Consider the following 72,089-nt stretch of genomic DNA (forward strand, 5'->3'; position numbering starts at 1 on the left):
ATTCCAAACGTCAGCAGGTAATCAAGAACTTACTGACATCATCAATGAATGGAGAGAAGAGCTCTCCTAGGGGACCAATCTTTTCTCTCAGGATGATATATATGCTTACCCCACCACAAGGGGTTTACTATGCTCCGTGCTCTGGAAGCAAGCAGTAATGTCAGCCGTTGCCTTCTACCATTGTAATGCATGTTTTCAACTGCTGGGGTGAATGATTTATATTAGCAGTAAAAACATTTATATAAATGAGAGGAAGTTTGACTGCAATATTAGTCAAAAGGACAGTCAGTCATTAGCAGTCTCCTCATGTACAACAGTTAGGCTTATCCCACTTCACTATTTTTTTTTAATCAACCATTCAGTGGTGGTGAAGGAGAATACAGGAATAGAAACTTCTTGCTGTTAAGCTTTTTTTTCCTGTGCTGTGTACATAGTCTGGCTGCTTAACCCTACATGTATTTACCTGGCAGCAAGCTCCTGTTGAATGTGATTCATTTTACAGTGCATAGACTTGCACTGCAAATCAGCTTAAGTTTGATAAAAAGCAGACTTCTGTACACACATCCTAGCTGGATCCAGGATCCAGCTGCCTGGATTGTAGACTTATAGTCCCATTCTGAAAATCAGCATTTGCAACAAGCCGTGGCAGATCTTAGTAGCAGAGTCCAGAGGAAGCCAATACAGTGGTGCCTCGACTTACAAATTTAATCCGTTCCGAAGGCACCTTCGTAAGTCAAAAAATTCGTAAGTTGAAAAACGCAATTGGAAACGCGATTTCCCGTAGGAATGCATTGAAAACGGAAAAATTCGTAAGTCGAAGCAACCCTATCTAAAAATTCGTAAGCCGAAAAATCCCTATCTAAAACCGCCACTGTTTTTTTCGGATGTCGAGACATTCGTAAGCGCACGGCCATTACCCCCCATTCGTAAGTCGAGAAATTCGGTTGTCAAGTTGTTCGTAAGTCGAGGTACCACTGTAGAAGCTTTCCTTGTAGCAACAAAGCAGATCAGGGGTTAGGATTGTTCTGTTTCTTGTGTTGTGATTTTATATATAATCAAAGCTTGTGCAGTTTTAATGTGGGACTTTAATTAAACACCAAAATAATTAACTAATTCATACTCAAAGCAGACCCATTGATTCCAGTGGGTCTACTCTGAGCATGACTCAGTCAGCTACAATCCTTTACCTTCATATAGTCTAAAGTACACAGAAATGCTTTTAATACCAGCAGTTAACTTGCAAGTCCTCCTTGAAATATATATCACATTTATTAATTTAACAAGAATGCTGCTAATTTAAAAATCAAAATAGCCTCCCCAACTGTGCTAATGAGGTACATCATCTCTTGCAATAATGTTCCCACTTATTACAGTGTCCTTGAAAGTAATTTTGGGCATTTGAACCCATGCGCAAAGCAATCACTTCACAAAAGTAAAATACAATTTTTAAAACCCTTGCACAGTATGTTATCATTATCCTAAGAGCTGGTTTACTTTAATCTCCAGTTCCTAATGAATTCAGTGGGAGTTGATATTTTTCAACAGAAGAAAGAAATGCATAGTTAGGTGGGGATTATTATTTTTAATTTTTTTGTCATCCTTGGGTCACATTCACACCATACATTAAAAGCACTATGATGCCTCTTGAAGCAGTCATGACTCCCCCACTCCTCACCCCTGAATTCTGGGTATGAATGTGGCTTTGGTGTATCTAAGACATGTTAGTCTCATAAGTTTAAAGGGGCTTTATGTTTTGGTAGGAATGACATTTGTGCAACTGGCCACTTCTATTTTCATGAAAAAGGTAGGTCATATGTGGAAGGGCCCAACTGAAACTTTTCCTGTTATTTTGTTCACTGTGGCACTTCGTTAGGTCAGCAGGAACACACAGGAAACTTCTGGTGTGCTCTCTTCTCCTGGTGCAAAGTATTGGTGGCCTTCTGCTGTAAGATGGCTAACCAAACTTAAAATTATGTCTTCTGTTTGGGCGTGTTGCTCTGCATATATGTAATGCCTGCCCCAGTTGGCTCTCATGAATTTCCACTGTTGAGTTGCAACCAGGGCAGTCTCGAGCAGGTCTGGCGCCCTGGTGCTGAGGGGCGGAGATCGCTCCGGCGCCCCCACCCTCGCAGGGTGCAGCATGGTTTCCGCGCGGCTTTGCCGCGCAGCGCCCCACCTACCGGCTTGGCGCCCTGGCACACCGCGCCACCGGGACTCTACCTAGAGCTGGCCCTGGTTGCAACAGGTGTCAAGAAGTGAAGAAGCCATTTCAAAGTGAGTAGCAGATCTCTCTGCATTCTTCACGAGCAAATTCTGGCTGGGCCTAAGGAACAATTTAGTCATGTAGATAATCAGGAAACTAGCAATATCCTGGTTCCCAACTCTTCTGTCTTAATTTCTTTAAAGCCCACCTGAATGGGCGCTGATGGTTATCAAACAAGGAAGGAACCCAATTTCCAAACAACATGGCTGTTTTAGGGAGCCATGACTGGAGGGATGCATCTCTACACAAACAAATAAAGAAGAAAAAGGACCTGTATAAACCATTTTCCATGAAGCAAGGACCATCCAAGGATGGATGACAGTGAAGTCCCTGGAGCATATTCTTCTGGATATAATCTTTGTTGCCCTAGACTACATAATAAGCAGAGCTTCATTTGCCATATGCTTTCCTTATTCCCAAATGCCAGCAGCAATTTAACTTTGCAATGAACTCAAGTGCTAAGACACCAAAATGTGGGTTTTATTGAAGATAAAAGTAAGCTAGAAGTTGATACCCTTCCATTACAATTCTGACACTAATTTTCACTTATAATCGTTTCCGCCTGAAACAGGCCCACAAACAGACTTGTGCGTTCCTCCCTGATGCATGACTTACTGTGGCATTAAATGTGTTTAAATTGTTTTCCTCTGCTGCTGTAGTGCTGACCCCTTTATTCTGTAAACAATTTGTTCTCTATATATTTAGGTTTCGTCTTCTAAATTGTGAGAAAATGAGCCTGGGATCTTTATATTTTAATTGTATCATCAAAGCCCATTGAGGATACGATAAAGTAACCAGAAGTTAAATTATCAATAAGAGTCATTTATTTTGCATTTTTTATTTTTAAAGAATACTTATGAGAATTGTGATAAATTAGCAGTGACAAACTACGTCTTGCAGGCCAATTTTGTGTGGAGAGTTTAATTAAACATTGCAGCTGTTTATCTCTATGGTGATTACATTTTCATATGTAAATTACATGTATTAAGATCAAGATACTTATGTAAATGTCACTTGCCTTAATGTTTTGTGTTCCTGTTATTAACATCTAACCATCAGCTTGTAATCTGCTAGTATTGCATTTCACCAGCATGCACGACATGACTAAAATAAGTAGATTTAGATCTTAATAACAAACAAGTTTTTAAAGAGAGCTACGGCTTACTATGTAATTGAGATGTAGAGAGATAAAAAAAATAGTAAAAAATAAAAATAGCCAAATAGGAACTGCTGTTTATTTCTGAATATCATTGGTTAGAACTCTTCCATTCATTAAACACCACCCATCTGCCTGCTAACAAATGCTTAAGACAAGTAAATCATGTGTGGCTCCAGATTTCGAAGAGCAAATACTAATCTAAGAGGTGGGCAGGCTCTGATGCCAAGGCCCACTCAGAGCTCAGGATGTGCCACTTTGTTTTCGAAGCTGTGGAACAAGTTATAATGTTACATGGATGGACAGCTATGGAATTTTGAGGCTCCCATTGTCCCTTATAAAGCATATCATAAGGCTGACTAATCACAAAGGAGTTAAGCACTTCTAAGTCTTTTTGTTTAGTCGTTTAGTCGTGTCCAACTCTTCATGACCCCATGGACCAGAGCACGCCAGGCACTCCTGTCTTCCACTGCCTCCCGCAGTTTGGTCAAACTCATGTTCGTAGCTTCGAGAACACTGTCCAACCACCTCGTCCTCTGTCGTCCCCTTCTCCTAGTGCCCTCAATCTTTCCCAACATCAGGGTCTTTCCTAGGGAGTCTTCTCTTCTCATGAGGTGGCCAAAGTATTGGAGCCTCAGCTTCAGGATCTGTCCTTCCAGGGAGCACTCAGGGCTGATTTCCTTAAGAATGGATAGGTTTGATCTTCTTGCAGTCCACGGGACTCTCAAGAGTCTCCTCCAGCACCATAATTCAAAAGCACCAATTCTTCGGCGATCAGCCTTCTTTATGGTCCAGCTCTCACTTCCATACATCACCACTGGGGAAACCATAGCTTTAACTATACGGACCTTTGTCGGCAAGGTGATGTCTCTGCTTTTTAAGATGCTGTCTAGGTTTGTCATTGCTTTTCTCCCAAGAAGCAGGCATCTTTTAATTTCGTGACTGCTGTCACCATCTGCAGTGATCAAGGAGCCCAAGAAAGTAAAATCTCTCACTGCCTCCATTTCTTCCCCTTCTATTTGCCAGGAGGTGATGGGACCAGTGGCCATGATCTTGGTTTTTTTTTATGTTGAGCTTCTAAGTCTTAGTGGTTTCAATGGGAGAGTTGAGTGCATAGTAAAAACTAAAATCATTAGAACTTAAAAGTGCTTAAGTTTGGTTGCCTTATGCCCAGTGCCGGATTTATGTATAAGCTAAACAAACTAAAACTTAGGGCCCCACTCTCTTGGGAGGTCCCAAAAATTTAAAGGAAAAAAAAAACCCTGGATGTACATTTCCAAAATATAAGATAAAAAACAAATAAAAAGGCTTTAGATACCTGCTAGGTCCCTAAATTATCGTATAGCATATATTCAACACAAAAAACAGCAACAATTTGTTGTTGACAAAGGACAGCTGGACATATAAAGGGCCCCATTACCTTCAGTAGTTTAGGGCCTCATCAAACCTAAATCTGGTCCATGCCCCATGTCATTGATGATGTACTCTGGTTTCCTGCCCTAGTGCTTCAGGAATGGTGAAAGGTGGTACCGTAAGTCTTCTACAGCATCTCCTCCCCATGATCATATGAATCATATGTTCATAATGCTTTATTTAACCACTAGATAGATCTTTATTAAACCACTAGATAGATAGATAATCTTTATTAAACCACTAGATGATAGATAGATAGATAGATAGATAGATAGATAGATAGATAGATGATAGATAGATAGATAGATAGATAGATAGATAGATAGATAGATAGATAGATAGATATGATAGTGGTCTATAAATTTTGTTTAAGAACAAGAGAAGATTCCTGGGAATTTCCCTCTGAATTATTCCCAGGTGTCAAAAAAGACTATTTATGTATGCTGCAATTGTGACCCGTGTTTTGTTAGCCCCAAAATGGAAAACAAGCAAGGTCTCAACCAAAGAAGAATGGCAACTTAAACTGATGGAATACACGCAGCTTGTAGATTTAACATCTAGAATAAGAGAACAAGAGGAATGTACGCTTAAAGAAGACTGGAAGAAGTTTACTGAATATATGGGTGAAAATTGTGTTTATTGAAAAACGCTGGTAGCATTAAGATAAATTCAACAGTGAAAATAAGTTTTGATGGATGTAACAATGGATTACTGAATGGTTTAGTTTATGTAAAATATGCAGCTGTGTATGGTATGCAAAATGAACCATGGAAAGAGAAGAAGGGAAGTCATTGATTTAAGGTTGTTTAAATGAATATTTTGAAATGTAAATAAGAAAATTTAATAAAGTGGGGCGGGGGACATGAGAAGAGTCCTGGTAGATCAGACCAAAAGCCGATCACAGTGCCCAACCTGATGCCTATGGGATGCCTGAAAGCAGGACTAGAGTCTCCTCACCAATTGATATTTAGAGTCATACTGCTTCCAACAGTGGAGGTAGAATTAAAAATAAGAATAATAGTAATGAGTATAGAATCTCTTACAGCCTCCAAGAGGATGTGATTAAGTGGGGCCCGCCCATGGCATCTCAGCTGGCTACCCAGAAATAATTTTAATCCCTTAAAATTATGACACTCAAAACGACAATAGAATGTTTCAATATCGCCTTCTTTCAGGCCAGTGCAGGATGGATAGCACAGTTGCATTTTCAAGGATTACAGATGTCATCATGTTTTCCCAGCTTGAAAACTCCTTGAAGAATTAACTTCAAATATCCACGGGGAGGGGTGGTGGTGGAGACAATTATTTTTCTTTTAATTATTTAAAATAATTATTAAATTTTAATAGACAATGATCCCACTTAAGCTATTCGAATCATTTCAATAATTATCCATTACAACTCACACTTTCAAGTTTATCTCTGGCATCCGGGCCCCCCGATTGGTTTTATACTCAAAACAAATCATCCAATCGCATCTGGGCAGGCAGGGAGGTGGCAATGCATTGGGACTCTCCCCAAAAGATGTCAGGACTGTCAGCTTTGACTGCAGATCACCTGCTTGTTATGAAAAAGAGGGAGTGTGTCATTAATCAGCTTCCCCCTTCCCCAGGTGGGTAATTGGCATTGCTGCAGGTGACACTAGGACTCTGATAACAATCTGCTTAATAGTGTGCATGTGGTTAACAATATACATTCCTCCACAGGCACTGGATATGGGGTTGACACAAACATATACATCATCCTTTTGCATGCATTGCATGGCATCCATTAAGGCAATCCACACAGGCAAGCCTGTTTTTGTGCATGGACCCCCTTTGCTGCCCTTGGCCAACAGTGTCTCTATGCTCTTAATGTGGGGAGGAGATGGAAATCTATCTTTTTTCCAGTTCATGTCGAATATGTTCAATCATAAATCCATTCCAGTTTATTTCTGCATTAATTTGGATATTTTTTTTCTTTACATGAAAAGTCTCATTTAAATACATTCGAAATAATAGTTTAAATGTAGTTGCTCTAAAAAAAAGTGCATTTCTAAACTTATTTTGACACTTTTATTTATTTTTTAGTCAAGGAAACTTCCGGATGTTTGAAATCCAGCTAAGGTCCAATTCATACATTTATTTGGAAGAGCATCCAGTCTATTCTGATTCCCTCCAGATGTTTTGGACTACTACCTGCATCAACCTTGGCCAGCATGGCCAGTGGCTGAGGGATCAGGAGTACCAGCTCCTAGGGGCCTAGCCTTTGGGGGGGGCAATAACATTGGGCAGGCCCAATGTTCAAAAAAAAATCGTGGAGCCAAGCGTGGCACAGCTTCAGTGGCTGGCTCCTCCTCTTCCTGCCACAGACAGGAAGGAGGGTGGAAGCAGGCCCCGCCAGTGGCAATGGCACGAGCAAGAGGAGGAGGAGCTGCCGGCCATTGAAGCCGCACTGCCACGGCATTCAGCTCCACCTCCTGGCTCCTCCCAAAGTCCTGACGCTACATCACGCATTGCTGTGTGATGTCACAAGCGGGACATCACACACCCCAATCTCCCTCACAAGTTGGCACCTCTGTAAGGGATGATGAGAGTCATGGTCCAAAACATCTACATACATGACTCTGGGTTGGGAAAGGCTGTTCTGGGAGGTGCAGATCAGGGCAGTTTTTGAAAAGTTTGCAAAGATAGAATTCCTCAGGCATCTCTTCCTACCAAGAATATCAGAATTTGGAGCTACATTGTTAATTAGATTAATCCCCACCAATAAAACAAAGTAGAAAATCAGAGCTAGACAGTAGCACCATAAAGACTAAGAAGTGGGGCGGTGGAAGAGAAAATGGATATATACTCTACATACATGGCTGTAATCAATAATGGGAGAAAACACTGAATGTTTTATGAGGTATTTGCAAATTGTTACATTGCTGTAAAGATGGTGTGATTGTCTCAGTAGCTCTTAAATACAGATATATAATGATGAAGTTTACCAAGCAACAATTTTGCTTAAAAAGAAAGCATTTAATAAGAAAGGGCTTTCAGGGTAGTTTTGCCGTAAAATGTATTTTATTCCTTTTTGTTCCGTCTACTGAAAATAATGACCTGGAATAACAACGACCATTAGATTACTTTAGGTGAGTAGCCACTATAATTACCAAAAGTTAATTAGAATTATTAAGATAACAAAGAATCCCATTCATGTTATCCTGACATTTAATAGAGGAGCCCAACACTCTGTCTTATTCATGAGTACTGCTAGGCTGTTTTAATGGCTTGCCTCCCTTACCAAATTAAATGTTGATGGATTGTCCTCTCAGAGTGTACGGGCTCTCTGAGCAATATTTATTATTGACCCTAAAAACTAAACCACAAGGAAGGCCCATAAACAATTGCTTGTCTCAAGTGTGCAGTAAACAACTTTTGAGTTCATTGCATGCTCATTTTCTTCCTCGGGAAATGGTTGTAGCATCAGTTTTGTGATGCTGCTCTTGCTTTGGGCAATAAAAGTCGCAGAGAGAATGGGGACATCACTTCCTCTTTTAAGCAGGAACAATATGGCAGACCAGACGCAATACCATGCTGATGCTACCATTGTACCTTTTGGTAGGTGTGAACTAGGGATGGATGAAAAATGTGATTCTAATTTATACTTCTTGAACAATGCTGGGACTGAAACAAAATTAACCATAGATCTCCATGCTTCTCTGAATTTTGTATTGCAGTTCTCCAACCAACCAATGTGAACAAAAAAAAACACATGTTAGATTAAAGTGTGCATAAAATGCACATATTAGTGTGCATTGTATGAGGATTTTTTCAATGGCTGCTCACCCAATTCCTGGGTGGGCGGTGGTTTCAGTTCCCCTGTCTGGGGAGGGTGTCGAAAAGCTTGTCGCCTCATTGCCAGCCATTGGGATCATCGGAAGAGCAAAACATAAGCTGTTCTTTATGCACCTTGCATGATAACCTTGTTTTGCTTCCTTTTGCACCTTGCTATGGTTGCTGTGTTCGGAGCCAGGAAGGAATTTGCCTGCAGACTAAACCCATTTGGAGGTTTTGCCTTCCTCATAGCAAACATCAGAACTTCAGGCGGGAAAGGCATTGAGTGGAATCTTTAATCCAATCCCAGATTCAGAGTAAATTGGTGCATCACCCCAACCTCAAGCAGGTGGGATCTCAGAATACCCTGGTAAAGGGGTCTAAGTGGAAGTTTCTGTGAGAGCCAGTGTGGTGTAGTGGTTAAGAGCGGTAGACTTGTAATATGGTGAACTGGGTTCACTTCTCCGCTCCTCCACATGCAGCTGCTGGGTGACCTTGGTCTAGTCACATTTCTTTGAAGTCTCTCAGCCCCACTCACCTCACAGAATGTTTGTTGTGGGGAAGGAAGGGAAAGGAGAATGTTGGCCGCTTGGAGACTCCTTCGGGTAGTGATAAAGCGGGATATCAAATCCAAACTCTTCTTCTTCTGTTCAGAAGCCAAGTGGAGGTGCAGACAAGCCACAGAACTTCCAGCAGCACTTGGGCTGGGGGGCAACTTAGTTGACCTGTGTCTTGAGGTAGCCCATAACCAGGCATGACCCTGTTCAACCTTCAGCCATCCAGTGATAGCATGATGCAGGATACACACCCAGGGCCTAAGCCAAAGCCTACCTACACCTACAATCAATAAAGCTGTGGCCAATTTTCAATCCCAGAAAGTTGGTCAAGCTTTGTTCCACCTACCATTGCTTAATGTTTTCGCTCGTGGGGATGGGGCGCTGAGAGTGGGTTCAGAATGAGAAATTTTCATGGGTGAGGTGAAGGTGTTTGCAACACTTCCCTTATTTTTGAAGTAGACATAGGGTAAGTGGGGTTTTTTGTTTGTTCCACAAACCATTTCTTGGGTGGCCTTCAGCTTTCTTTTGTGTTCCTTAAAGCTGAGGGGAAGACATCATTGGGCAACTCCTCCCATGGGGCTTTTTCATATCAGGAAGCATGGGAATGGGGGAAGCTACAGAATGTGGAGGAAGTGTTTACTAGAGAGGAAAAAACAGATACCACTCTCAACCACCCACAATTCAAAATCCCACCTGACCAAAATTCTAAATTAAAATTAAGTGTCTTGAGAATGAGGTAGAGGAATGAAAATGGAGGACAGATCTAAGCACAGTGCTAGGTCTTTCTGATGATTAGAATGACCTTTAATAGTTGGGTTAAAAAAATGGATTTTTGCAGCTCTGTCTTTCTTCATCCCTATACCTGAAAATATTTCCATCTTTATCATAACTATTAAAGGTTTTGTCTTGTCACCATGATTCTCTCTCACTGAAATGCATTCATTTTGCCAATCATTTCAACAGGTAATACCCATGAACGCCTCCCAATAAATAGTGATTGCTGATACTTAAGGGAGATACAAATGACGCAGACAAAACCCATCATAATCACATATTCTAAATTGGAAATATATATATAGGTTGCTTACAAAAGTGTCATCATTACTAAAATGCCTTAAAAAGAGACAGCTGCAATAAAAACCTAATTAAAAGCCATTTTACTCTGTGATTAATGATTCAATTTATCATACTGATTATATGATTAATCGTTTACAGCCCCTTTTTGATTAAAGAAACCAATCACATTTGGATATTGGCAAGCTGATTTTTGTAACTTTTCCAAGCTGTTTTTTGATGTGAATGGTCAAAAATATTACATGCATTGATCTTCAGAGTAGCTGACTGGAGATGGTTGAGGTTTTCGTTGTCGTTTTCTGAGCGTGCATTCCAAATTTGGATTTAGTTTTTGCCCTCTGAAATGATATTATCCTCAGGCAATTTAGATTTTAATATAAGTAAATAATAGTGCACCCATTCCTGCTTTGCAGACGGTTGGACTACATGACCCTCGTGGTCCCTTTATGATTCTATGAAACTGCCTCTGGGCAGTATCCAGCTTAACAGAAGGGCGTCAGAAATCAGGCATGCACCTACAATCCAGATATTTCATTGTGGGTGGAAAATGGATTTGTTTTGCCAATAATTTGTAAATTTATCCTTAAGTGCTTTGAATGCTTTGCATATGTTTTTATTTTATTCTTAATTGCATTCTTTTACTGCTTCATCATTTGCTGCACTGAGCTCCTTTGGGAGAAAGGGATAAGAATAAGAATAAGAATAAGAATAAGAATAAGAATAAGAATAAGAATAAGAATAAGAATAAGAGCTGTTGTCCTCCCGCATCATCCCGGGACCTTAGGACAGAGATGGCACTGTGCCTGAACTAAAGTCTAGAACTGAAAATAGAGCACTTATCTCTCAGGACAAGAGCTCCTTTCTCAGAGCCCTATTCAGAAGGAGAGGCAGAAGGCAAGAACCAATCAATGAATGCTTCATGCCAATGGTCTCAGATAGGTTGGGATCACAGGACCAGCAATAAAACTGTTGCTGTCTCATGCATTCCTGGAACATTGTCCCCTCCTTCATCCAGTTTTAGATGTTAGATTAAGATACATTTGTTTTCTCAGGCCTATGAAAACTGAATGCTGGATTGCATGGACATTATGGGTGGTAGTGGTGGTGGTTGTTTCCTTATTTCAATATTTTTCTTTCTTGATATATATAGGCTTTATGGCTACAGTATTATCTTTGTATTTTAATATATTGCTATATACTATCCTGAGGACCTTGTTGTTGTTGTTGTTGTTGTTGTTGTTGTCATTTTATTTTCAGTTGGACTGGCACTTGCATGGACAATGCAATTTTTGTTCATTGCAGCCTTTCAGATACTTTGGCTTGATTTCAGCATCTCTTCCTTGTGCTGTGTTAAGGTAATTGTAGTAGAATCATAGAAGTGTAGAGCTGGAAGGGACCACGAGAGTCATCTCATCCAATCCCCTGCAGTGCAGGAATTTCATCATGCAATTCTCCACCCAATCTAAAACCCTGCCGGACTCTACTTAGCTTTGCAATTGTGCTAGTGGTGGGGTTTTTTTTTTTTTTTTGCTGCACCTCTAGTAGATTTTGCTTGTGTGGATACTGTGTCAGCTATGATATCAAATGATATAGGGTGGTTTGCAGCTGTTATTAATAAATGCATTGCATAAAACTATTCAGTTGCTGCCTCTCTGTTGCCCCAGTCATGACTTCTGCACAGCTCGTTTTGTTTGTGTCTGGCTCTGGACAGCTTCCCTCTTGATAGAGCATCCTTTGACTTGGACCTCCATTTTCTGCTCTTGCCTTGTTGGACAGCTCCCCGAGCATGCTGGTACAAGAGGGAATCTACACAAACTGCTCAGGGTTGGTGGAAATGGTCCATTGCTTCAGATTCATCAGATCCAGACATTACATAAAGTTATATATAAAACGATTTCTTAAATTGCACATTAGGCAAAAAATTACTAGAAGAAAAGATCTGCGCTATTTACAAGCAACCTATGTCATCACGCTCAGGCACTGGTTTGCTACTCTTGTGAACAAAAGTGCAATAGTTAATGGATGTATTATGGAACTGAAATGATAACAATTGGAAAGATTTCTTCCACATGTCAAGTGATCCACTTTGTAAAACCATTTTAATGCCCTTCCAACCTGTTTCATTAAAGAAAAGGATGGGAATGACCACTCCCCACATCAAATGGGGGGGCGACTTTTGCATGGTCGTGTGCAGCCCCCTGGATCCCAGTGCGGCTCTTGGTAGTTCAGGACTGGCTTCATCCTCCCCAGGCAGGATACCTGGGGTCTCCGCCTACCTCAGTCAACCACCCAATCCTGCCTGGGGAGGCGTTGCCAGGGGACAACCCATCCAATTGCCCTCCTGACCACCTCACAGTCATGTGTTTAGTTTCTCTACAAGACCATGGCTTTTAGCATAGTGGCCCCAGTAATTTGAAACACTGTTCCTATGGAAATCAGACAGACACCTACAACCCAGATACAGTACAGTGGAACCTCGGTTTATGAACACCTCGGTTTATGAATTTTCGGTTTATGAACACCGCGGACCCATCTGGAACGGATTAATTCATTTTCCATTACTTTCAATGGGAAGGTTCGCTTCAGTTTATGAACACTTCAGTTTATGAACAGACTTCCGGAACCAATTACACCCATGCTTCAGTTTATGAACACTTCAGTTTAAGTACTCTGCGGACCCATCTGGAACGGATTAATCCACTTTCCATTACTTTCAATGGGAAAGTTCGCTTCAGTTTATGAACGCTTCAGTTTATGAACAGACTTCCGGAACCAATTGTGTTCATAAACCGAGGTACCACTGTATTTCATTGTGGATCAAAAATGGATTTGTTTTGCCAAGAATTTGTAAAGAATTAATTTGAGTCAGTGTTTGTCATTTGTTCTGCATGGTATGGTTTTGTTTCAGGAATGTTTCTACTCTACATTGCCCTGATATTTTTTTATGAGTTGTTGGTTTAGAAATATTCTTTAAAATAAATACAATGGGAGGACTAAGGGATTGTTCTGTCAAGGGAAGCAGACTGGCATTCCAGGTGAAACCATCAGCCCTCTCCTCCTCCTGCACTTATACGGGTTCTCATGATCCTGCTGGCCCAATCAGAGAGGGCACATAGAGGCAGGAGAGGGGGAAAGTCAAATTGTGAAAGTGGAAGCCCTTGTGTAGAGCTGCCACTGACCATTAGCTGAATCCTACCCAATGTTCCTAGAATGGATGAATCCTTTACTACTTCACACAGCAGCAGTCACCTACTTTTTGGTGAAGAAGAAGAAGAAGAAGAAGAAGAAGAAGAAGAAGAAGAAGAAGAAGAAGAAGAAGAAGAAGAAGAAGAAGAAGAAGACAGCCCTTGAAGCCACATTATAAGAGTGAGTAAATACTTTTGTGTGGGGAAGGGGGTATCTGAAGTCTGCACATTGCACAAGAAACAGGACAAGGCTGACTCAGAAAATTTACAGAAGTGCAACCAACCCAAATTAGACTGAACAGTCCATTCCTAGTTGTCACAACAGGTAACAGGTGTCTTTCCACACACAGCCGCATGTACACATAGCTGAATAATTTGCGCTGTGTGAAATGCACACAGCACAACAGCAGTCAGGTCACATTAATGTGCTTTGCAAATCTCCATGGCAAACATAACTAGAAGGTGTCCGAGTTGTTACCAACATGCGCAAAGTTTTAAATGTGTTGTCATCACAAAATCGGTACCGATTAGGTCTATATTAAATGGCTGTGAATGTATAATTGGTGTATGCACCAGATTCAGAAGAAAACCCAATACATCTTACAGCAACCATGGCAAAAACAAGGAAACACCCATCACACTCACATCACACAGGGCAGGAAGAGATTCAGCAAATTCCCCATATAAAGCTACACTTCAGGAAGAAGTGTAGCAAGAATCCTTTCCCTGACAGACTAATTTTAAGTGTACACGGGATATTTTTTAGGGAGGAGAAGGCTGTTCGATATATGATTCCCCTGCCTGCAGCCTGAAATAATACACACCCAGGAATGTTGTACCAACTGATTTGTGTGACTGTGTGTCTATCAGCCCTTTGAAGCATTTGCTCATGCAAACATGCACAGTATGAAAAACGGGCTTCTAATGTTACTGCGCATTACATGCAAGTATGCGAAAGACCTATTCTCATGGCACACTGAGAGGAAAAGTGGGGGAGGGGGACTCCAGCTTACAATATTAAGCTGAAGTCACTGCCTTCATTAGTGCTTTGCAGACAAAGTACAGAAAGGGATATGGAGATGTTTGTGATATTGCCAGTTCACCGTAATGTGATTATTTGATGGAACTAATAAAACAGGACCTTTGCATACAGCATATGCAGAGTGGAAGGTCTTGTTTTCAGTGTTGTGTTCCTGAAAAGCATGCTTGGGTCATCTAGTAAACACCCTGGAATTGCAAGGACATCTGAGACAGGGGTATGTCAGTCTATGGTGGACTAGAAAGAGGAAAGGGGGAACATCATATCATAGGCATAACGGGCTGTGTGCCTATGTGGATTGGAATGTGGCATGAGCATAGTGGATCAGAATGTGCTGAGTAGGTGTATCTTTTGAGAGATGCTTCTTATAGCACCATTGCTATACTGGATGTTTCCTGCTTGGCAGGGGGTTGGACTGGATGGCCCTTGCGGTCTCTTCCAACTCTATGATTCTATGATTCCTTATTGCGAGTAAATACTGTGCTTGAAAATATAATACTGAATTATAATGATGATGATGATGATGATGATGATGATGATGATCTTCAGAAATGCTCCTCGCATGTCCTTGGTCCTGGATAGAGCATCTTCAAGCTGTCATGTCAAATGTAATTTATCATTCAATGGCAAAAGAATTCTATTAACAGTTAAGACTTTTTTCCTTTTTTTAAGGTAAGAAGCAAAGGAATACAACACTCTCAAAGGGTAGCAAAAGAAACAAATACTCCCCGTGTAACCAGACTATCAAAGCCAAACTCACAAAACATTCATCAATTGCATGCTACATTACAGGACTGCAAACCTTAAAATAAAATCATTTGTGTACTTTTTATCTTTTATTCCGCAGAAATATGATTCCGTGGCTTTTAGTTAAGTCGGCTACATTAGGCTGGTGCATTCAGAGTGTTTAAGCAAATAGCCCTTGTGCACTGATGGGATTGTTCTGTGCCATGGTCACACACAGCAGCAATGCCCTCTCCAGACACACATTTAGCAGCAAGTGATCCCGTACATGTACAAGTAGATGTATGGCTGATACATGCTTAGGCATGATGGTGCATGCTTCATTATGGAAGAGGAGTGGCCAGTAGGCCCAGCCCTGTTATCCTCTTTAAGCATTTGTGAACATTTATTGGGGGATGGGGTGGCGAGGCTCATGTGAACTCTCCTAAAAACATTATGTGGGTCACCCAGTGAATTTAATGAATACCATACTCAAGATATGCTGAGGATGATACTTCTACACATACACCGTGTCATTAGTGTATCAAATTCTCTGCCACCAAATGTTGGCTCAGAGGGCTTCAAAACAACATCAAATAAATTATTGGAGGTTACAACTGACTGTGGTTAAACCACTGAGCCTAGGGCTTGCGGATCAGAAGGTCGGCGGTTTGAATCCCTGTGACGGGGTGAGCTCCTGTTGCTTGGTCCCAGCTCCTGCCAACCTAGCAGTTTGAAAGCACGTCAAAATGCAAGTAGATAAATAGAAACCGCTACAGCGGGAAGGTAAACGGCGTTTCCATGTGCTGCTCTGGTTTGCCAGAAGCAGCTTTGTCATGCTGGCCACATGACCTGGAAGCTATACGCCGGCTCCCTTGGCCAATAATGCGAGATGAGCGCGCAACCCCAGAGTCGGTCACGACTGGACCTAATGGTCAGGGGTCCCTTTACCTTTTTACAACTGATGACCATTAGAACCAAATGGAACATCCAGGCTCAGAGACAAATATCCGTGTTCACTGCTTATTTTCACACAAACAACAAATGAGAGTGTGGCCATGCTTGCTGGACCCATCCCACTATTATGTCCTCCCTGGATACTATACCTCTCACTGTCCATGTTCTGATATAGATGGGGTGGAGAGTATTTGGTCCCACAGTTGATGTTGCACTATATCCCCCATCACCCATGGCCATTGGCCATGCTGCCAGGGGCTGATGTGATTTGATTATATTTACTTCTTACAGAGGAGTGTGCAGAAGACGTGGGAACTGAAAAGAACTTCTTCTGGTGGATCCATTCCTGTGTATGCAAGGTAGCCTACCAGAGGAAGTGCCATAGAAATATTGAACCCATAAGTAGACAGCTGTGACCTGGCAGATATCTTCCCATCCATGACATCGTAGACCCTTCATGGATACCCAGCAATGATGGCTATAGACTCTGCTTCCATGGCTGAAGGCAGTATGTTTCTGAGTACTACCGGTAGTTGCTGGAAGCCATGGGAGGAGAGTATGACTTTGTCCTCAGGTCCCGCTTGAAGGTTTCCTACAGGTATCTGGTTGGCCACTGTGGGAACAGGATACTGGACTAGATTGATTGATTGATTGATTTTATTAATTTCTACACAGCTTTATATTTTTAATAAAAACCTCAAAGCGGTGCACAGCATTAAATAAATAAATCAATAAAACTATAGCCGGGTGATGTTCCTCCGGCCTCATGAGGAGCCTCTTTTGTAGGGCTGGTGAGTGTGGGCCTTGCCCCCCAGGCCAGGTGCAATGGGCCTTGCAGAGAGTGGCCTTCACGCCTCATAGCCATTCACATAGATAGGTTATTGGGCTGTTCAAGGAGGTTCTACATATGTTCTTCTGGCTAGGAAGGGGTCCAATGCAGTGGCATGAGGGACTCACTCAACCAAGGAGTAGGCACCAGTCTTTGCACAGCAAGGGTGAAAGCCTTGGTGAACCAGACGTATTTCTGGTTGGTAGCAATAAATCCATTCCACCTTGTTTCTTCATTAATTTGCGCTGCTTTTCAGAAACAAAATTGGTATGAAAATTCACCTTTAAATGCCTATTTCTATGTGTATTCTAAGCTCTCAAAATATTTGTTTCTAAATGTATTTCCACTCAAAAGGCATGTGTGTGTGCGCGCGCGTGCGTTTCAAATGTACTTTGCTACATTTTTTAGCTAAGAGCTGCACTGGAACTTTGAGGAAGTGCAAAAGTCAGTGAATAACTGATGATCAATCTACAATCTCTCGAGCATCCCTATGGAGAGAGGTTTGCCCACAGCGACAGGGAGGGCTCATAGGCTGCAAGATGCTAACCTGAAAATGATGCTTATGGGTATTGTCTTCCTGTTACTGGTTGCAAAGGTGGTGTTGCTGTGGTGGTGGTCTAGAGAATTGGCAGGGTTAACAGCAGCCGGAAGCATGGGTGAGCTTCATTGCTAGTTGCCCTCTTTTATAGTATGTTCAGCTTGTTATGCATTTTCGGGTCAGCCATATTTTGAACATCAAAAAAGAGGACACATTTGCCAACTTCTACTTTTAACTATGGATCTCTATGACAACTCTACCTATGAAAAAGAGGGTGCATCCTGGAAAAAGAGGACATATGGCAACCCAACAACAACAACAACAACAACAACAACAACAACAACTTATTCTGCCATGGAAAATATCTTGGTAGACATCAGCATTCTATATTGTCCATAACCATCTATGATTTTAGTAGATAGATACCCTTAAGTTCCCTGAGCTATATATTAATTAATAGGATGCTATATAGGTGAAAGTGGTTTTAGGAATGTAAGATATATTAATCAAATCTCGAGAGGCGTTTACAAGGCTTTGCATTGTTTACCCTTGATGTTCCCTAGACCTTTTCTATAATAGGTTCCATGTTTTATTTATGTCTTTGTTGCCCGGATAAATTATTCCTGTGTTTCATGGAAACCACTAACCTAATGATGATTTGGAGCATTCATCCTGCCACCAGTGAGTCTGGCCAGAGCTTAATTTAGTGAACTTCTTCATTGAAAGAGAGAGAGAGAAAGAAAGAGAGTGTATGTTTATGTGAACTTTATGGAATCCTCCCCCCTCCTCTTCCATCTCAGGAGTAAAAAGGTTAGGCAGTGTGGCATGGATCCAAAAATGCACTGTTGAGCTATAAGAGCATAATGATTCTTGGCCAGCAGTTTGCCTTCCGCCTCTGAAAAACCAGAAGTGATTGTATTTTGGTAATTGCACAAAATTAATTGAAATTGAGATAACATAGTCACTATAATAGTTTTGCCTTGCTTTTTGCATATGTATAGGAAACAGCAGATAAAGAGTCCTGTGTTGCTACCACATGAGGGAGCTATCTCCCCAAAAATCCACTGGCTCTGAAAAGATTGTTGAGTTTAAACCAAGAATTAGATAGAGAAGTGTTTTTAAGAGCAATGAAAGAAGCTTTAGTTGGGCATTGCTCCCTGTGGTGTAATGCACAATTTAGTCAACAGATTTAAGACATGAATGCTGTATAATTGAAGAAATTGCAAGGCATAGAAACTCATACCCTTCAACATTTTTCCAATGAAAATAGGGATATCCTATTCCATTACTACTACTGCTGCTATTATTATTATTATTATTATTATTATTATTATTATTATTATACCATCCATGCGACTGGGTTGCCCCAGCCACTCTGGGCAGCTTCCAACATATATAAAAATATAATAAAACGTTAAACATTTTTTTAAAAACTTCCCTATACAGAGCTGCCTTCAGATGTCGCCTAAAGGTTGTACGTATACTTATCTCCTTGACTCAGGGGTCGCATAATTCCATACCCATTTCTCCAATGAAAATAGAGGTGTCCTAAGGAAAAGCGGGACATTCCAGGATCAAATTAGAAACTGGGACAGCTTCTGTAAATCCAGGACTGTCCCCGGAAAATAGGGACACTTGGAGGGTCTGGAGACCACTTTCTGAAAGAACAGAGAGAGATGCAGATGAATTGCCAAAGGCTAGAGCAGGAATGGGGAACCTATGGTTCTCCAGATGTTGCCTCAAGCAGCATGGCCAGTGGTCAGGCATGATGAGATCTAGAGCCCAACACCATCTGATAGAGCCGCAGGTTCCCCACCCCCAGGGGCGAAGGAAGGGAGGGGCGATGGGGGTGCTCTGTCCCGGGCAACACGATCCCGAGGGTGCCATGGCAGCTGCCCCCCCCCCGACCGTGCTGGCCGCCACGCCCCCAGAACGTGTGCCCCACCCCTATGGATGATGCACCACGCCCCCTGAACCCACGCCAGCACCGCCCCCGCCATCGGAGCATGAAGCTCTGCCAGTGCCCACCCCGGACCACAGCTTTACCTGGCTTGCTAGCTGCTCATTGCGTGAATTGCTGGCAAACCCTTTGCCCAGTGAGAAAGCTAGTGCTATGGCTATCATGCAGGTACAGCTGTACTGGAGTTGTGGTGGAGACAATGTCTAATTCTATGCATGTTTACTCAGAAGCAAGGCCCACTGAATTCAGTGGGGCTCACTCCTAGGATAGCATTGTAATCTGAAGCAGAAAGGTGAGATTACACCAAGGCTGAAAGAATAGCTGCATGTCTTCTTCAAGTGGTTAGCATAATGCAATTGAATTATTTAATGCAATCTTTCCTTCTCTTGGAGAGATATCACTTTCACTTTAAAAAAGGGCAAGGATACCATTTCAAATGCCAAGGGTGATGAGTAAGAGATTTATTTGTGGAAGCAAGAATTAGCAAGGTCCAAACAACTGTTCTTGGATAGTTACAAAGTTAAATTGCAAAAAAGAAAGAAAAATAAACAAAAATTAAGGGCATCTCTTAATATATTTCTTAATTTGCCCAACCTCATAAGCTATAAAATGTATTCGCCATTTACAGATGTCATTTAATGGTTCTTGCTTGTGAGCTGTCCCTAAAATAAAAAAAAGGTGGGATGTAAATATTTTAGATCTATGATGGATTTGACCCCTGGGCTACATTCCCTCCTGGGCAACCTTCCATGGGCTGCAAACCACTGGTGGGTGGGTCCAGAAGCAAAACATTGGGGAGGCCAAAGGCCAAAGAGGGCAGTGCAATGGGTATGACCCTCACTTGTGTAAGTAGGTTACATTCCAGTCATGCAAAAGTCGGTTTTTGACCCACACACAGCTCCACCCAAGCAAGAAACATTATCACAGTTCAGGGACATATTAAAATCTGGAAAGGCATTTGGCCAGGGGGTGCAGCCTGAGACAATGGCCTGAGGAGAGTCCCAAGGCCTGAACACAGTGATCTGGAGTCAAAACAGGCCTCCTTCCTGTTTTAAGTAAATAAACTCTACCAATGTTTTCTTCAGAGAATGACTAGACCACCACCCCACATGTATTTGAAGACAGGCACTGCATTGAATTAGTTTGTACAGGAAGTCGTTCAGTAGACTGAGTCAGTTAATAGTCTAGTGAGATATATATATATATATATATATATATATATATATATATATATATATATATATATATATATACACACAGTAGGTGCTCCAATATGATGGGGTCACAAGCACAGAGGGACAGGAGGAGTGTTTCTGCCACCCTCAGCCTGCCTGAAGGGCTCAGGTGAGAAGTGGACCAGGCATCTACCTCTTAAATAGTTGGTCCTGAGGCCCCCTGGGATGCTCATCAACCCCCTCCTTTTGAGAGGCAACTTCCTGAGAGTTGTCTGTGAGTGCGGGGTGAGGACATCACATGGGAATGACATTGCAGAACGTACTTTGCAAGCAGCTTTGATTAGTAAGCCATTGAAGACAGGACAATTCCGCTTGCAAGTCTGTGCCTGGCAGTTGGTGTGATAGCAACCACACACCCCCACATTAACAACAATGCTAATGCTAACAGCAACAGTGATCAGAACCAGGAACAACAAGCATGGCTAAGAGACAATATTGAATAACTCATGGAAATTACTTGATTGGTTTCTTTGAGAATATTTGCTGACCAAAGACCGGTGGCGGGTCTCACCAACTTCAGATAATCTACAGCAAAAGCATTAACGCATTAAAACATTAAAAAATCCATCAATTCAATTCCCGGTTTAAAAACTGGCACATAATAGCATTTGAAACCCAGCAGAAATAATCAGCTTGAAGGCCAAGAAACTTCACCTGGGAGAATGAAAAGTTCTTCACCTGGTGCCAAGAGGATATTAATGTTGGTGCCAGGAGAGCCTCATTGGGGAGAGTATTCCACAATTGGACCACCACCATCACCAAACAGGTCCTCATCCGTCTCACCTTTTTAAACAGAGGAACAATGAAAACTCCAATGAGGATCTCAAGATCTAGGAAGGTATAAGCAACAGGAGGACATCTATTAGGTAATCTGCCCACATGCCAATTAGTAATTTAAAAGTTAATTCAAGCTCTGAACAAGGCCCAGCAGCAGATTGGAAGCCAGTTTCAGATGGTGTAGCCCACCTGGGCAACCTCATTGACCTGAGGTCATCTGGAGTTTCCGGACCATTTACAAAGGCACCCCCACATATAATCCACCATAGGAATCCAACCAGGAGGTTACCAGAGCATGGATAACTGTCAAAAGGTTATCTCTGTCCAGACAAGATCAGTGTTGGTATATCGGTCAAAACGGATAAAAGGCCATTTGTGCCACTAAGGTCACCTATGCTTTGAGTGACAACAACAACACCCTAAAACTGCTTGATCCAACAACACCCTAAAACTACAAACCTGTTTCTTTAGGAGGCTTGAAACCCATAAAAACATTTAACCACTTAACGAGACAGAGGAACCACTCTTAGAACTTGTCATTTGGGCTTAGTATCCGTGGTGCAATAACGAACATGACAAAGCTGGGTTCTAGGCTTAAATTCTGCCAAGCGGCAACCAGTTCCACAGGTTAGAAATCACTGTTACGTGAGCAGTACTCCCAGTGGTGTAAACCAACTTGTTGAGATATCCGGACTACTTTAGTTGCACATTGTTAATGCTTATACACCTCAATCATTGGGTTCTTATCTTCCTCTCTGACTATAAATCCATACACAAAGTGCTGAAAGTGGAAATTTTCTCAAACACTTGCAACACCTACATTTAATTCAAATTGCTCACTTATTATCTCAAACTGTATATGTAAGTGAGTAAGGGGGTGGAGGGATGCTGCCTTCCTACCTAATACTTAGCATTAAATAGGGAAACATTCTGCAATCTGCCGTACTTAAGAAGGCAAACTACACTTCCTGGCTTTGAGTTTGTCTGCACTTTTGCTACTAACCTGTTTTTCAAATTGCTGCAAAGAAAAAAAGATAATGAATTCACTTCTCAAAGAAACTATTATCTCAGGTGTTATCTGTTAAATATTAATCAGTGAAGTCTGAATTATTCCATCACCACCATAGTCTCTGGTGAAAATTTTCATACATCTGTTTTATGTTTCAGTTTAATCTTTAGGTTGCAATGTTCTTTTGGTTACAGGAGTATTTTTATGTCCTGTTGAATGAGTGTGCAGTCCAAGTCCCTGTGTACCCAGATAGAACAGCTCTACACCTGGAGAGTTATTCACATGTAACATTCAATGAATGTGCATAATCTGATCCTGTGTACACAAATAGTTGAGATGTGCACTTGTACTGTTATTCACATACAATGTTCAACAAGTATACAGTGAAATCCATGTATCTCTCTGTACAATAACCAAGCTGTACAAATTAACAATTATTATTATTATTATTATTATTATTATTATTATTTAAACCTAGTAGTCACTTGTCCCCACAGGTCTCCAAGTGACCTATGTTGAAGAATATATACATAAATACATTATAAAATAGAAAAGGGAAGGGGGGAAAATCATGCAAACATTTACATTCCATAAAGCATATATAAATAACACACACACACATACACACATCTTAACAGCAAAAACAATATTCAGAGGACAGTAACAAAAAACAAAACTCTACTCCCACCCTAACAAGAAGAGAAAAATATAAAAAAATCAACACCCCGCTTCTTAGCTCAGAAGTCCCTAACCCAGAAGAGTCAGCCACATCAACACTTTTCATTTGTTTGCTCTTTATTTTTCAACTCCCCACTCCACCTGAAGGCTCAGAGGAGTTCCTGTCCCAAACTACCCATGTAACAGTTTTTAAAAAAATAGTACAATCTATCAATTTTGCAGCTGCTAATAAGAAGTATTGCATGACTATTGCTTCTCCCCATTGCTTTGTGCCCATTCAACAAAGAGTGTGTGTGTGTGTGTGTGTGTGTGTGTGTGTGTGTGAGAGAGAGAGAGAGAGAGAGAGAGAGAGAGAGAGAGAGAGAGAGAGAGAAAGAGATTGTGTTCATTTTCATGCAAGTAAAATGGGGCAAATCATGCATGCGGCCAGAAATGCAATGAAAACTAAAATATTCAAAATGGTTCTCTGCCTGAGACACAGTCTAGGAGGTCTAGGGTTGGTCCTGCATGTGGTATCAGTAGTTATTGTGTGGCAAAGGGACTCAGCTATACAGCTGCAAATAAAACGTTTTAAATGTGTTGTGAAGTGCAGTATACAAATGAGACACTGTCCAAGACAGATGATGACCCCAGAAACGTAAGAGCAGGAGGTTCAGAATATTCTGCAGAAGGCGGAAGTATTCTTCAGATGAGTCAACGTAATTGTGATATATGGTCGCTCGGGGTGAGCGACCTGAGGCTAATTGCTTGTATGCAACAAATCTTCTGTTAATTACCTCTTGTGTGCTGTTTGACTCAAGCCAGCAACTGGCCAGCTCCTGACACCTACCCTCCACTGTCTCCCATTGCACCTCACCCAACCCCTTCAATCTCTGCATCCCACACTAACCTCCATCCCCTCACAGCTCCTTTAACCCTTCCTCCTTGCCTACCTACTCCCCTCCACACTGCTGCCAAATCCCATCCTCTCTCCAGTCCCAAGATCCCACTGCTACTGTCCCTCACAGAAGAGAGGGAAATGAAGAGGGGGAAGCCCTTCTCCCCTTCACCTTGTGCCATCACTAACAGTAGGGGGTATGCATTTTTAAATGGTGACAGCAGACGAAGGGGAGAATGACTCCTCTCCACTCTCTGGTGGTAGCAGCAATAATTATGAGGAGCATGGGTCCTGCTTGCTGGTTTAGCTGGCCTACTCATTTGCACGACCAGCTTGCCTTCTTCATTAACTCACTCACTCCACCCAAAGTTATCACACTGATTTTCACACCGACTGCAGCACTGGATTCAAGCTACAAGAAAGAAGATTCCACCTAAACATTAGGAAGAACTTCCTGACAGTAAGAGCTGTTCGACAGTGGAATTTGCTGCCAAGGAGTGTGGTGGAGTCTCCTTCTTTGGAGGTCTTTAAGCGGAGGCTTGACAGCCATCTGTCAGGAATGCTTTGATGGTGTTTCCTGCTTGGCAGGGGGTTGGACTGGATGGCCCTTGTGGTCTCTTCCAACTCTATGATTCTATGATTCTATTCTATGACTTTTTTCTTACAAAAATATTATATAGCGTTTTTTTTTATATGGGCTGCTTTAGTCTATTGAGTCTTTCCGTTCTTTTCCCACCCGCCTTTAAAGCAATGTAGGCCTGCATCAACTCTGCTCATATTATGTCTTGTGCTGCTAATGAAAAACATCTAGTTATCTCATTATCTGCATATAGAGGCACAACTGTCAGTATGACCACAAGGTTATTCTATTTACTACTTTGCCTTCCTGAAGTCCTGAAATCAATCCTTGCATAGAGTATGATTAAGCCAAGATAATGACTCTAATTTGTGCAGTTATGCAATACAAAAATGGCTCGCTGGATGCCTCAATTCATCTAGATTTGCCTGGCAATAAATTACGGTGCCCCCACAAATTTCTGGCAACAATTATCATTGCACAACCCCAATTAGGGCTTCACCCACACACACTTCACCCAGCTCTGCACATTGCCAAGAGAGTCATACATAAATGGATTCTGTGCATACATATGAATGAATGGCTTCTAAAGCATATGGTGGATTATCATTGTGTGATTGAATTGAATCAAATGGTAGATTAAGAATCACCGGGGGGTGGGATTCTGAAACAGTAAGGCTGCTCTACATGTAAACACTCCATGCATGATTTAAAACCTTGATCCTGCAGGGATCTATATCATGCAGAGAGTCTACGTTCACAGAACAAGCTCTCTGCTTCAGACCTTCCCCCCAACATGTGGAAAGCAGCAATGTAAAACATTTAAAAAATCAAAATGGTGCTCCTTTTGAAGACAGCAGTGGTGAATATTCAAATACTCAAAATGGAAAGTGGCAATGTAAACAAAAATACAGTCATACCTCGGTTTAAGTACACTTCAGTTTGAGTACTTTCAGTTTAAGTACTCCATGGACCCGTCTGGAATGGATTAATCCACTTTCCATTACTTTCAATGGGAAAGTTCGCTTCAGGTTAAGTACGGACTTCCGGAACCAATTACAGTCATACCTCGGGTTAAGTACGCTTCAGGTTGAGTACTCCGTGGACCCATTTGGAACGGATTAATCCACTTTCCATTACTTTGAATGGGAAAGTTCGCTTCAAGTTAAGTACGGACTTCCAGAACCAATTGTGTACTTAAACCGAGGTACCACTGTACTCAAAACGGTACTGCTTTCCAACATTTGGGAAGTAGCAATGAAGATAAACTATCCATTGGGGATACAGCAATGACAACAAAGGGACCAGTGACTTTTGCCCAACTCTTGCCACTCACAGGTTTGGAATCACATGAGGAAGAACACCAAAACAAGGCTTCGATGATGTCAACATCCCTTTGCATGGGATGTGGAAATCCTCACTGGGTAGGGCCCAAAGATTCTTTGGGCTGACACTTTTAATGAAAGCCAAAGAAGGGAGGGTGGAAGATGACTGAAGTGAGATCAGAGGGAGGCTCTGTAACGAGTGTGGAAGAGCTAGCACCTGAACTATTCATTAGAAGAAAAGTAAATAATGAATATAATTATTCAGCGCTGATGACCTGCAGCACCTAGGCATTGCATTGACTATAAATCCATAAAATAGACAGGGGGGGGGATTACACTTAGAATTGCTTTTGAATGGAAGCATTTCCTTTGAGGGGAAAACTAATGTGTGCCTTAAAATTCAGGCCTCCATTCTTTGTGTCACCCTCCCATAGAAAAAAATAATATTGTTGCACACCACCCCAATTTCTGAACAGTGCAAGATTCCAGGCGCTTACCAAAGGTTCCTGTTTCCTTTTAGGAATGAGGTAAAGCAGAGGCTATAGTGTCTTTATGACATATGGTTTATTTACATATATCTAGAACCTGAGCCTGCGATGGAGGAGTTCATAGCACCAACACCCCAAAACAGTCTTGTTTCTCCCATAGCCAAAGCCTTGGATTCTAGCATAAATCAGCCACAGCTCTCAGCTTTTGCTTCTAGTTCACAACACAGACCTAACCTCTCTACTCTGAACACTGGCTTTATTTGTTGAGGGAGGGGTAGGGCATCCATTTGCCATCTTGCATGAGGCACTTAAACAGAAATTATATGGACCCAATATCAACCAAGAATCATTTGCTTGATATGAATCAGGAACTGTAATTATTTCTTGAATCTTACTACTCTTTACGCAAGTGGGGGTAAAGTAAACTTGGGATTGTGGAGCTGTGGGCAACTACTTCTAGTTTCTTCTCGACGTCCCTAGGCAATATGAGGTATACAATTAGATGTTACTGGAAGAGCACACAAGGTTTTTAGAAAATCTGCCTGAAAGAAATGTCATTGAACCAGTACTTGTCATGTGACCAAAACAATCCTTAAATGCACCCCAAATAATCATTTCCTACACATTGTCGTTGGCAGTTAATAAAGACATTTTGCTGAATACCATGTGTTAATTCTCATTTAGACTATGTAAGATAAAATACCAAAAAAACCAAAAAAGAAAATTCGAAAAGAAAAGCAGATGCCATGATTCACACATTCCTAGCTCATTTCATTTAGAATGTTGAAAATTGATCTTTTCCTTAAAATTTCAATATTTTGAATGCCACCAAAAGGGCAAGTGACAGATTGCTCTGTTCCATGCAGAACAGTCATTCTCCCTCTGCGAGCATTCACCAGCGATGAAAAATCTCTTTAAAATGTACCGAATGTTATTTAATTTTGAATAATCTAGACAACGTCTGACATCATGTGCCAGACAAAGGAATAAGCTATAACAATAACAACAACAACACTGCAATGTATTCTGGGTAAAAAGTGTACCTATGTTACAACTTCAGTCATATGCAAATAGTTGTACGTTAACAGTTGGGAACTTTGGATAGATATTAATGAATCACCCAGCCAACTGCAGTGGTCATGGGAATGCACATACATACAGGAATGTATCTGCATTGCTATATGATCATCTAGGTCAGTGTTTCCCAACCTTGTGCCTCCAGCTGTTTTCGGACTACAATTCCCATCATTCCTGACTACTGGTCTTGTTAGCTAGGGATGATGGGAGTTGTAGTCCCAAAACATCTGGAGGCACAAGGTTGGGAAACACTGATCTAGGTCAGGCCTCCCCAAACTCGGCCCTCCAGATTTTTTGGGACTACAGTTCCCATCATCCCTGACCACTGGTCCTGTTAGCTAGGGCTGATGGGAGTTGTAGTCCCAAAACATCTGGAGGGCCAAGTTTGGGTATGCCTGATCTAGGTCAATGGAAGAGAAGGAAGGAGAATAAATTTGGAAGCTGGGCTGTATTTAAGGGGACTGTGCACAGTTCGCAACCTATGCAGTGTTGGGACCTAGAATGGTGAATTATAGCAGGAATTTCAGTGCTATTTCATCAGGACTTCAGTGGCAGTATGGGGAAGGCTTCCTTTTAACTCTCCAAGCAAAATGAAAGGAGACCAGCTCTAACCTTAATGTAAGACAGTGATCCCTTCCTCACACATAAAATCGTAGTATCAGCTTGTAATCCTATACAGACTTACTTGGGAGTAAATTCTATTGAAGCCAGCAGAGTGTACCCGAGTCTCCTCTGTGGTGACAACTTTGGGGGCTACATTAAATGCACATAGATTTCATAAAGTTTTGAGTTTTTTGGTTAAATTCTAAAAGACACACCATGCGGTAAGTATCATAAGTTCTTATGTGAACTTTCCTTTTCTACTCACAAACATACAGCTCCAGCAGTATGAGACTTGTTAAATTTCACCAAAAGCGTGGGTGAAAAGCTATCTGAATAGACATGCTTTTCAGTTGTCAGACAGCAATTGACTGAAATCATGGCAAGGTTATTATTCTGTCAAGCCTTTTCATAAGTGATTGATTAAAAAACATTCTCTATTCAAAGAATCTCTGACCTACAATGATATTCACTGAAGGAATATGACTGTTCTTTACTGGAATGACATTTTCTGCCAATTATTGATATAAAATGTTAATTAGCATTAAAATGACTTTAGATTTAAAATTCACCTTGGTAGATTCAAGAGGTCGGTTCTACAGAACTGAATTTTGGGGTTGTAAGATACCAGCTCGGGAGGTAGCATTTGATAACCATAAAGGGCATCATCTGCAATTCCAATGTCAACCACATGGAGTTGAATAGAAACAATGCTTAGAACATTTTTCCCGACCATTACTTGATTTTTTAACATGAAACATACTATTTCAGTGTGCTAAAGTGGAAGCTGGGCATATCAAACTATTCATGTCAGAGTCAGAATGATTAGAGGCAATGAAATTTGACCTGGGACCTTCTGCATGCAGCTCCACCACTGAGCTACAGTTCTTGCCTAGCTCTGTTTCTATATAACATCTGAATCAGCAGAGATCTGAGCTGTTGTTTGAACACAGTGGTGGACTAGATGAGGCTCAATAAACTGAGTTTGAATCCTGAAAAGATGGGTGCACTGGGGGGGAGTAGTTCCTCGTGTTCAAGAAATTGGCCAGTTGCCTGTTGAAATTAAATTAAATCATATCAAATGAAGTAGATTTCTAGTGGTGGAAGCACCAATGTTCTAGCATTGATTTCTAACAGAGAGCAAGTGTGTGTGTGCCCTGGGTGCTGCCCAGGACTCTCTCCTGCTGTGAGTGCCCACAGGCCCTGTCCCTGCCTCCTTCCACCTGGTCTAGGGCGGGGCCTGGAAGGCCTCATAAATGACTGCTGCCGCTGCTCTGCTGCTGGTGCTGCCCAGGACTCTCTCCTGCTGTGAGTGCCCACAGGCCCTGTCCCTACCTCTCTCCACCTGGTCTAGGGCGGGGCCTGGAAGGCCTCATAAAGGACTGCTGCCGCTGCTCTGCTGCTGGTGCTGCCCAGGACTCTCTCCTGCTGTGAGTGCCCACAGGCCCTGTCCCTGCCTCCTTCCACCTGGTCTAGGGCGGGGCCTGGAAGGCCTCATAAAGGACTGCTGCCACTGCTCTGCTGCTGGTGCTGCCCAGGGGAACTTGAAACAGCACAGAGTTCTTTTTAAAATGCTTTTAAAAGAATTTTTTATGTTTTTATCTTCTTTGGGGTGGTAGGTGGGAGGGATTTTTAGTTGGGTGTGGGAATCTGTTAAATTTTAGTGTATTGGTAGTTTTTATTGTTTTTGGTTTTATTGTTTTATTGTCTTTTTTGTCTTCTTCTTTTGTTGCGTTCTTTGCTGTTTTTTACAGAGGTTTTATTTTGTTTTTAAGGGGAGGGGTCAGGGCTGCCCGGGAGGGGGTCCCAGCAAGCAAAATGGCTGGGGCAGATTCCACAGGGGGGGGTGCACTGGAACAACCGATCTCAGTGGTCACGGGTAGGAGGTGGAGTTACGCTAAGACCAGACCATGTCATTACCGAGGAGGCAGACTTAGTCGTTGTCTGAGGACTATCCCTGCCTCCAGGTCTGGTCCTGACCGGACGGATATTGGAATAGGCAAGGGATACCCACATGACCTGAAGGTGCTGCTGTGCAATGCCAGGTCAATGATGAATAAGACCACCGCCATTCACGACCTGATTGTGGATGGAGGATTTGACCTGGCATGTGTGACAGAGACCTGGTTGGAGGAAGCCGATGGGCCCGTTCTTGGCGCTGCTTGCCCACCAGGTTTCTCTTATGCACAGCAACCCAGGCCATCTGGGCGGGGAGGGGGGGTTGCAGTGATTTTTAGGAAGTCATTAGTTTGCACCAGGCGTCCTATTGGGAAGACCCAGTTCTCTGAGTGCATGTTCTGGAAGTTGGGCAATAGAGGCAGTACAGGATTCCTTTTGGTGTACCGACCTCCCCGCTGCACCAAGGATTCCCTGCCCGAGCTGCTTCAGGTCGTGTCGGATGTGTTCCTGGAGACACCTAGCTTGGTTGTCTTAGGGGATTTTAACATCCATGCCGACACGACCTTACAAGGAGCCGCTCGGGACTTCGTGGAAAGCATGGCCACCATGGGGCTGTCCCTGAATAAGTCTGGCCCAACTCATAGCTGCGGACATGCCTTGGACTTGGTGTTTACCTCTATGGATGTTGGTGATCTGACATTAAGTAAAAGCGAAACAAAAGAAGTGCCATGGTCAGATCACTTTCTGGTGCAACTGGACTTCTCCGCAACCCTTCCCCTCTGCAGGGAGGTGGGACCGATTCGGATGGTCCGCCCCCGCTACTTAATGGATCCAATTGGCTTCCAAAGAGTAGTAGGGGATGTTTTATCCCATGTCGATGGCCTTTCAGCTGATTCCCTGGTGGCCCGCTGGAATGCGGAGTTAACCAGCGCTATTGACTGTCTGGCTCCGAAGCGCCCTCTCAGATTGCATGGAGCCCGGACAGCCCCGTGGTTTTCCCTGGCGCTGAGGGCAATGAAACAGTCGTTGAGACGGCTAGAGCGCCGGTGGCGGAAAACTCATTTTGAATCAGACCGGACACGGGCTAGAGCTCAACTTCGAGCCTACCAAGTGGCAATGGCGACGGCGAAGAGGACCTTCTTCACCGTCTCCATCGCATCTGCAGAAAACAGCAGCAGGAGACTCTTCCAGGTGGTTCGCAATTTAGCGGAACCACCTGCTCCATCCGGGCCCAGTACGGGCCACATGATCTCCTGCAATGATTTTGCAAAGTTTTTTGCAGATAAAGTCGCTCACATTCGGGAAGAGGTAGACTCCACCGTGGGAGCAGGGCCGGGGCGGGGGAGTGCTAGAGTCCTGTCTAGTCAAATTTTGTGGGATCAATTTCAATCTGTTACCTCCGAGGATGTGGACAGGCTGCTTAGACGAATGAAACCAACCACCTGTCTCCTTGATCCTTGCCCATCCTGGCTTATAAAAGCTAGCCAGGAAGGGCTGGGTGATGGGCTTCGCGGGTTGGTAAATGCTTCTCTCCATGAGGGAGCCTTCCCAGACCCGCTGAAAGAGGCGGTTATTAAACCGCTTCTTAAAAAACCATCTTTAGATCCGGCCAATATGGCCAACTATCGCCCAGTCTCAAATCTTCCATTCTTGGGCAAGGTGATTGAGTGAGTGGTTGCGGAACAACTCCAGGCACGCCTGGAAGAAGCGGACCATTTGGATCCCTTCCAGTCAGGATTCAGGCCTCATCATGGGACTGAAACTGCCTTGGTCGCACTGGTCGATGATCTCCGGCGGGCTAGGGACAAAGGTAAGAGCTGTTTCCTTGTTCTGCTGGATCTCTCAGCGGCTTTTGACACCATCGACCATAACATCCTTCTGGACCGTCTAGAGGGCTTGGGAGCTGGGGGCACTGTCATGCAGTGGTTCCGCTCCTTCCTCCTGGGCCGTGTTCAGAAAGTGGTGGGGGGGGGATGAGTGTTCAGACCCCTGGGCTCTCACTTGTGGGGTGCCTCAGGGTTCTGTCCTCTCCCCCATGCTTTTTAATATCTATATGCAGCCGCTGGGAGAGATCATCAGGGGGTTTGGGCTGGGTGTCCATCAGTATGCTGATGATACCCAGCTCTACCTCTCTTTTAAATCAGAACCAGTGAAGGCGGTGAAGGTCCTGTGTGAGTGCTTGGAGGCGGTTGGAGGATGGATGGCGGCTAACAGATTGAGATTGAATCCTGACAAGACAGAAGTACTGTTTGTGGGGGACAGGAGGCGGGCGGGTGTGGAGGACTCTCTGGTCCTGAATGGGGTAACTGTGCCCCTGAAAGACCAGGTGCGCAGCCTGGGAGTCATTTTAGACTCACAGCTGTCCATGGAGGCACAGGTCAACTCCGTGTCCAGGGCAGCTGTTTATCAGCTCCATCTGGTACACAGGCTGAGTCCCTACCTGCCCACTGACTGTCTCTCCAGAGTGGTGCATGCTCTAGTTATCTCTCGCTTGGACTACTGCAATGCGCTCTACGTGGGGCTACCTTTGAAGGTGACCCGGAAACTACAACTAATCCAGAATGCGGCAGCTAGACTGGTGACTGGGAGCGGCCGCCGAGATCACATAACACCGGTCCTAAAAGACCTACATTGGCTCCCAGTACGTTTCCGAGCACAAATCAAAGTGTTGGTGTTGACCTTTAAAGCCCTAAATGGCCTCGGTCCGGTATACCTGAAGGAGCGTCTCCACCCCCATCGTTCTGCCCGGACACTGAGGTCCAGCTCCGAGGGCCTTCTGGCGGTTCCCTCATTACGAGAAGCCAAGTTACAGGGAACCAGGCAGAGGGCCTTCTCGGTAGTGGCACCCACCCTGTGGAATGCCCTCCCACTAGAGGTCAAAGAGAACAATTACCAGACCTTTAGAAGGCATGTCAAGGCAGCCCTGTTTAGGGAAGCTTTTAATGTTTGATGGATTTTTGTATTTTAGAATTTCTGTTTTTTTGGAAGCCGCCCAGAGTGGCTGGGGGAACCCGGCCAGATGGGCGGGGTATAAATAATAAATTATTATTATTATTATTATTATTTTTAGATCCAGTTTCAGACTTGCCAGTTGTTGTTGTTTTGTTGTTGTCTTTTGTATGGAGACATCAAGTATGTTTCAATGGAATGGAGGAAGAGAGCCCTCTCCTCCTGAAGCATCTGCAGCTATTTAGTTTCTGCATTGACAGGTCTTGGCCTTTTCTTTAGTAATACAAAGGCACTTTCTCCCAAGAAAAGGGATCCTTATGGACTGGGTTTGGCCCCTCCATCTAGCTTTATTGTCTATTTGCAAAGGTATCATCCAAGCTGACAATCCAACCTGACCAGATGCACAGCCTGGGAATCATTTTGGACTCACAACTGTCCATGGAGGCACCCAAGACATGCCCATCCAAGTTTCCATACTTACTGACCTTAGATCTTTTACACACAGAGTCACTGAGATGAAGGGGTCCTTGAGAGATCATTGAAACTTACCCCCGGCCCCCCCAAATGCCCATAACAGTACTTTAAGAAGTGAAACTTTTGTTTGTGAATGTGGAAAAATAAGGAACAAAGGAAAATAATAAGAAAAAAGAGCTAAATGTTTTCCTTGTGGCAGAGCTGCCCTATCAAATATTTTGCATCCCTTTTCTACACATACAAAAAAAAAAAACACCGTTCTTAACAGCAACACAAGAGACTTGTCTGTGTTAAACAAACCTTAAGGGGAAAGTATAAATTAGAAGTGTTGTGTATGCAGTGCCATCAGATCAGCTTAAAACATGCTTTGTGTCGCTCCATAAAAAGTGACTTTCTTTTTCTTAGTGATCTTCCCTTCCATAAACATTAGTTGGTGTGCACAAAAAAGGAGACGTGCATCTAGAAAACTCATGTAAAATTCTCCATCATTATTAGAATTATAGAGGTGAAGGATAATTAACATTTCCCATTTGTAAAGTAGCGGAGTATTAGATGGTTTGGCTCCATATTACAGGCATGGGAACTGAATTAGATTTACAGAACGTAATGAAGTATTGGCCTAGTTCAGGTGCCATATTTTCTGCCCAACAAGTTATAATTTGTTGGATCAGGAATGTGGTGTGTGTGTGTGTGTGTATGAGCTTTCCTCCTCTTATGTGCTCATCTGAATAGAAGATTCCTGGTTTGGCAAACCCAAAGTTTGCTGTGATGTCTAAGTTAGGAATCTGTGGTTTGAATCATCCCTGGAAACCAGAGTTTTATCTTGGTTTGAAATCCTTGTTTATAGGGAGTGGGGATGAAATATCAGATCTCTAGGTTATATTCATTATATTCATAGAATCATATAATTGTAGAGTTCGAAGGGTCCACAATGGTCATCTAGTCCAACCCCCTACAATACAGGAATCTTTCAGCCAACATGGGACTTGAACCCATGTCTGGAGGCGGTTGGAGGATGGATGGCAGCTAACAGATTGAGGTTGAATCCTGACAAGACAGAAGTACTTGGATGGGCAGGTGTGGGGGACTCCCTGGTCCTGAATGGGGTAACTGTGCCTTTGAAGGACCAGATGCACAGCCTGGGGATCATTTTGGACTCGCAACTGTCCATGGAGGCACAGGTCAATTCTGTGTCCAGGGCAGTTGTCTACTAGCTCCACTTGGTACACCGGCTGAGACCCTACCTGCCCGCAGACTGTCTTGTCAGAGTGGTGCATGCTCTGGTTATCTCCTGCTTGGACTACTGCAATGCGCTCTGTGCGGGGCTACCTTTGAAGGTGACCCAGAAACTACAACTAATCCAGAATTGCTTCATCATAGGCTCAGGTTGTATATATGTGTAAATAAACCATATATCATAAAGATGCCACAGTCTCCTCTGTCCCTCATTCTGAGGAAACTGGACCCTGGGTAAGGGCCTGGAACCCCAGGAATCTTGCACTGCTCAGAGACTGGGGTATTGTGCAAATGTATCTTTATCTTTAAACTGGATTTGGACTGGGTAATCCTTCAGACAGAATTGTCCCCTGTGTGGTAGGACATCTTTCATTATATCCAAATGTTATAGTGATTCTACAGCTGGTTATAAAGAGGCCATAGTTAAGCTTATGTAGTATTGGATAAGACAACACCAGCGGTCAACTCAACAGGGCTGGGGAAACTGCTTACTGGGAGTTTTTAGTATAGAAGAGGACAGAAAACAAGAAGAATAGGAATTAGGTAGGAAGGAGGACTACCTGATCCTAGATAAGGTGAATAAAATGTGGTAGAATTAATCTCTTTTTGATGTATAAAATCTCTTAGTATTTTCACATCTTTCCACACAAACCAGCACTGGTTTCAGTGACTCTCCCAACACCACATACCTTATTTTAGCAACAGAAATGATTTGGGGATAGGGACCTTTTGGTGATGTCTGATTTGGGTAAGCGCCATTAATGTATCACATTTCTAAATAAACTGACACTCATTTGAAATCATGTACATTATACAGTAATAGGGAGCTGGGTTTTGGGGTGCCCTATAGCCCCAAAATGGGACCCAGGTGGCGCTGTGGTTAAACCACTGAGCCTAGGGCTTGCTGATCAGAAGGTCGGCGGTTCGAATCCCTGTGACGGGGTGAGCTCCCGTTGCTCGGTCCCAGCTCCTGCCAACCTAGCAGTTCGAAAGCATGTCAAAATGCAAGTAGATAAATAGGAACCGCTACAGCGGGAAGGTAAACGGTGTTTCCATGTGCTACTCTGGTTTTCCAGAAGCGGCTTTGTCATGCTGGCCACATGACCTGGAAGCTATACGCTGGCACCCTCGGCCAATAATGCGAGATGAGCACGCAGCCCCAGAGTCGGTCACGACTGGACCTAATGGTCAGGGGTCCCTTTACCTTTACCTATAGCCCCAAAACCCCTAAGTTGCTTGAGGGTAACCTGAACCTGCCTTTGAAGAAATCTTGTCACTTAAAAATGAGGACAACAAATGCAACCACCATGTATTTGTTTATTTATGTTCTGGTTAAGTTCTGCTCATGGTGGTGCTTTTGTCGTCCTCATTTTTAAGTCCCTATCCCCAAATAATTTCTGTTGCTAAAATAAGGCACCAGAACATAAACAAATACATTGCATCACCATCTCAAACTTATGAGTGCTTATTATTTGGCACAGTATGATTCAGCATGGCAGGAGAAGCAGAGTTATGAAAACTTTGCACTACTTTCATGCAAACTTTCTGCACACGGTCCCAAATGTTTTAGGTGGATGATCTTTGAGGTTGACAAATATCCAGAATCCCTGCCAATAGGTCAGTACCCCCCCAAAAAAAATCATCATCATGCTGACTAAGCCAGGGAAAATACTTTGGCAAGGCATGGGTCTAGTGCTTCTGGTCTGGCATGAGTTCAAAGATCAGACAGTCACGTCTTGTGGGAGACATGGCACATGAATCAGCACAAGTCGGATTTGAACTGCTGTTAATCTATGCATTCTTTTGCAGGATTTTAACATATGAAACTGCCAGATACCAACAAAGGCAGGTCCACACCAGATGTTTAAAGCACACCCAGTGCACATTTAAAGCACAGGACCTCCCTCAAAGAAGCCTGGCATCCATAGCTGCCAAGTTCTCCTTTTTTTAAAAAAAAGGAAATTCCCTTATGCTGAATAGGCTTCCTCGCGAGAAAAGGGAAAACTTGGCAGCTATCCTGGCATCTTTGGTTTGTGAAGGGCACTGAGAGTTGTATATCCATAAGAGGAAAACCACAGTTCCCATGATTCTTTGGAGGAAATCACATGCTTAAATGCTCATTGAATGTGCTTTAATGTGTGGATCTAACTTAAGTAAAGTCTACCTAGTCCGGCAGGGTCTATTCTGGCTGTCAGTCATTGGGTGTCCAGTGGAGCAGCCATAGACTATATGATGCTGCCAATTCAAGCCTGAGGCAGGCTTGCCCTCAGTTTATCAGGGAGGGCGCAAGACAGATCACAATGGAAAGAACAGCTTGAATAAATATTGTTGGCTATTTATGTATTCATGAGTTTCTTTCAACACGCACACAAAATATCTCAAAGTGTCTTAAAAGATTTACAAAATGTTTTGGGAAATGTAATACAGTTGTGGCCCTAGTGCCTTGCCTCCTAATTCTGGTTATGAATGCAACTCCCCTCCCCCCCAAAAAGCTAGATATCATGGGAAATCATTGAGCCTAGTCTGCATCCTAACATACTAGGGTGGCTTGTTTGTTCATTTTTATGTGTAGAATTTTTCCTCCTCCAGTGGGGAGCATGTGAGCTCCTACCTATAATCCAGATCAGTGCAGCCCAGACACAGCTTTACCATGTGAGAACTAAGTCTTAGATTGTCAAGATAGACATTTCAAATACCATCAGTCTAGGTCCAGTTTAATCTGTTTCGGGTTTCCTCCAAAAGTGTGAAACTCCACTTGATTGTACTCTGAAATGGACAAATTCTTAAAAGGGGAAACCAATAGATATTGGATATCATGTTAAGAGATGCTATCCTAAGTAACACGCATCATCTGAACAGGAGTTTTCTACATTTTTCTGAATCTATGCCATGCTATTTTATGGGGCATCCATGGAGACACACCAAAATGAGTAAACAATTCTGTGGCAGGAAAAGTGGGGGACACAAGTGCAATATAAATCAATGCCCTTAGAGTTCTGCAGTGTACTTAGCAGGGATGCGGAACCTGTTGTTCTGTGGATGTTACTGGAATACAACACCTACCATACATGATCATTGGCTATGCAGACTGGGACTGGGGGGAATTGGACTCTAATGTCATCTGGAAGGTCATAGGTTCTTCACTGTTGATATATAGAGGTGTCTTGGAATATGTTGTTTCATGTTCATCACTTTCCCAAGCAGCAGGAAGTCCCAGATCAGCTCTAGATCAGGGGTCCCCAGAATACGGCCCAGGGGCCACATATGGCCCCCAGGCTCTTTTATGCGGCCCCCGGGCACCCCCGCCGCCCGCTGTCACCGCCCGCTCTTACCGGTGCGGTGCGGCACGGCTGCCGACTTCTGACCCAGAAAAGTGACGGAAATAGCTTGCGCGCACGCGCAAGCATCATTTCTGGTGTACTTCTGGGTCGGAGGAGGCTTCCGCACATGCGCACAAGCTCTTTTCGGTGCTTTCCAGGTCGGGAGTGTGCCAGAAATAGCGTTTGCGCATGCGCATGGGCACACACAGCCACACAACCCCGCGCGTGCCCCACCACGCTCCGGCCCACCACGCAATCGGCGCAGCGGGCATCCAGCCCAAAGCCGGGTAAGTTTGGGGAGCCCTGCTCTAGATTATCAGTTTCCTTGTGCGTTGACAGCACTGGAAAGTTGTGGTGTTTTAGTAGTAGTGGTACACCTTTTACTGCTTGATGTCCCTAGACTCGCTCCTTCCCAAACAAAAAACAGGAAAATGTGTTTCCCATGCTCTTTCTGCCCTGCAGTTAACCATGTTGGATGGTTATCTGTCATGGATGCTTTAGCTGAGATTCCTGAATTGCAGGGGGTTGGAGTAGAGGGCCCTTGGTGGTGTCTACTACCAGTAGTAGTCTACTACCAGTAGTAGTAGTCTACTACTACTATTCTATGATTCTGTATGCAGACCATTCGAGTGACCAGGGTGATCTTCCTTCATTCCCATTCTTTGCATTCGTCCATTATGAATAGCCAACTTGTGCCAATACAATTACAGTATTTCGGATAAAAGAGGGGGGCTGGCCCCATAGTAACACCTGTATATTGACACAGTGGTGTAAAGGCTCAATATTCCAAGGCTATTTCCCCTGAACTCAGATGAAATACTAAAGCAATTCATTATGAGTGGGTGCCTACATAGGATGAAAAAGTGGAAGTTATTTAAGGAGCATTGAAAGTTTTCCTTTTAGAAGATGAAACTGGGACATTGCATTTTATTTATTATTATCTCGCTTTTATTGTTCTGAGAGCTGAAGGGCATTCAAGTGACTTTGTGTTAGGAGACATCAGGGGAGTACTTTGTGTCATTTTTCATCTCAAAGAGACATATTGTTGGAAGCTGGTTCAGCTGTCCCTGATGAATAAATGTAAGTAGATTTCTCTGTACATGTTTGACAAGATTGTGCCATTTAAAGCAGTTAGCATATTGACTCTAAATACCATGAAGAAAACCCACAGGGTAGAACCATCTATTACTCAAGAGTTGCTGTTCTTTTTTTTTTGGAATCTAGATCCCCCCTTTATCATTGGAAATGATTATGTATTCAAGGTGATGGTGAATTAATGCAAAGCTGTGTTGTGTTTGTGAACTCCAGTGAACTGTTGGTGTTCCAAATTACAATGGTGAATTGTATTTTGAAGCTATTTCCCAACTACTTGTTGTAAGTATGATGAATAAAAGGTTCAGGTAAACCTCTCCGTTGATTGTTGATCTTTGGCAGGTAGGTTGTTCTTACTGCATAGCATGCCTCCATCATTAGTATTGTTCACTGAATTTGTAGGGGAAATCATGGTGCCCATTTTCTTAAAAGCTCATGAAATGTGTCAGAAAGAAGAGAGAGCAGTATTTTGCATCCCATGTTAATGAGGTCTGAGATACCATCTTCCTGTGGGATACCATCAGGGCCGTCTTAAGCTTATGTGGCGCCATGGTGCAGGGATCCCTTGGCTGCCCCCCACCCCCACGGGGGTCCCCCCACCTTCTGTGCCTCTGCGGCCGGAGGATGCCTTCGCGGCCTGCCCAGCAGCACCCGATCTGCTCGGCCGCCTGCCGCGTGGCTCGCCGGTGGGAGTGCGCATCCCTGGCGGGTCCTCCTGAAAGTAGTGAGGCGCACAGCCCACCCCCACCCCCCGGCTGGCCTGGCGTTTGTGTCAGAGGGCTGCCTTCGGGGGCAGGAGGGTGGCTGCTTCCTGCTGTGAAGGTGGCGCTTGGTGCTCCACGCGGGCGGGTGAGCTAGCGAAGCGATGGCGGTCTGTGGTCTGTGGCTGGAGCTGGAGGTGCTGCTGGCATGGAGCGGTGGCTGGGCGGACGGCTACTTCCCGGAGGTCTGGCTGGCCCTGCTGGCCGGCACTGTCTCAGCTACATCCCCGGTTCCCTTCCCCGTCTTCAAGGTGGCTTTGTCAGAGGCGTGGTGATCTGCGCCCTGAGGAACGCGGCGTCAGGCAGCTGGGCTGGGCTGAGTGGGTGGGGGGCACCTCCCCTCGGCAGAGGCAGCTCCGCAACCACCGCTGCCACCTCGCTTCAGGCACTGCCACCGGGAAAGGAGCGAAGCGGCCGAGGTGGACGTGCGGGCGGCTCCGTGTGCCTCCTTGACGCACCCTTCGATGCGCCCCTGCTGGGCGGGCGCCATGGCACATTGCGCCACACAGCCCAATGGGAAAGATGCCCCTGGATACCATAAGCCAATAGGGCAATGATGGTGAACTCCTGGCCCATCCAGTCCTCTAGGCCCTTTCCTATCCATCAAACTAGTCAGAAAGCAACCTTGCTGGTCAACAGTAGTGAGAATTGGAATGTTAAAACTTATTTCCATCTGTGAAATGTGGAGGGTGGCGTATAGAAAATGTAGGTAGTCGTTTTAAACACACCTGCATTTCTGCTGTTTTATGAAAGATAATTATTGTTTACATAAGATATTATTAACTGCATTCTTCACCATATCTGCAATATCGTTAAAAGTATTGGCTACTTAGTGTTTTTTTTAAAATAAATAAATAAAGGCATTTTCTCCTCAATGCAATCTTACATAAAAACTTTGAAAGGCTTCTGGGGTTTTTTTTTCTGTGTGGGAGGCAGTTCACTGTAAAGCTGTCACTTGAAACTTTATTAATCAGAAAGCCCTGTAGAACTTTTAATAATTTCATTTTTTTTTCCAAAGTGAAGAGGGTGGGGGCTTCTCTTACATAGAAATGTTTAACTAGAATATCCAGAGATGATGAACCCAAAACTAGTGTCTGGTTGGCTTTTGAAGAGCTTGCCAGACCCAATGAAGCCATTTCAAAGTGCAGATCACTTTGATCAAAATTTATTACGGAGCTTGAAACATTTGCCTCCTTGGCCTCCACCCACCCTCTTTTCCAAAAGGGTTTTTCATTTCCGTTTAGATCTGCATTTGATATGGTGCCAAAAGTAATAAGAAAGGTCCTACTTCTGTAGCGGACAATGCAAGAATATTATTCCCCTCACTGGAGCCTGCAGCAGCAGTTGCAGAAATCGATATATTCCTAATCCTATGCATATCTAGGCAAATGTGCATCAGATTGCAGTCTTGGCTTCTTAAAATATTATCCACTTTCTTATATTGTTAACCAATAACACCACCACCCAAGAGAGAGACAGAGAGGGAGGATGGTAAAATATGTGTTAACATATGTGAGATACCATATTTTCCTGTGTATAACAACCCCTATTTTTTTTTACTCCAAATTAAGGAAATGGGGGGGATTGCCCAGAGTTGTTCAGCTTTTTTTGGGGGGGTTGCTGCCAATCACTCACCCGCTGACTGCCGCTGCCAATTGCATGCCTCAATGAAGCCACCAATCGTCCTCCTGCTCGCCACCAGCCGCCGCCAATCGCACGCCCAATTGCCGTAGCAGCCAATCGCCAACAGGCCTTGCCACAGCCACCAATCACACGCCCAATTGCCACTAACAATCTCCTGCTCGCGGCTGTCACCAATTGCCCATCCCCCCTCTGCACTCTCTGTGTTTAAGATGACCCCCAATTTTAAACATTTTTTAAAATAAAAAACCTCGTGCTATATGGTATCTCTGAGTAAAATAATAGAAAAGTGGGGAATCAGTAGTGCAGGCATCCCCAAATTGCGGCCCTCCAGATGTTTTGGCCTACAACTCCCATGATCCCTAGCTAACAGGACCAGTGGTCGGGGAAGATGGGAATTGTAGTCCAAAACATCTGGAGGGTCGAAGTTTGGGGATGCCTGCAGTAGTGCCTGGTACCCATTGGGAATGGTGGGGAGGAAGTCAGGAAGACCAATAGCAAGTGGAGCTAGAGCCAACGGGTTTGAACACCATATTGGGCAGAGGATTCCTGCATTGGACTAGATGACCCTCATGGTTCCTTCCAACCCTACAATTCTGTGATTCAATGACCTTACCTTTTAGACAATTTTGTATGACTGGGTAAGCTCCTGCAACCCCTGGAATCTCACACCACTCGGAGATTGGGGTGGTGTGCAACAGTGTTTTTATTTGGCAGAAAGATGCTAAGACAACTGAGCACCACAATGCTCACCCTTTTAATTAGGTGAGGGTGTGATTGAAGACCCAAGCTAGAAAAGAGAACGACAGACTTACTCGCTGTGCCCTAGATTCTGCTTCACACTTCCTGCAACTTGTTTTTGTTTTATTTTGATGAAATAGCAAGTGATTGCAAAGTGGCTATTCCTCTAGAGGTAGCAGTCATGTGAATGACACAAAATACATTGGGGGGGGGGGAAGAGCCCCATTTATTTATGTGTTTGTTTGCCGTGTTTCTATCCCACGTTTCAATCAAATCTTCATTAAGTTTTTCACATATGCACACACACCCAAAAATGGATTTTATTGTGTCTGTTTTCTAATTGAACACATTTTTATTTGTTTTTGGTAAAGTATTAAATGAGGGTTTGATTGAAAATTGGGATATAAACACTGCAAATAAATAAATGGGTCTCTTTTTAACAAACACATTTATGTCACTAATACGAATGCCACCACTAGTCCATTTGCAATCTCTTGCTATCAACAGCAAATAAAATAGGAGAACACCGTTCAGCACCAGCATACAAAAAAAGTTTCAACAGAAGTTAAGAAACCCACGGGAATACAAAAGGGCCTTCACACCACATCTTAAACACATGAGAGTTGGTGCCAGGTGAACCTCCTTGCAGTGGACATACCAAAAGTGGGACGAAGGGACGAAGCAACCAGCAGCTCACCTGACCTTTGAAAGTGGGAACATCTGATGAAGGACCTCTAAATATGACTTTAGCATACAGACTGCTTTCAGATCTCTGGGTCTCAAACTATATAGACAGCCGGTGGATGCTGTTCTAAAGTGGTCAGCGAGATTCTGCTTGACCAGTTTTGGTTAGTGGAAGTGCTTTCTTTTCAGCTGGAGTGCACCTCCCTCAGGTGGGCGCCATTGTGAGCTGACACTCCCCCCCCCCTGCTTCTTGCCTTTATGTGCTTCTGAGAAGCCCAAAATGAACATTGCAAGCCAGAACAGAAGCTGGCCAACGTGTGCAAGTCTACACTTTTTAAAAGATCTATGACTCCACCTAGCTCTTAGCCTCTCCCCAGCCACGAATGGTCAAGCTACAGGGTGGGGCAATTCATATTTCTTTTTCTTCAGTCTGCCTCCAGCTTGCCATAGTTTTAAGCACCTCCGCAGGCAGTGAATACTTCTGTTGACAAACTGGCAACTGTTCAGGGCTACCCCGAGTCACGCAGTGACTTACTTCATGGTGAATTCAAACACCAAAGGCATACTGACACGGTGAATGGCAGGAGTCTAGTCTCGAGGTTACCAAAGCAAGGATAGGCTGCTTTGAGACAATCACACACTCCTGCCAGTGTATTTGCACCACGCTGACCTCTTCAATGCCTCCTCCATCCTTCCTGGTAAGGAGCAGTGAGTGACTCAGGTGATCACCACCATCCCACCACACTGGACTTTACTAGGAGGCACTGCAGAAGACACAACAGATTCACCTAAAGGTAAAGGTAAAAGGACCCCTGACCATTAGGTCAAGTCGTGACCGACTCTGGGGTTGCAGCGCTCATCTCGTGTTATTGGCCGAGGGAGCCGGCATACAGCTTCCAGGTCATGTGGCCAGCATGACAAAGCCGCTTCTGGTGAACCAGAGCAGCACACGGAAATGCCGTTTACCTTCCTGCTGGAGTGGTACCTATTTATCTACTTGCACTTTGATGTGCTTTCGAACTGCTAGGTTGGCAGGAGCAGAGACCGAACAACAGGAGCTCACCCCGTCGCGGGGATTGGAACCACCGACCTTCCGATCGGCAAGCCCTAGGCTCAGTGGTTTAGACCACAGCACCACCCACGTCCCATACACATTTGCTTAGGTTGCAACAAATTGGGATCAGATGTCAAAAAGGAAAACAGCTACCAGATTTTTAGAAGACATCTGAAGGCAGCCCTGTTTAGGGAGGCTTTTAATGTTTAACAAATTAGTGTATTTTAATGTTTCTGTTGGAAGCCGCCCAAAGTGGCTGGGGAAACCACATTGGGATGCAGAATGGGATTCATCCAACTGAAAGTAAAGTATGAGCAGGAACAACATCTGTATCTGAATAAACCCTGTGTTCAGGTGTAGGTGTGGATGTCCTCCTTCTCCATGGCATTACTTTCAATATGATGTTTGCTTGTTTGCATCAGCCCACTTGCTCCAGCAACAAGGACATTTTCCATCTTCTCCCTCTGCCTGCCCCCACTTGCAATCAGGGCTTCACCACTTCACCAAGAGACACCACAAACTGTCTGAAGCAAGAGCTGATTTTATGGGGAGCAACCATGTTTGCCGAATGCTTCCCACCACTGCTGTTTCAGCTCAGACCTTCCTGCCTCTTCTTATCAAAGTATTCTGTCCCTTTCAGTCTTTTGCCTAATTTTTATATTCAGTTTATATGTTCTTGAGAATGTCATTGATAGATGTGTTTGTTCTGTATTTGAAACAAAAGGCCATTGATCTTGATAGGGGCACGTAGGGACCTCAGCAACATCAATAATAAAGACCAAAGAAAGAAAGAAAAAGGCAGAGATCTAAAGTAATAATAAATGGGGGAAAGGCATAGACATTTAGAAATGATCCCGTCTCTACCTTTTCAGTTTTACTTCTATTAATCTGTAGGTGCTTCTAGTCTGTGTTGACTGGAAACACTTCTGCATGGGGGCTCAGAGTTGCGGTTCAGGCATACAGGTTCCTTGTCCGCCCGTCCGCCCCCCCAGCATTCCTGTGCTTACACAATGTCAATGTCATCAAAATGCTGGCTCTTGCTTTCTTGATATTTAATCCAAATTTCCCCTTCCTACAGAAAACCTAATAAGTAAAAATTAACCTGTTATACACCCGCAGTCATCTCTTCCGGTGGTCTTCATTACTTCACCATTACTTCTATTTCTTCCTCAGCCTTGGGCACAATATTTTGCCTCTGGTTGCCTCCAAAAATGAGTGAAAGAGACCTCTTTCTACTTATCACTGCATGCTGAGGGCATGCCCAGATTCTGCGTGTGTGCAGGCATGAGAGAGAGAATAAGTTAATCATTGTCATAATATACAGTGGTACCTCGGTTTATGAACACAATTGGTTCCGGAAGTCTGTTCATAAACTGAAGCGTTCATAAACTGAAGCGAACTTTCCCATTGAAAGTAATGGAAAGTGGATTAATCCGTTCCAGGGGTACTTAAACTGAAGCGTTCATAAACTGAAGCGAACTTTCCCATTGAAAGTAATGGAAAGTGGATTAATCCGTTCCAGACGGGTCCGCAGAGTACTTAAACTGAAGTGTTCATAAACTGAAGCATGGGTGTAATTGGTTCCGGAAGTCTGTTCATAAACTGAAGCGTTCATAAACTGAAGCGAACTTTCCCATTGAAAGTAATGGAAAATGAATTAATCCGTTCCAGATGGGTCCACGGTGTTCATAAACTGAAAATTCATAAACCGAGGTGTTCATAAACCGAGGTTCCACTGTACCAGATTTTCTCAAACCAGATTTTCAGCAGACCATATTTTCTATTATAGAAGAAGAATGGTGAGATCTTGTTTTTCTTACACGTTTTGGCTGCGGTCAGCCAAAGTGTGATGGGGAAGCACCACACAAGTTTTTCCAGAGTCGCTGCTAGATACTAAGTGAGCCCCATGTTGGGCTAGAGCGCTGGGAGGGAAGAAGAGGAGGAAGCTGCTCTCAGGAGCGCTGTGCTGTGGGGGCCATCCTGGATCCAGCTACTCTAAGACCCAGGAAGCCCAAGAACTTTGCTTTCCCAGGATTCTTCTCTCTAAGTTCCCTAGCTCAGGCAGGAAAGTAGTTGGCAGAGGCTGTAACATCACCCATCACTCAGGGAGATCCACAGAAGGACTCCCATTGTCTCCGCAGCTGGCTCTGATTGGACTGACATCAGGCTTGGGGAACCTTTGGCCCTTCAGATGTTGCCGAACTACAACCCTTATGAGCTGCAACAACCCTGACCTTTATTCTCCATTAGCGAACATACTGGATAGCACCCTAACTCATTTATTGGTGCCTGAGCTTGTGCGGGTAAGAAAACTGTTTCCCCCCCCCCTTGCTGTTTCATTCCAAACATGAATTTCATCTTACGTTCCCATGACAAGAGAATATGCTTCGTCCTTTTACATCTAAGCTCATAGGATATTTTTAGATATATTGCACACTATAATTGTCTTGATGTGCTGTTTGATGTATTGTGCTGTTGCCTTTAGCTGCATTGAGGAAAGGCAGGATATAGATAATTTAAATAAACAAACAGGGACAAATAAAAAAATTAAACTAGCTCAGTGCTACAGCTTCACAACCTCTCACAGCAGGCAGTACAATACCCTCTGCTATTTGTGCTTTGGTACAAGTTGTTATGGCCCTTAGGCAGTGGAAGCTGATACACTAGAGCAAATTGGGCCCTACCAACCTTAACTGGCCTTCAGTCAGCCTCACCTGCCTGTCCTCTTAGTAGCAACCAGTCCAATGGGTGGCAGTGCCTGCCAGCTCCCTCTTCCATAGCTTTCATGCTGCCCTTGTAGAACTCAGCAGGGAGGAAGAGAGTGGTGGTGAGAAAAGTTGGAGATAATTGGCTGTGCCTATCGTTGGCTCTTGTTTCACCTCTGATGTTGCTCTCCCTGTCTTCCACCCTGCCAGTCCAATAAGCACTACTCACCACTGCCCTTAGGATGTAGAAAGCAGAAGCAATTTGCCCCCCAGCCCAGGAGGTATCTATGACCAACATAAGGCCATCATTGAAAAAGAACCCCACTTAAGGCTCTGTTTAAAAATAATAATTCAGAGCTCCCAGCAAATTTGCAGGGAGCTTTTGCTGAACATTTGACATTTAAACTATTCTGTGCATTGGCAGCTTCTGATCCTTTGCCACATTTTGATGAGTACAAATCATGAAATGCATATTTTCGAGCAACTGGCTTGAAAGATGATATATGTTTGATGGATTTGCTCTAGGCTGAAAATCATTTTTTGTGAGCTTTGTTTGAACTATCCATTTTCAAATTGGAAGGAAATAGGTTGGGAATTGCTGTGATGTGTACAATATATTTAAAAGCATGCTTGTTAGGAAAGATTTGGAACAAGCCTTTTTTAGGATAAGAAGGGGGAGAAACCCATTCAGAAACTCTGTTGACATCTGGTAAAGCCTTGTTAAAACCCCTAAAATAAATTTACGGACACACACACACACACACACACACACACACACACACACGATTTTATACCTATTGCTTCCAGATATACTGACTCAGAGCAAGCTGATCCTTCCAGCTCAGTATTGTCTACACCGACTTGCAGAGGCTTTCCAGATTTTCAAATGGAGATGCCACCAGTTGAGCGTGGGACCTTCTGCATGCGGCTGAGAAGGAAGCAGAGAGTGAGGGTTCGCAAGTGATGCCCCCTGTGAGCATCCATTCTCCATTCTTACAAAGTTAATCACATGGAGAAAGGAAGACTTGAAGGGGGCACCTCTCCCTCCCTCCCTGTTATGTACTGCTGATTGGTCTGCAGGAGCCACCCAATCCAGCTCCGGGTAGAAGTGAATCAGCAACCTGATTGGCCTGCAGGAGCAGCCAATCAGGCTGCTGGCAGAAGTCAATCCGCAACCTGATTGGCCCACAGGTGCAGCCCTGAAGTAGCCAATCACGCAAGGCCGATTGTGTAAATAATGTGTATAAGCAGACGTTTTGGGGAAAGAGCTATTCTTCTCTTCTTCTTCTATTGCTACTACAAGCCGAATAAAGATCATGAAATTCACTCTGGATTCCGAGTATATTTCTCCCTCCCTCCCTCCCTCCCTCCCTCCCCACGAACTTTGTCCACATGAACAATAAATGAAAACATGTGATAAGACACAGCAGAAACAGATCTATGCATGCTGTGTGATTGGAATTGACAACATGCAGTGCTTTTTTCTTTAAAAATGATTAGGGGATACTCTCATTTTGAGCACGCGTGGCGCTGTGGGTTAAACCACAGAGCCTAGGGCTTTCCAATCAGAAGGTTGGCGGTTTGAATCCCCGCGACGGGGTGAGCTCCCATTGCTCGGTCCCTGCTCCTGCCAACCTAGCTGTTCGAAAGTACGTCAAAGTGCAAGTAGATAAATAGGTACCGCTCCGGCGGGAAGGTCAACGGCGTTTCCGTGCACTGCTCTGGTTCGCCAGAAGCGGCTTAGTCATGCTGGCCACATGACCTGGAAGCTGTACGCCGGCTCCCTCGGCCAATAACGTGAGATGAGCGCCGCAACCCCAGAGTCGGTCACGGCTGGACCTAATGGTCAGGGGTCCCTTTACCTTTACCTCATTTTGAGTATTTTGAGAATTTTATAGTTCAAATCAGGGAAAATAAACACAGTAAATGGATAAAAGTACAAAGAACATGCATTACCTCATATTACACAGCTGACAGTTCACAGTAACTTCCACACATTAAACGCTCTCTTCCGTCTGAGACTCAGGAAACACCGTGACAGGAAATGAATGAGGCCGCCATTGGGGTAGCAACGGAACTGGCGATTCACCGTGCTAGAGAAGAAACTTTTTTTAAAAAAAAAGTTTCTTCTCCCCTTAGATTCACAGAACGTTTAGGGGTACACGTACCCCTACGTCCCCCCAGAAAAAAGCACTGGATCCATGCATAGCATTTGGGGACTTATCCATACTAACCTTTCCTCCACAAAGTCCTTGTTTTAGACCTGTGTGCCGAAGTGCCCTTCCCCACCCCCCTCCGAAGCTTTCCCTGTGGAAACTCGCTCTTTAAAGATGGATAGGAGCAAACAGCAAAATGCAGAAGACCCGAGTGTTCAGCTATGGAACTTTAACTTGTGGAGCTGTGCTTGGAAAGAGCAGGGCAAAAGGTGTGTGGATATGCCAGTGTTTTGGGGCCCTCTGAGATAATGGATCTCTGCATCCCAGCCCGCCCACTATGCAGCCTTGCCTCCAAACAATCTGTGGTGCAAAAGGCTGTTGCTGGAACCCTGCAGGCTGGTAGAATCACAGAATCAAAGAATTGTAGAGTTGGAAGGGACCCTGAGGATCATCTAGTCCAACTCCCTGCAGTTCAGGAATATGCAACCGTCCTATACAGGATTGAACCTGCAATACAGGGATCGAACCTGCAATTTTGGCGTTATTGGCTCCATGCTAACCAACTGAGCTATCCGGGCTTTAAAGTAGGAAAGGGTGGTGCACAAACTGACTTGATGGGACTTGGTGAAAAGCGAAGTTAAGAAGCATTAACTTCAGGAGGAAATTCATATATATATATATATATATATATATATATATCGTGGGATTGAAGGAAATAACAGATGGTAAATTGGTATAGATTAAATAGGAAGGAAAAAGAAAGTGTAAGGAAAGGATGAAAAACATGACATAAAAATAATCTACATTTCTTTAATAAAAAAACACCCAACAGCAGAAGGTGGACATATTAGAGAAACAGCAGGAAAGAGAGAGAGACAGAAGGTACTGTGAAGCCCAGAACAGGAAATATTAAAAAGATAAAATTGTTGGCTCAGGAGCAGCATGGGAGTGGGGGAGAGAAAATACAAAGTGTTTTGATATTATTATTTTTTTAACTTGGAGGATAATATGAAAAGAGCACAAGAAACAAACAATGCTTTGGATATTTCTACCTGCACGGTGTTAGGTTTCCTTTCTTTAGTCTTTTTCAACCCTGTTTGTGTGGGTGGGTGAATCCATTGTTCAAATATTGAGCCTGATCCAACCACCGTTTAAAAGCCCATTGATTTCGGTTGGAGGTAGCTATGTTCATGTACATAAATCCCATTGAAATGAATAGGCTTTACAGTGCTTCATCTGATGACGTAACCAGGGACATCTTGACTTCTTTGTCACTCAAGCCCAGCTCAGCCATTTTATGACTTGATTGACCCTGCATGCACTGTGAATCTTACCTATCGCACGATGATGAACTATCATTTTCATCATAACAGTTTCATCCAGCATCTCTATTATGATCTGTATAATGCAGACCTTCCCTTTACTGGTACCCCAGCAGCAGCCCTACTGTCAAGGGCCCACATGGCTAAAATTAACTGGCCCCTGAACAGTTCAAATCCTCCATTGCATTTGCAAACTTTACAGAGAAGAGAAGGAAGGAAGAAGCTTGCAGTAGTTCCTAAGGATACAAGTCCTGGCAATCCTCTTGACCTCCCCCGTTCTCTCACTACAGATTTTGGATTTTCAAAACAAAACACACAGTTAGTTTGTTTCCATTTATTAACTGCATCCCATAAAGTAGCTCAAAGAGATTTCGCAGCAAAACATGAATCAGAGAAACAATTAAAAACAATCCCCTATATGCAAACAATGTAATGGCAATTTGATATAGTTTTCAAATTGCAACAGGAAGGGACAAGAAGGAGGCAGGCTTTGTGACATTAGATGTTTGAGGTTTGTTTTAAAAAAGTTTCCTTTTACTCGCTTCTTATATAATTGCAGTCAATTTATTCCATCGTAGGAAGACTGATCCTACAGGTGTGCCCAAATGTGTTTAGCTGCCTCAACATTATACAAGGTAAAGGTAAAGGAACCCCTGACCATTAGGTCCAGTCATGACCAGCTCTGGGGTTGCGCGCTCATCTCGCATTATTGGCCGAGGGAGCCAGCGTATAGCTTCCAGGTCATGTGGCCAGCATGACAAAGCCGCTTCTGGCGAACCAGAGCAGCACATGGAAACGCTGTTTACCTTCCCACTGTAGCGGTTCCTATTTATCTACTTGCACTTCGACATGCTTTCGAACTGCTAGGTTGGCAGGAGCTGGGACCAAGCAACGGGAGCTCACCCCGTCACAGGGATTCGAACCGCTGACCTTCTGATCAGCAAGCCCTAGGCTCAGTGGTTTAACCCACAGCACCACCTGGGTACACTGGGTACACCTGGGTACACTGGGTATACAAGGTAGACTGCATTATATTTCTCATAGGGTTCCTGTGGCCGGTTTGGTCAATGGTCCTTGGCCAGTTCCAGCTCATCTATTTCCCTCAGGTGGATCAGGGAGGATGGCAGATTTGCATGCGCTCCCCCAAGTCAGCTTCTCACTCACCCTCTGCCACTGAGCCATTTGGAAGCACTGCCACTGCTTTGCTGCTTCAGCAAAGTGATCCGTGGTCTGATAATCACTGGGTTGCCCAAGCCTTGCCACAGAGACCTCGTGCCCTGCTGCCACTTCACCATGCTCAATGTTGTTTTAAGCTTCACTTTGAAAGGGCAAAATCAAAAGGATCCAAAAGTCAGTGCATGGGGCTTGGTGCAGGGTAGCAAGAATTCTGTCTCGGGAGGGGGCAGGGGCGTACCCAGGATCAAAACTGGGGGGGGGGGCAAGCCATGGTCATTCAGGTTGTGACATTTCAGCACGGAAAAGGCAAATGAAACCAAAATTTTAAGAAAATTATATATAATTATAGCAGTGCTTTATTACGGTAGTTATTACAATTATTTGCTTGGAAAAAAAATTAATTTCTATTCTAGTTACATGTCTTATACTAATATCATTTTTCTTGGGTTTGAAGAAAACTTGTTCAAAACTTTCGTTTCAATCCAGTCCTGATTTTCCTTGAAGAATTTCTGATGGACGCTCATCAAACACAACCCAGTCAGTCTGTCCACTCCCACTGTACTTCTGAGCCAGGTCTTTACCATTTAAAATTTAATTTCCTACAGAAATTACTTAACCTACCCTTTTGGAACCAATTTCTTATATTCATTTAGGCAGCCTCAATGTCTTCTAAATGTAAATAAGAAGGTAAACTAATAGCGGGTGGCTCAGTTTAGTGACGTGGAACTCACTAGACCCCTCTAGGAGATTCCCTCTTCTCTCTGCTAGAGCCCGCTGGGGACCTCTCCCTCCCTTGAATCCCAATGGCTGGCTGACATAGATTCCTCTACCAGTCGCTAGGTGGCTCTAGATACTGCTCGGTTTTTACACCATTTCAGTGTGGTAAACAACTGATTATTCGCCATCACCCTACCTAATTTTGTTTCGTTTCATCACTTTATAACCCCCCTTTTTTGCTTCGGGGGGCAGCTACCCCCCTGCCCCTCAATGGGTACGCCCATGGGAGGGGGAGGGATATCTTGTGCTTGCCTTGCATTTGGTAGTCATGCTTTTTGGGAAACAATAGTACTGAACTGTGGAGGAAGCACCATGAGCCTTGGGACTTAAACAGCATTTAACGTTGCCCTTGGTGGGAATGTTGCAAATCTTTGTGCTGTGCATCTTCACCACGAGGCCACACAGCACATAATACAACTCAGGCATTTTGCTACACCGTGCTATACAACGCTACACTTTTTTGCATATCCATCTTGTGCCTGAACAGGCGAAAGGATCAAACAGTGTGATACTAAAAGGCATTGCCTAAATACAAAAAGACAAAACAAATATGTGGCATAAATCAACTTTCCCTCAGTCTCTGGCAATTTCTCTGATTCTCAAAATGAGGTTTATTTGCAACTTGTAAATTTTTGCCACTTTTAAAATGCTATTTTGTTTTTATTGCTTATAACTTCGGCTTTGGCAGAATCCCAGAAACCTTTCCATTTTGAAAAGTTTAGCATGTTATTAATAGCCAAGTAATAACGAATTGGAAGATTATAATTCATGGGTTGTTCAGAGTCCTGTCAATGTTTTACTCTTTTAAAAACAACAACAAAGAAGTGCTATAGTGCTTTCTACCTGTGGGCAATTGTGACACCTAAAGCTATGTCTATATAATTTATTACTCTTCAGGAGATTAAATCTTTATTACAATAATGGGCTTTTAAGGACATGCCTGTAAGTGTTCTAGGATTCCACAGGTGCTCTTCATGAATGCAAAACAAAGGTGTCTATTAAGAAACAACACACACTTGAAAACAGGATTAGAACATAACAAAGCAAGCTATAGTGTCACTTTAAAGCAAATCCTTGACTGGACGTGTTAGGTCTGTTTGTTTTAATGAATGCTTCCAGATCTAAGAAGAAAATGCAATAATGTTTTTGCAAGCCTGCCACATTTATAGTTTTTTTCTGATCCCTTGAATATGTGTCTATGTCCACCACAAATCATCATGGGAATGTAACATACCTGAATAAAGTCATGCAACATTCATGACCCCATAGACACATTTAAGGTTTTCCATTTGTTTTTATCTTCACTTTCTTACATCTTAAGATAACTCAGAAGTAATTTCCAGCTCAATTATCCTTCATAGATAATGTACTAGTTGATAATCTTCTGGTACTGAACTTAGGGTACTTGTGCCTCTGAAGCTTGTTCCTACTTTTGCACCTCACTGTACTTTTTTCTGAACGCGCTAAAAATATTTATTGTTTAGGTAACCCTATCCAGACATGTAGAAGCTGTTGCATGCTTCCAGGGGTTCCCAACAAAATTTTCTCGAGGATCCCTCATCGAGCCACTATTGTGACAAGGACCCCCATTAATTCCTAATCCTAAAATTAAAAAGTGAGAGCCAAATTAAGAGTCTTTTTATATTTTATATTTATATGTTTTTTACAGTTCTTCCTCTTCATCTGTAGGCCTTTGTCGTTTTAATGAACCACTTTTTAACCAACGGTCCATTTTTAACTACGCGAACTGTAGCTTCCGCGAAAAACAACGCTTTGTTTACAAACACTACTGTTTTGCAAAGAGGCAGCACGCGCCAGGGAGGGGAATGGAGAAGACAGGGTACCTGCGCAGTAGTGCACAAATGAAGCCGACGCGCGCAAAGCATCTTGGGGAGGTGAGCGTTTAGAATGCGCGCGCTGCCTCTTTGCAAAACAGTAGTGTTTGTAAAGCGCCACCTAACGGCATACAGCAGAACTACTGCCTCTATCTAATTCTAGTTTTGCGCTAGACTCTGCTCATGCAGGAAGCGGCCAAAACAAAAAATCTGTTATCATACGAAATATATTTAATATATTTTTTATTCTAATAGCATATTGCGGACCCCTCTGGCATAGCTCGCGGACCCCTGGGGGTCCCCGGACCACCTGTTGGGAACCACTGCATGCTTCAATCTGGTTTTAGCATTTTGGTGATTTTAATGCTTTCCAGTGCTACTGTCTCTTTCTCCTTCTCTTCTGCCAGCCCCTCGGTGTTGTGACGTGGGGTTCGTGATTTCAGCTCTCTTGACATAATATGCTGGAGACAGTTCTCTAGTAACACTTCTTTGGTAAAGCAAACAAGACTGAGCTCTGAGAGAAAAGCTACATTTATAGGGACGGGGGGGGGGGACTAGCTAGAAAGGGATACATTTTGGAGGGAATAATATCAGGCAATCACAGTGCTGCCTTTTGGAGGAAACCAATAAGACAGAGGATCCAAATACAGCAGCTTAAATGAACCAATAGTACCGTAGCTGTACCCTCTGGAACCAAAAGGCAGTTACTTTACCCTGATGCAAATACAGACAATAGTAATACAGATATAAAATCTTTTGGCTCAATACACAATACTCGGTACATCTGGCAAATAGAAGAAGAGGAGGAGACTACTGGGGCTAGGGATTTCTGGTGCTGAAGCAATCCAATTACGATAATTAATTATTTCTCAGCTTACAAATGGCACAGCTTTTCTGAACAGGGAGGACTTGTTTCCAAGCCACCCAATTCCAATATTTGGTGTCATCCCTAGATTAATTAGAACCAGTGCCACTCTTGTTTCTATTATTGAAGCGCAGCTGAAGACCATGTGAAGCAAGTTATTGATGCAGTTCCACATATGCCCTCAGTAATTGGCAACTTGCCTTTGCAAGATATTACTGTTCTACGGGGATCATCAGGATTTTTCCTTCCAGTTATAAATATTGTGTTTTCCACCTGAAGAACATGCACACACACAAATCTTCCAGAGGGGAAAAAAACACCTAGTAGCACTTACTTTTGTTGCCAGGCAGATCAAACAAACCACCAACGGAAGCACACTCAGCCTCTGCTGAGTTACCAAGAGACAAACGTCCAGTCATTGCTAATTTACCAAGAGACAAGTTCACCTGTTGCTGCTCTAGTCTGCAATCAAGAGGGAACAATAACAACGCGTTCCTCTACAAAAGAGTCCATGCAATGTGAAAATGAAAGGTAGCTGAACTTATAGCTGGCCACACAACTCCTCTACATCAACCCAGTGGGTAAAACAATTGTCCACCTTGCCAAATAGCTTGCTGTCTGAAGCAACTACACATAAGGCACTTGCATGAGATACGACTACCTTACGACTACCATTAGGCATAGAGCAGGGATGGGAACGGCCCTCCAGTTGTTGGTCTGACTAACACTCCCACCATGCTACAGTATTGGCCATACTGGCAGTGGCTGATAGAGACTAGCCTTTGACTATTATCAATCTTATTTAAGCCAGTAGGCATTGGTGCATTTCATGCAGATTTTATGTCACCATCATTCTAGTTCTCCAGACTTTGCACCCACTAACACTTATGAATAGATTAAACGTGTTAGCTTTTTGTGTAGCTGACAAGTTGAACAATTCATAATGTGGAAGTATGTGCAATTGATGGATAATGCAACGATAAATCCCACAAAGTGCCTTTTATCCTGTACTGTATAAGAATATGCTTCTGGAAAAGGGATAACTGTTCATTGCATTGTACTCGCATTGTATCACTCACATTTTAAGTTACTTCCCTATACTTAACAGGAACTGTCGTGATCATTAATAGCAAGCATAAAGCAGTTCCTTCTGCATCAGTCAGCACAATATGGAATGAAGTGCAGCTGTTGCATATTATCTTTATCATATCATGTTATAAAGGCTTTGAGTACCTAGTAAACATCAACATGAGTAGCATCATGAGCAGTGAATGAGCTCAGATAAACACCAGGAGTTCTCACTGTTGCTGTAGCATGACTAATATGGATATTTGTTTACCTCTGTGTTATCTCAATGCAGCAGCTCCACTAAACACAATGAATGGGCCTTATGTTAGCATCCTTCCTTTTCATTTGTTGTTGTTTAGTCATTTAGTCGTGTCCGACTCTTCGTGACCCCAGGGACCAGAGCACACCAGGCACTCCTGTCTTCCACTGCCTCCCACAGTTTGGTCAATTCTAGAGCAGATCATTAAGCAAACAGTCTGTGAGCACCTAGAAAGGAACGCTGTGATCACTAAAAGTCAGCATGGGTTTCTGAAAAATAAGTCATGTCAGACTAATCTGATCTCGTTTTTTGACAGAATTACAAGCCTGGTAGATGAAGGGAACACTGTGGATGTAGCCTATCTTGATTTCAGCAAGGCCTTTGACAAGGTGCCCCATGATATTCTTGTAAAGAAGCTGGTAAAATGTGGGCTAGACAATGCTACCATTCAGTGGATTTGTAACTGGCTTACTGACCGAACCCAAAGGGTGCTCATCAATGGCTCCTCCTCATCCTGGAGAGTAGTGACTAGTGGGGTGCCACAGGGTTCTGTCTTGGGCCCAGTCTTATTCAACATCTTTATCAATGACTTGGATGATGGGCTTGAGGGCATCCTGAGCAAGTTTGCAGACGACACCAAATTGGGAGGGGTGGCTAATACCCCAGAGGACAGGATCACACTTCAAAATGACCTTAACAGATTAGACAATTGGGCCAAAGCAAACAAGATGAATTTTAACAAGGAGAAATGTAAAGTACTACACTTGGGCAAAAAAAATGAAAGGCACAAATACAGGATGGGTGACACCTGGCTTGAGAGCAGTACATGTGAAAAGGACCTAGGAGTCTTGGTAGACCACAGACTTGACATGTGTCAGCAGTGTGATGCAGCAGCTAAAAAAGCCAATGCAATTCTGGGCTGCATCAATAGGAGTATAGCATCTAGATCTAGGGAAGTAATAGTACCACTGTATTCTGCTCTGGTCAGACCTCACCTGGAGTACTGTGTCCAGTTCTGGGCACCACAGTTCAAGAAGGATACTGACAAGCTGGAACGTGTCCAGAAGAGGGCAACCAAAATGGTCAAAGGTCTGGAAACGATGCCTTATGAGGAACGGCATGGGAGCTGGGTATGTTTAGCCTGGAGAAGAGAAGGTTAAGGGGTGATATGATAGCCATGTTCAAATATATAAAAGGATGTCATATGGAGGAGGGAGAAAGGTTGTTTTCTGCTGCTCCAGAGAAGCGGACACGGAGCAATGGATTCAAACTTCAAGAAAGAAGATTCCACCTAAACATTAGGAAGAACTTCCTGACAGTAAGAGCTGTTCGGCAGTGGAATTTGCTACCAAGGAGTGTGGTGGAGTCTCCTTCTTTGGAGGTCTTTAAGCAGAGGCTTGACAGCCATCTGTCCGGAATGCTTTGATGGTGTTTCCTGCTTGGCAGGGGGTTGGACTGGATGGCCCTTGTGGTCTCTTCCAACTCTATGATTCTATGATTCTATGTTCGTAGCTTCGAGAACACTGTCCAACCATCTCGTCCTCTGTCGTCCCCTTCTCCTAGTGCCCTCAATTTTTCCCAACATCACGGTCTTTTCCAAGGAGTCTTCTCTTCTCATGAGGTGGCCAAAGTATTGGAGCCTCAGCTTCACGATCTGTCCTTCCAGTGAGCACTCAGGGCTGATTTCCTTCAGAATGGTTCCTTTTCATAACATTCAGTAAAAAAATTCACCACTGCTGTTCCACAGCATCCCTTAGCTTTGAAATCTTGACCCGACTGAAGTGCTCAGTTACGTTTCTGGAAGGGGTGCATCAAAGCATCGTTTTGCCCTCCATCCCAATTCACCAAATTCAGCCTGTTTTGAAGTCATCATGTGCTTTCTTCCATCAAGTACCCAGTATGTTAATCAGCATATCTTTTCAAGACAATCAGAATGCCATCACAGGTGGTTCGAATAGTGGTGTGGTAAACATGGGCTGAGTTATGAGTGGGTGGTGTTCAGTTAGAGAATTATTTACTTGTGACAAACACTGGTTGACTCCAGTAAGCGTTAAACTAGATGGGAATTTGGTGTCCTGAACTCTGAAGCAGAAAGGCCTTATGTGGATCAGGACTGCAGCACAGGGAAGATGGCTAACCTTTTCTCACTAGTGCCATTTTCACTTCTAAAATTTGCCTTCCCATCCAAGCTGCAAGAAGCGGGAATGAGGACTTATGAGGACACAGGGCTGTGTCCATAGATTTTTCTTTTTCAACTGAGACAAATAGCTATTTTGGGTGGGCAATTTTTTGCAGTAAAATAGCACAGGGGTTCCCCTGAACCACAGTCCTGATACAGATTACATGTCTGAGATTTTTTGAAGACTAAAAATCATGCAATTCCCAGATCATGTCCAGTTTGATTCTTATCATCACCACATTTGCAACACATCATCTGGTGTTATGGATTGGTCCTACGACCTAATTACGCTTACTTAGAAGGAGAATTCACGGAAATTAAAGGCATGCACTTGTTTAGTGGGTGTCCTTCCCCAGTCAGCTAGGTTGATTTTTCCAAGCTTCCTGAGAACCCTCCGAGAAAGCTTGAAGATATTCAAATAAGGCTTCTGAAAACAAAGTCCAGTAGAAATTATACACACATCCCTGTCAATTGCCTACCCTCTTCTCTAACAAACTTACCTAGGAAGGGCTGTTGGCAATGCTGTTCTGGAATGCTTCTAACATGGGCAATTACTGCTGGACTCCAATGGGAAAGAGCATCCATTGCTATTGGGAATTAATGCATGAGCGGGGGAGCAATATGTCCATTTTGCCCGCCTATCCAACCTTTATTGCTCAAGAGATACAGCTTGAGAGTTCTACATCAAGCTTATACAGTGGTACCTCGACTTACGAACGACTTGACAACCGAATTTTTCGACTTACGAATGGGGCAAATGGCCGCACGCTTACGAATTTCTCGACATCTGAACGGAAACCGCAACGGTTTTAGATAGGGTTTTTTCGACTTATGAATTTTTAGATGGGGTTGCTTCGACTTTTTCTATTTCCAATGCATTCCTATGGGAAATTGCATTTCCAATGGTGCTTTTCGACTTACGAATTTTTTGACCTACGAAGGTGCCTTCGGAATGGATTAAATTCGTAAGTCGAGGCACCACTGTATATGAAGTCTATATAAATATGATTTCAGTCATCCTAGTGCTAATCAGTACTCCATGCTCAGTACTCCGAGTCTTCAGGATAAGACCTACCATACAAGGCCTCTGTTGCCGACCTGACCTCTCTTCCATGAGTCATCCATTCTTCATCATCCAAGGTTTGTGTAGGAAAGAGGATAGACAGATGATGGGATAGTATATTTGCAGGCAGTCCATGATGAGCTGGACCTCAACATTGGAAGGAGGTTGGCAATTTGAGACTGGAAAAATTAATGTTTTCCCACCCTTTCATTCCAAAATTCACTGCCCTCACTAGTGCTCAGTCACACAACTGATGACTATAGCGTTGTGCAACCCTTTAAGTTAAAAAAAGGTCAAGCCCTTTTCAGAATGTCCCGCCTGAGAGAAGGCAGAGAGCACCTTCTTTAACTGACCACTTTATTTACTTAAAATATTTCTTAACCACCCAGGGCAGTGTAGAAAAGTGTGAATAAAATGAATTCATGCTATATATATAATTGCAGTTATTAGTGACAAAAAGAGAATAGGAACGGAATGCAGGATATTATTCATTGTGGTTTCAAAGTATATTGAGGAATTTAGGCTGTCCGACAAAGAACATTCAAAGAAAATTGATCCCAAATCTAAAGCAAACAATACCCTCTATTTAAAATAATTCAGATTAAAAACCACAGTCCCTGTTCACTAAAAAATAAAACAATGACTAGCAAAATTATCAATGAAGGCATAGAAAAGTTACAATGCTTTATATTAATTAACAACTTATATAGAAATGCCTGAGTAAACAAAGAACATTATCATCATCATCATCATCATCATCATTATAGTTTCAGTTTATATACCATCCTTTATCAAAAGATCTCAGGGCAGTGTACAGTATTAGACATACATTACAAAATATCACTGATAAAAATATAATAAAAATATAGCAGAAAGCTTACTGACAGACAGCCTGATAGTAAAATAATCATAATAATAGCAGTCTTCTCCCCCACACTTTCACAGGCCATAAGCATTTAATAGCCATAGGTGTGGGTTAAGAGCAGGGTCCCCAAACTACGGCCCATGGGCCAGATGCGGCCCAATTCGCCTCCCAATCCGGTCTGCGACGACTCCCGCCGCCCGCTGCCGCCGCCTGCTCTTACGGCACGCAGCACGGTGGCGCACTTCCAGATTGGAAAAAAAGCACCGGAAATCGTTTGTGCGCATGCGTATGGGCCTCTCCCGACCCAGAAGAGGACATTTCCGGTGCACTTCAGGGTCGGGGGGAGGCCCATACGCATGCGCGCAAACGATTTTCGGCGATTTTTCCGACCTGGAAGGGCGCCAGCGTGCACTCCCCCGCCCTCCGGCCCACTGCGCGCACACCCCCTGCCCTCCGGCCCAAAGCCGAGTAAGTCTGGGGACCCCTGATTAAGAGGAATATTATGGCCTGGTCTAAAGACATGCAATGATGGTGCCATGGGAGCCTTTGGGGAGTTCATTCCACAATCAGGGAGCCACCACAGAAAAGGCTTGTTCTTCTGTTGCTATCCTACTAAACTCTGTGGGACGGGGGACACAGAGAAGGGTCTCAGGTGACAAGCACAGGGCCCAGGTCAGTTTGTATGGGGAGAGGCAGTCCTTAAGGTGTTGCAGTCCTGAGCCATGATATTTACCTTGCATTTTTTAAACTCCCATTTTTGAACATTTGGGATTGACAGTACTGGCACTGCCAAGAATAACTGAGCAACAGCATATGTGTAGGTGGGTGTGATGTTTGCATATTCATATTAGTTGACATTTCCTTCAAGAGCAGAAGTTCTCTTAGGAACAGCCAAATAATTAGCAGTCATCATATCAGTCTTTATTTTATAATAATGCCATTCACAAAATGTCTTGTAATGTTGCTTAATAGTTCACTCATCAGGAGAGTTCTCTCATCAAATCGATACATATTGCAAAACATCCACAATCCTCAGCTCATTTACTTGGAAGTAAGTTGAAGGAAACAATAGGAAATACTTCAAAGAAAATATGTTTACCACTCCATCATATAAAGAGAAAGGCTCTAGTCAGATGCAAAAATGATATGAATGAGGCATGTAGGAGCTCTCTTATTCTCGAAGGCTCTGTAACCAAGGCCACTTACACGGGGTCCATGGGGGGGGGAGGCTACTACTATGATCAAGGATGTTTTGTGGGTTGGGCAGCTGCAAGCATTGTTGGAGGACAGGGATTATATTTAAATCCATTCCAAGCTTGGTTCAGGCCTCAGCACAGAAATAAGTTGGCCTTGGTCACCCTGATAGATAGCCTTTGCTGACATGTTTGTATTTAGTTGAACTGTGAAGCATGTGGTGACTGCCTATTAGTTGGTTGCTAGAGTCAGGCCTGTGGAGAGCAGGTCACAGCCAGCTACACCTGCCTTGGCCTCGGAGGGCTAAGCTGGCTGGGTGGGGGCTCACCAGGGATTGGCTGTGGGTTTTGTTTGAGTTTATAACTTTATTCTAACAAGACTTCTGCCCCAGGAATCAGACACGTTCTGCATGGGCCTGCTTAAAGCTAAGCCTGAACACACAAAGGGGGTGGAGGCAAGGGCATGCATGGAAACCCCACCACCATCATTCCCAACTGCGCCAGCTCCGCTTTAGGTCTATGCGCTGTTAGCGTGAAAGACAAAATGAGATTCTAAATTGTGTTCAATTTGCCATTGGAAACCTTCTTAAGCCAGGGCTCCTGCTTGTGGGGAGATTTCTAAGCATGTTTAGTGCCTTAAAAACAAAACAAAAGACCTTCAGACCTCTGTGCTAATCAAGCAAAGATCTAGGGGCATGAAGGGCGGGGTTCGTGTGGCACATTCCTGCCCTTGGTATGTCCCTTCACATGTTCAGGAGAATGCCTAAACATGGCTTTAGTCTTCACATCTAGCCCAGCATTCTGTTCCCGTAGTGGCTAACCAGAAGTTTAAGGGAAGCCCACAAATAGGTCATGAGCACGGTAGCCCTCTCGAGCTCAAGATCCCCAGCAGTGGGTATTTGGAGACATACTACCTCAGATGTAGGAAGTAGCACACAGCCTTATCCTTCATAACTTTGTCTAGTAGCCTCTGAAACCATTCAAGCCAGTGCTCCTTTATCTCAGGCCTAGATTCAAATGGTACCAGGGAATTGTGGGACAGGCTTCCATGTAGCTGAATCCCACGCTGTCCCATTAACATTCATGAGGGAGGAAGTGCATGGTTAGGTTCCTTCTCACATCACTGTCAGTGGACTCCACCCCATGGAGAATAATGCAGAGTTGTGCTTGTTCTGAAAGGAATGTCACCTATAAAACATTTTGTCTTGCAAAAAGAAAATGGTCAGCAGCAACAACTAAAGGAGTAGAAGCCAGTGTTGAAAAGGCACATAAAACTTTCCTTCATTTTTGTGACATGGAGCAAAAGTCATAAATCTGTCAAGTGACATTTGACTTGCTTTTGAAGATATCTTTTACAATCATGATTTATAAGAACACTCTGAAGAGCACTCTGCAACTTTGTTTTACTTAGCAGTCTCTTTGAAAGAAGGTGACCCTAAAATCATTTGTGGAGCATTCTTAGATGGCTGGAATGAAATATAATTGCAGTTCTGTTCTTTCCTTGTTTCTCTGTACAGTGGTATCTCAGGTTAAGAACTTAATTCATTCCGGAGGTCCGTTCTTCACCTGAAACTGTTCTTAACCTGAGGTACCACTTTAGCTAATGGGGCCTCGCACTGCCACCACGCGATTTCTGTTCTCATCCTGAAGCAAAGTTCTTAACCCGAGGTACTATTTCTGGGTTAGCGGAGTCTGTAACCTGAAGCATCTGTAACCTGAAGCGTCTGTAACCCAAGGTACCACTGTACTCACTCCCAAATATTTTCCCAAATAATTTGCTAAACAATAATTAACAAGAGAATACTAAATAAACAAAAGAGAAACCAACCTATAAGAACATAACAAGAACCTGCCGAATCAGGCCAGTGGTCCATCTACTCCAGCTCCCTGTTCTCATAGTGGTCAACTAGATGCTCACAGGAAGTCCTCTCCTGTGGTTTCCAGCTACTAGCACTGAGAACCATACTATCTCAAAACATGGAGACACGGTATAGCCATTGTGGTTACTAGCCATTGATAACATTCTACATGAATTTATTTTCAGGCCGAGGGAGCCGGCATTTGTCCACAGACAGTTTTCTGGGTCATGTGGCCAGCATGACTAAACCGCTACTGGCACATGGAGGACTGTGACGAGGGCCAGAGCACACGGAAACGCCGTTCACCTTCCCGCTGCAGTGGTCCTATTTATCTACTTGCACTGACATGCTTTCGAACAGCTAGGTTGGCAGAAGCTGGGACAGAGCAACGGGAGCTCATCCCATCGCACAGATTCGAACTGCCAACCTTCCGATCAGCAAGCCCAAGAGGCTCAGTGATTTAGACTACAGCGCCACCCACATCCCTTCTAAGCAACATACCACATAACTCACATGCCTGGTTCTTGCATCCTTAAAGGACTTCATTAGATTGTGGAAAGCTCTCTGTGGGGGGTTTGCTGTCATCTGGTCGGAACCAATAATACTAGGTTAGAGATTAACTCCACTTCTTAGATTCACAGGCAATGAGTAGTTGAAAGCACACACCGACTACATTGTGGAGGACCTTTCAAAAGCCAGTTGAAACTTGGGTGGTTGGTTTGTTGTGCAAAGAATTTCTTCAACTAGGTCGAGGACTCTCATTACATTTTTCGTTAAGTGCTTGTGTGAATATCTTCTGGTAAAGGAGTGATAGAACATCACTAGTTGCTTGCTTCACATATTTCAAAAACATCTAGCTAAGAACAGAGTGTTCTTCACATTTAAGCATTATCCTGGAGTGAAAATTAAACTACTGACATTTTAAATTCTGGATAGGCTAGATACTCCATAAAAGCACCGAGGCAGCTAACATCCAGTTGAGCACTGAGGCCTCCGTTCTATTTTATTATAACCTTCCGTAATTAAGACACACTCAAAAATGTCAAATTTTGCAGTACAATGAGCAGAGTTTGCAAGAATGCTATTCAAATCTTTATGTGAAAGGAAATTTTGTACAATGAACCATCACACAGCACACCAAGCAGCTCTATTTTTAAAGAAGGTCTACTCCAAATCCCCTTCATAATGTATACTACTTTTAATTCCACCTGAGCACTACTAACAACCAAAGCAGTTGTTTTGAACAAAGTTTATCTTGTAACTTTCCCGTTACTTCAGAGGAGAGGCATGGAGAACAGCTAAGTATCCAACTGCTACTCAGAATAGGTCGACAGAAATCAACGGGCCTAAAAGTTAGATGAATGCCCCCCAAAAAATGGGCGGGGGGGGGGGGGGAGAAGCAATTCAGCATAGTGTTAAGGAGATTGCTGTGAGGGCTGTCAGGCAGGCAGGGACATTCACAGGCCAGAAGGAAGACTTGAGGCTCATTGTGAAGTCAGCCGCTTATTCAGAAAAGAAAACACAGCAAAGTTCTCCGAGGCTCAAGTGCCCTAGCTGAAGACATTGCTGAGACTGTTGTCTGAAACCTCCTCCCCATCTAGCCCTCTGTCGCTGGACTTCTAGCAAGTAAACGTAAACTGTGGCAAGGAGAGGGACCCCCCCCTCTGGTTCTCTCACTAGCAACGTGCAATGCTCTTCGTTATCTTGGTGTCAGTATAGGAGGAGAGCCGACTGTAGAAGGATTTGCCCACTGCTGCAAAACTGAGGCAGCATCCAGCTCCTCTCTGTCAGAATCTGCGCTCAAAATGAGACCTTCAGCAACCCGCCCTGTTCTTGAATGGCTTCCTTCTTCTGATTCTATGTGTTCACTCAAGCCTCCAGCCTCTACCACCCCCACCTCAGACTGGTCCTCTGTGTCCCACCACCACTGTCCTGGATCTAAGTCGCCTTCTTCTCATCCCAGGTGTGTGTGTCTTGGGCAGGCACTCTTCCTCATCCAGCCAGTCCCTGAAAATTGCACTCTAAGCGCAAGCATTTCTGCTTGCTTGATGGGACAATTCTCCCCTTCTCTGCCCCGTGTGCTGTTCTGACCGTTCTTCTGCACACTCTGAGCCAATTTGTGTGGAGGACCCGATCATCCCACCCACTTCTGCCACACATTTTTAAAGGGGAAGGGGACTCGGGATCCTTCTGCACACACGCCACACACAGATCCTAAATGGCCTGAGTCCAGTATTCCTAAAGGAGCGTCTCGACCCCCATCGTTCTGCCCGGACACTGAGGTCCTGTACCGAGGGCCTTCTGGCCGTTCCCTTGTTGCGAGAAGTCAAGTTGCAGGGAACCAGGCAGAGGGCCTTCTCGGTGGTGGCGCCCACCCTGTGGAACGCCCTCCCAACAGATGTCAAAGAGAAAAACAGCTACCAGATTTTTAGAAGACATCTGAAGGCAGCCCTGTTTAGGGAGGCTTTTAATGTTTAATAGATTATTTTATTCCATTTTTCTGTTGGAAGCCGCCCAGAGTGGCTGGGGAAACCCAACCAGATGGGCGGGGTATAAATAATAAATTATTATTATTATTATTATTATTATTATTATTATTATTATTATTATCCTTCCAAAAATTGCAGTCAAATGCAGCTTTACAGAACCCAACTGCCCCACTCACACACACTCTATCCTCCCTGCACTTGACCTTCCTATCTCACACCACCCAGTGCATGATCTTCCTGTCCGTCAGCTCTTCCCTCCTACACTGCACACACACACACACACACACCAAGGGATCAGGAGCACGCGCTGCCTGCCAAAACTCCAGTGAGCAAGGAGACACTGTGCAGCTGGAGAAGCCACTCCATGATATCCAGATGGTCCAATGCTGGAGAGAAAACCAGGATGGAGAAAAACTGCAGAGAAGAAAACTGCTCCGGCAGGAAGCAGAAAGGGGAGAGTACCTGCCGCACTGCATAAATGGGGTTAAGCCATGCCTCCCAGCTGACCACATTGGTCGACCCAAGGAGTGACACAGCTGGGGACTCCCTAATGGCGCGAGGGCTAGCTACACCCCCTGAGCTACACAGGGGAGAGCTCATGATGAGCCCGCAAAAGGGAAATGGCTTTGGTGGGGAGGCGCTCAGGGGCTACAACAGATTGCTTTTTCAAAATTGCCTGTGGGCCTGTCTGAAACCAGCCCATGGGCCACAACTGGCCCCCGGGCCGGACTTTGGACATGCCTGCACTAGTGGAAGTCCTTGTGTGGCTTCAGCTAGCAGGCCCCATTAGTTGGATCCAGCCCAGTGTTTGTTCTGGGATGTAGGCGGCCAATTACAGCAGAGCTGCCCTCAGGCACCAGAAGTTTATAGCCTTTTACCCTACTCTTTAACTGAAAAAAGGTTACCAGAGCAGCTTGCAAATATCAGCATTAAGATGGCGCGCTGGAGCACAGAAGTTCTTGTAATGACCAGATGAAATGGAAATAATTCGAAGACTCAGCTGAGCCGGTGGAAAACCCTGCCCTCTCATCTCCCTCCCTCTGCTGACAGAATGGCTGCTACGATGCATGGGTACTTTTCACAGTACAAAACAGATTTGGCATTCCTGGTGCATATTTCCCTTTGCAAGCACTTGTCTGAAACATTCAGAGAGATCTTGTGCATGAGATTTTGAACTTTTTTTTTCCTCCAGAGAAACAAAAAGCCATTCTATCTTGAGGAATATTCTTCAGACAGTTTGCTGAAGTGTTGAGAAAACTTGGTTTGGGCAAAAGTGGTGACTGATGATGGCAACAAACTGTGCATGTGTTTCCATAGTACACAAGTCAACAAACATTCACTATCTAGAGGTTGGTTCTGGATACTGTACTGCTGTCAAAACTAGAACTGATTCCCAGAAAGATGGCAGATACAGTGTTTGAATTATTGGAGTGTAGCAAGGAGGACTACTAATGAAATTTAGAAACTAGATCCTCTAATTGCCCCCACTTTTAGCCAAATTGTGGCTACCCTGTAGTGAAGAAAAAGTTACTAGAGGGGCCATGGCAAAAGGTTGAGGATGCCAGACCTCCTTTGGCTCCCCTGTGATTCAAGTGTCAACAAAATGAAAATGTATACAATGGTACCTCGGTTTTTGAACGTCTCCATTGACGAACATTTCAGTTTTCGAACACTGTAAACCCAGAAGTAAATGGTTCGGTTTTCGAACACGCCTCAGAAGTCAAACACGCCACGCAGCTTCCTGAGGCCTAGCTGTAGGCTATTGAGTTTTCGGTTTTCGAACATTTCAGAACTCAAACTTTCTTCCGGAATGGATTACGTTAGAAAACCGAGGTACCACTGTACAGTCTTTCCATAACTAAATACAGCTAAGTCTTTAAGAGTGGGGTTACCTGTGGCCCAACAGTAGTTGTTGGACTACAGCTCTCATCATCCCTGATCATCAGCCATGGTGGTTGGAGCTGATGAGTAGGAGTCCAGCATCACTTGTAAGGCCACAGGTTCCCTACCTTTCAATTGATGTTCTTTCCTTTGCCCTTTGCAGTGTTTTCAGAGCTCTGGGGGAGTTATTATTGATTGTCCTTTTAAGCTAATCAGGAATTCTGGTCAGGCGGCACTAAAAGAATAAAAATAATAATAATAATATAAAAATTCGATATCTGATGCATCCTTCCATCTGATTAATAGGCAGATTGTTCATCATCAATAATCCCCAGTGTTTTGATATGTCTGTTGCTAGGCCTGTTAGCAGATGAATTTTAACAAGCTGAGTCGCTGCCGAATTGTCTGCTCATTCCATGTGGAAGATTAAGTTTGATTAAATAATGCTTGGGCGGGGGTGGGGGGAAGAGACTGTGGTCTCACCCAGTAATTCTTGATTTGCATGCCATCTGTACTCCTGCAAGTGAACATAGGCATGTTATCTGGTCAGCATTCACTGGTGTAGGCGGTGATAAAGGAGAAGGTCATGAGAGAATACATTTGGAAGAGGATCGGAATGGAAATTGAAGTGTTTCCATGTTGGACTTTCTGCTGTTGTGCCTTGCACTTCAAATTGGGCATGGGATGCAGTCAGTAGCAGAAGAAAAACAAAACAAGTTAACCACTTTGACAAGAAATTATTGGCACTCTCATAAATAGGGCTCTTCAGCTAATAAATGCCTGCTAATAATTTGTGCCTGCGTATTTTATTTTATTTTCCTGCTTGTGATTCCCAGCAACTGGTATTCAGAGGCATACCACCTCTGACACAGGCAGTAGTACATGGGTTTCATGGCTTTTAGCCATGGATATGGGACCCAGGTGGCGCTGTGGTTAAACCACTGAGCCTAGGACTTGCTGATCAGAAGGTCGGCGGTTCGAATCCCTGTGACGGGGTGAGCTCCCGTTGCTTGGTCCCAGCTCCTGCCAACCTAGCAGTTCGAAAGCACGTCAAAATGCAAGTAGATAAATAGGAACCGCTACAGCGGGAAGGTAAACGGCGTTTCCGTGTGCTGCTCTGGTTCGCCAGAAGCGGCTTTGTCATGCTGGCCACATGACCTGGAAGCTATATGCCGGCTCCCTCGACCAATAATGTGAGATGAGCGTGCAACCCCAGAGTCGGTCACGACTGGACCTAATGGTCAGGGGTCCCTTTACCTTTACCTTTATCCTCCATTAATTTATATAATCCTCTATTAAAGGCATCCAAATTGTTGGCCATCCCTACCTCTTGTTAGGGTGAATTTCATGGTTTGTGATATGACACACCCTCCAAGTGACCCTATTTTCCAGGGACAGTCCCAGATTTATGGAGACTACCCCCATTTATGATTTCTTCCCGGGATGTTCCACTTTTACTTAGGACATCCTTATTTTCTTCAAAGAAATGTTGGAAGTATGGAGTTATCTGACCCCTGAGCCAAGAGGATAAGTAGGTATAGAACCTTTAGAAGACATATGAAGGCTATTTCCCTATATCTGTATAGGGAAATAATGTTTTATTATGTTTTTACATATGTGGGAAGCCGCCCAGGGTGGCTGGGGCAACCCAGTCAGATGGGTGGGGTATAATTATAATTATTATGGGTGTCCCTATTTTCATCGGAGAAATGTTGGAGGGTATGCAAGCTACAGGCTTTCAACAAGGGGTTATGGGGTAGGCATGAGTTGGAAATGAAGCAGTATATCCCCCAAAAAAACCTTTGCTAGTGAGGCCCTGGAAGAGTTCAGCAAATCCTACCACCCTCATAGGGTTGCTGTGAAGATGAAAGGTGGAGGGTTTTGTTTTTTGAAGGAGGACAGGATTAAAATGTAATTATAAATGAATAAAAACAAGCCTTCTTCCCTTCTTGTGGCCAATCAATATGCAATGAATGGCTCCACGGCACTCGCCAACAATGAAAGGGAAGGGCAGCCTTTACTTTTAAGAGCTTATTTTCATAGTGACAGTTTCATTACATTTGTTGCATTGTAAACCACATAAAGCTCTGCAATAAAATGCTCCACAATCTGTAGAAGTAATAGCAAGCACATCTCATAAACAAGATAAGTGGTTTCATGCCTGTATTGCTGCACTTCATAAACACATGGGACTTGAGCCTGTTTTGTGTTTCCTGGATCACTTTTATGTTAATTAAACACAACGTATAAAATGTTTATTTGCAAAACAAACATCATTTTTTAGCACTGTATGAAATTAAATTATATTGTGTGTGTGTGTGTGTGTGTGTGTGTGTGTGTGTGTGCATTTGTGTGCATTTGTGTGTGTGTGTGTCCTGCTTTTGCGGTCAGCAGGCCCTAACTTATTGTTCCCACCAGACTGGCAGCAACAACAGCAAGGAACATCTTGAATCTCGTTTTGAATTTTAAGTGGATTGATATAGCTTAAGTGTCCATCAATTTTTTAAAAAAACTGTATTAGGAACACTGTAAAAGTCCTATGAATAAATGAACTATTTTTATTTCTTGATAATGTAAGTGCTTATATGATCTCATTCCAGTTTCCATACACCAGTCATTTCTGCTGTGGCTGTAATTAAGAGACTATAATGGAGCAGGGAGGCAGTTGGTGGCTCTGCTACTTCAGACAGAAGCTTCTAAGTGTTTCAGTCCATAAATGACATAATTTATTATTCTGTTTAACTGGACTCAGAAGCGAATAACTTTGATAGAACCATTTGAAGGTAGCTTGCTCAGAAAGGAAAAGAAAACAGTTCCTGTATCTCTACAGGCGCCTTCAAGTTTGAATAAAACACATCAATTGAGGAATGGCACAGTGGTGACGACAATAGCAACAGTTCTGGTTTCTCTTCAAATATATATACTGAGGAATGTATTTTAAAAACAAACTTCACATGACAATAAATTCCAAATCTGTATGTGCATTATTTTATCTTATTTTTTTGATGTGTGCCAAGCAAAAGATTGGGATCATTAAATCTTATAATTGTTTTCAGAACTAAACTCCATTGGAATAATGGTCTAATTGTTATACACACAAGTATAGGTTCATTTAATTCCAAAGCACCTGATTCTGAATATATGTGTTCAGGGTTCCCTTCCATGCCTGGATCTGTTTGCATGCCTTTTTCTCTCTGCTCCCTCCAAACTGTTCTTGCCATGTGTGCCGCTAACTAGGGTCCACCTCCTATTTCCATCCAATGGAGAAAAGTATTGTCTGACTGGCTATGAGTCTGCATCTCTCCCACTCTCTGTTATGAGGAAGGATACATTTCTAGAATAGCATTCTTGCCGTGCTATTTATTGTTGTTATTATATACTACTTGTATACCAAAATGGTTTCTGCACAGTTTACAACTTTGTGAACAGGGCAGTCTCGAGCAGGTCGCGCGCCCTGGCGCTGAGGGGCGGAGATCCGCGCAGTGCCCTGCCTACCAGCCCGGCGCCACCAAGACTCTACCTAGAGCCGGCCCTGTTTGTGACGTCTGGGGACCGGAAGTAGACATCTGTTGATGCTGGTTGGAGACACCAAGTCGTTGCTGACAAAACAGCAATTATCTATGGCTTGGATGAAGAAGGTGTCAACCTTGTGGGGTTTACTGAGAAGTGGAGAAGTGATACAGAAGAGGCGGGGCTACCATGTCCCTGATGTTCCCACTTGGGTTCTCATGTCCACAGAAGCCGCAGGCCAATGGATGGGGCGGGAGGCACTGTGATGGCCCAGACACCACTCTCCATGCAGAGGATGGTTATATTTTATTACAGGGTTCCCCAAACTTAGGTCTCCAGCTGCTTTTGGACTACAGTTCCCATCGCCCCTGACCACTAGCCCTGCTAGCTAGGGATATAGGGAGTTGTAGTCCAACAGCAGCTGGAGGCTCAAGTTTGGGAAACCCTGTTTTGATTGCATCTCTTCCCTGACTTCAAGGTTACCCCAGGGTGACATAGTGGCTAGCCCAGGCATCCCCAAACTCGGCCCTCCGGATGTTTTGGGACTACAACTCCCATCATCCCTAGCTAACAGGACCAGTGGTCAGGGAAGATGGGAGTTGTAGTCCCAAAACATCTGGAGGGCCGAGTTTGGGGGTGCCTGGGCTAGAGTGTTGGATTAGGACCTGGGAGACCAGGGTTCAAACCTCCACTCTTAGCATAACCTACATGATTGGGTTGTTATGAGAATAAGATGGGGAATGGGAGAATCATGTATGCCGCCTTGAGCTCCTTGGAGGAGAAGACATAAGTAAACAAATAAATCTAGTGTGTCAGCAATCAGGGATAATCCTGGGGGTGGTCTCCTGCATTTGGTGAATTGCAGGAGCACCCATAGTACCTTAAATGGTACTATATATAG

This window comes from Zootoca vivipara, chromosome 1 (assembly GCF_963506605.1).
Source record: "Zootoca vivipara chromosome 1, rZooViv1.1, whole genome shotgun sequence".
Taxonomy (NCBI): Eukaryota; Metazoa; Chordata; class Lepidosauria; order Squamata; family Lacertidae; genus Zootoca; species Zootoca vivipara.